General features: G+C 41.4%; 1 protein-coding gene across 1 annotated transcript; it reads right to left on the bottom strand.

Moving 5' to 3' along the window:
• Positions 1 to 34368: 34368 nt before the first annotated feature.
• LOC117506733 lies at positions 34369 to 37313 on the bottom strand. The gene is given in 2 exon segments (XM_034166345.1): positions 34369 to 36068; positions 36071 to 37313. Coding segments are annotated over 2 exon segments (2943 nt in total).
• Between the last annotated feature and the right edge of the window lie 34776 nt (positions 37314 to 72089).

Here is a 72089-nt window from a genome sequence, read left to right as displayed (position 1 = left end):
ATGTCCAAATCACTAAATGAAGACATTATTTCAGCTTTAACACTGTTTCAGAATGCCCAAAACACGATACTGCCAGTTTGAGAACAATCGGGGTTACTTGCTTCAGAAAAAAAAGATTCACTATTTCAAATCTCTTGACACACTAAATGAAACAATTCTTTCAGAAAATGATAGATATTTTTTTTTTACCATGTCCAAAACACTAAATTAAGAAATTATTTCAGCTTTAACACTGTTTCAGAATGCCCAAAACACAATGATACTGACAGGTAGAGAACAATCAGGGTTATTTACTTCAGAAAAAAATGATTTGCTGTTTCAAATCTCTTGTCACACTAAATGAAACAATTCTTTCAGAAAATGATAGATGTTTTTTAGCATGTCCAAGTCACTAAATGAAGACATTATTTCAGCTTTAACACTGTTTCAGAATGCCCAGAACACAATGATACTGACAGGTAGAGAACAATCGGGGTTATTTGCTTCAGAAAAAAAAAAAAAATATTCACTGTTTCAAATCTCTTGACACACTAAATGTAACAATTCTTTCAGAAAATTATAGATGTTTTTTAGCATGTCCAAATCACTAAATGAAGACATTATTTCAGCTTTAACACTGTTTCAGAATGCCCAAAACACGATACTGCCAGGTTGAGAACAATCGGGGTTACTTGCTTCAGAAAAAAAAGATTCACTGTTTCAAATCTCTTGACACACTAAATGAAACAATTCTTTCAGAAAATGATAGATTTTTTTTTTTTTTACCATGTCCAAATCACTAAATTAAGAAATTATTTCAGCTTTAACACTGTTTCAGAATGCTCAAAACACAATGATACTGACAGGTAGAGAACAATCAGGGTTATTTACTTCAGAAAAAAATGATTTGCTGTTTCAAATCTCTTGACACACTAAATGAAACAATTCTTTCAGAAAATGATAGATGTTTTTTAGCATGTCCAAGTCACTAAATGAAGACATTATTTCAGCTTTAACACTGTTTCAGAATGCCCAAAACACAATGATACTGACAGGTAGAGAATAATCAGGGTTATTTACTTCAGAAAAAAATGATTCGCTGTTTCAAATCTCTTGACACACTAAATGAAACAATTCTTTCAGAAAATGATAGATGTTTTTTAGCATGTCCAAGTCACTAAATGAAGACATTATTTCAGCTTTAACACTGTTTCAGAATGCCCAAAACACAATGATACTGACAGGTAGAGAACAATCGGGGTTATTTGCTTCAGAAAAAAAAAAAATGACTCAGTTTTTCAAATCTCTTGACACACTAAATGAAACAATTCTTTCAGAAAATGATAGATGTTTTTTAGCATGTCTAAATCACAAAATGAAGACATTATTTCAGCTTTAACACTGTTTCAGAATGCTCAAAACACAATGATACTGACAGGTAGAGAACAATCGAGGTTATTTTCTTCAGAAAAAAAATGATTCACTGTTTCAAATCTCTTGACACACTAAATGAAACAATTCTTTTAGAAAATGATAGATGCTTTTTTTTAGCATGTCCAAATCACTAAATGAAGACATTATTTCAGCTTTAACACTGTTTCAGAATGCCCAAAACACGATACTGCCAGGTTGAGAACAATCGGGGTTACTTGCTTCAGAAAAAAAAAAAAAAAAGATTCGGTGTTTCAAATCTCTTGACACACTAAATGAAACAACTCTTTCAGAAAATGATAGATTTTTTTTTAGCATGTACAAATCTCTAAATGAAGACATTATTTAAGCTTTAACACTGTTTCAGAATGCCCAAAACACAATGATACTGACAGGTACAGAACAATCTGGGTTATTTGCTTCAGAAAAAAAAAAAGATTCACTGTTTCAAATCTCTTGACACACTAAATGAAACAATTATTTTAGAAAATAATAGATGTTTTTTTTAGCATGTCCAAGTCACTAAATGAAGACATTATTTCAGCTTTAACACTGTTTCAGAATGCCCAAAACACAATGATACTCACAGGTAGAGAACAATTGGGGTTATTTGCTTCAGAAAAAAAATGATTCGCTGTTTCAAATCTCTTGACACACTAAATGAAACAATTCTTTCAGAAAATGATAGATTTTTTTTTTTTTACCATGTCCAAATCACCAAATTAAGAAATTATTTCAGCTTTAACACTGTTTCAGAATGCCCAAAACACAATGATACTGCCAGGTAGAGAACAATCGGGGTTATTTGCTTCAGGAAAAAAAAAAAAAAAATGATTCAGTGTTTCAAATCTCTTGACACACTAAATGAAACAATTCTTTCAGAAAATGATAGATGTTTTTTTAGCATGTCCAAATCTCTAAATGAAGACATTATTTCAGCTTTAACACTGTTTCAGAATGCCCAAAACACAATGATACTGACAGGTAGAGAACAATCAGGGTTATTTGCTTCAGAAAAAAATTATTTGCCTTTCAAATCTCTTGAAACACTAAATGAAACAATTCTTTCAGAAAATGATTGATGTTTTTTTAGCATGTCCAAATCACTAAATGAAGACATTATTTCAGCTTTAGCACTGTTTCAGAATGCCCAAAACACGATACTGACAGGTAGAGAACAATCAGGGTTATTTACTTCAGAAAAAAATGATTTGCTGTTTCAAATCTCTTGACACACTAAATGAAACAATTCTTTCAGAAAATGATAGATGTTTTTTAGCATGTCCAAATCACTAAATGAAGACATTATTTCAGCTTTAACACTGTTTCAGAATGCCCAAAACACGATACTGCCAGTTTGAGAACAATCGGGGTTACTTGCTTCAGAAAAAAAAGATTCACTATTTCAAATCTCTTGACACACTAAATGAAACAATTCTTTCAGAAAATGATAGATATTTTTTTTTTTACCATGTCCAAAACACTAAATTAAGAAATTATTTCAGCTTTAACACTGTTTCAGAATGCCCAAAACACAATGATACTGACAGGTAGAGAACAATCAGGGTTATTTACTTCAGAAAAAAATGATTTGCTGTTTCAAATCTCTTGTCACACTAAATGAAACAATTCTTTCAGAAAATGATAGATGTTTTTTAGCATGTCCAAGTCACTAAATGAAGACATTATTTCAGCTTTAACACTGTTTCAGAATGCCCAAAACACAATGATACTGACAGGTAGAGAACAATCGGGGTTATTTGCTTCAGAAAAAAAAAAAAAATATTCACTGTTTCAAATCTCTTGACACACTAAATGTAACAATTCTTTCAGAAAATTATAGATGTTTTTTAGCATGTCCAAATCACTAAATGAAGACATTATTTCAGCTTTAACACTGTTTCAGAATGCCCAAAACACGATACTGCCAGGTTGAGAACAATCGGGGTTACCTGCTTCAGAAAAAAAAGATTCACTGTTTCAAATCTCTTGACACACTAAATGAAACAATTCTTTCAGAAAATGATAGATTTTTTTTTTTTTACCATGTCCAAATCACTAAATTAAGAAATTATTTCAGCTTTAACACTGTTTCAGAATGCTCAAAACACAATGATACTGACAGGTAGAGAACAATCAGGGTTATTTACTTCAGAAAAAAATGATTTGCTGTTTCAAATCTCTTGACACACTAAATGAAACAATTCTTTCAGAAAATGATAGATGTTTTTTAGCATGTCCAAGTCACTAAATGAAGACATTATTTCAGCTTTAACACTGTTTCAGAATGCCCAAAACACAATGATACTGACAGGTAGAGAATAATCAGGGTTATTTACTTCAGAAAAAAATGATTCGCTGTTTCAAATCTCTTGACACACTAAATGAAACAATTCTTTCAGAAAATGATAGATGTTTTTTAGCATGTCCAAGTCACTAAATGAAGACATTATTTCAGCTTTAACACTGTTTCAGAATGCCCAAAACACAATGATACTGACAGGTAGAGAACAATCGGGGTTATTTGCTTCAGAAAAAAAAAAATGACTCAGTGTTTCAAATCTCTTGACACACTAAATGAAACAATTCTTTCAGAAAATGATAGATGTTTTTTTTACCATGTCCAAATCACTAAATTAAGAAATTATTTCAGCTTTAACACTGTTTCAGAATGCCCAAAACACAATGATACTGCCAGGTAGAGAACAATCGGGGTTATTTGCTTCAGAAAAAAAAAAAAAAAATGATTCGGTGTTTCAAATCTCTTGACACACTAAATGAAACAATTCTTTCAGAAAATGATAGATGTTTTTTTAGCATGTCCAAATCTCTAAATGAAGACATTATTTCAGCTTTAACACTGTTTCAGAATCCCTTAAAACACAATGATACTGACAGGTAGAGAACAATCAGGGTTATTTACTTCAGAAAAAAATGATTTGCTGTTTCAAATCTCTTGACACACTAAATGAAACAATTCTTTCAGAAAATGATAGATGTTTTTTAGCATGTCCAAGTCACTAAATGAAGACATTATTTCAGCTTTAACACTGTTTCAGAATGCCCAAAACACAATGATACTGACACGTAGAGAATAATCAGGGTTATTTACTTCAGAAAAAAATGATTCGCTGTTTCAAATCTCTTGACACACTAAATGAAACAATTCTTTCAGAAAATGATAGATGTTTTTTTTTTACCATGTCCAAATCACTAAATTAACATATTATTTCAGCTTTAACACTGTTTCAGAATGCCCAAAACACAATGATACTGCCAGGTAGAGAACAATCGGGGTTATTTGCTTCAGAAAAAAAAAAAAAAAATGATTCAGTGTTTCAAATCTCTTGACACACTAAATGAAACAATTCTTTCAGAAAATGATAGATGTTTTTTTAGCATGTCCAAATCTCTAAATGAAGACATTATTTCAGCTTTAACACTGTTTCAGAATCCCCAAAACACAATGATACTGACAGGTAGAGAACAATCAGGGTTATTTACTTCAGAAAAAAATGATTTGCTGTTTCAAATCTCTTGACACACTAAATGAAACAATTCTTTCAGAAAATGATAGATGTTTTTTAGCATGTCCAAGTCACTAAATGAAGACATTATTTCAGCTTTAACACTGTTTCAGAATGCCCAAAACACAATGATACTGACACGTAGAGAATAATCAGGGTTATTTACTTCAGAAAAAAATGATTCGCTGTTTCAAATCTCTTGACACACTAAATGAAACAATTCTTTCAGAAAATGATAGATGTTTTTTTTTTACCATGTCCAAATCACTAAATTAACATATTATTTCAGCTTTAACACTGTTTCAGAATGCCCAAAACACAATGATACTGCCAGGTAGAGAACAATCGGGGTTATTTGCTTCAGAAAAAAAAAAAAAAAATGATTCAGTGTTTCAAATCTCTTGACACACTAAATGAAACAATTCTTTCAGAAAATGATAGATGTTTTTTTAGCATGTCCAAATCTCTAAATGAAGACATTATTTCAGCTTTAACACTGTTTCTGAATGCCCAAAACACGATACTGACAGGTAGAGAACAATCGGGGTTATTTGCTTCAGAAAAAAATGATTTGCCTTTCAAATCTCTTGAAACACTAAATGAAACAATTCTTTCAGAAAATGATAGATGTTTTTTTTAGCATGTCCAAATCTCTAAATGAAGACATTATTTCAGCTTTAACACTGTTTCAGAATGCCCAAAACACAATGATACTGACAGGTAGAGAACAATCGGGGTTATTTGCTTCAGAAAAAAATGATTTGCCTTTCAAATCTCTTGAAACACTAAATGAAACAATTCTTTCAGAAAATGATAGATGTTTTTTTAGCATGTCCAAATCTCTAAATGAAGACATTATTTCAGCTTTAACACTGTTTCAGAATGCCCAAAACACAATGATACTGACAGGAAGAGAACAATCGGGGTTATTTGCTTCAGAAAAAAATTATTTGCCGCATTTTTTTCAGATGTATGTCCATAATAAATATATGAATACATTAATTAAAATTAAAAACAAAACTTATATTCAGAACAATATGATAATATGCTTATACAGTGGTACAGGATGTTAAACATGTTTTGAATATAGTAAAAATGATTCAAACTACAATTCAAAAATGTTTCTCTGAGGACATAGAAGACATAGATTTAATCTGCACATTATATTTTTGTTTTAGATCAGATGTGCACCGGAAACAGTTCAGAGATGATTTGTTGTCTGCTTAATGCAGAAAGCCATTATTTCACAGAGACTGTCTTCTTACTCAGTCAGGAATAGTCAAGACATGAGATAGCACTGGACGTTATTTCATATCGATTCAAAACCTTCCTCCTTTCCTCTCGCTCTCTGTTTCATCTGATCAGATGCAGGAGCAATGTTGGAGTTTTCTCTTCTGACTTGCACCCTCCTCCTCTTTTTCCTTAAACTCCCTCTAGTGTATTTTAGACTGTAGATGCCCGAGGCCTTTGCACACCTCACTATTTCTCCCTCCCTCCCCTGCTAGTGCTAATGAGTCAGGGGTGCTAACAGCGCGAGGCTAGCTAGCCTGCTGATGAAATTTAAATGGGCAGTAACGAGCACAATCACGGCCACTTGAGGAGAACGCTGCCTCGCTGCCTCCATCTTTTCATCACCGTATTCTTGATGGACAGGGTCGAGGTTCAGCATGAGCGTGTGATTGACAGGACCGGGCTATGCGACTGAGGTGACCCCAAGGGCCTCTGCATTGACCCTTTATGACTGACTACAGGCGGCGATGGTTATGGTGGCTTGAGTCGTACTAGTCATCGTAAACTGGTTCATTAATTATGCTAAATCCTCAGAGAAAATTAACAGATTAATTTAATAATTGGGAAAATGTTTGTGTGCGTGTGTATCCATACACATCCATGCTATCTGTGCTATTATAAAGGATGAATGCATCAAGCATGGTGTCACCACTAAAGCTAGTTTACCAGGTTTTGTGACACTTAAGGGCAATGATTTTAGGGCTATCAAAAGGGTTAATTTTGGCATTAAATTGCACTACGTGGGCAACACATTGGCACTTTTGATGTTAAGCATTTGCAGGACAACACTATGCTTCATTATACTCCCATCACACATACGCCGATTGAGGCCAAATTGCGTCAGAATGACACATCCGGCAACAATCGGGAAATATTAAGGTGCGGTCTGAAGACCAACAGATGGCAGTCTGTGAGCATATACATATTTTGTCCCATTTGCTTGGCTGTACCAAGTGTGTTCCACATGTTCAAAACACTCTTGGCACCATCGACATGGAACACACATCTGACGGGGGTCTAATATGTAGTTCGTGCATCATCTGATCTCAATCTGCATATTCTGACAGCATCATAACAGCATTTAAAACAATCTGATCGTGGTTGATTGAGCTCTGAGATGGATTGGTCACAGCAAAGCCTGCCAGCATATTGTGCCTCTCCCGGCCAGGGAGAGCAAAGGAAATGGTGATATGTAATAACATGTATGTGGCACACAGTCATCATGTGCAGTAGGTGTGAACAGCGCACAATCAAACCGAAAGCACAGTGTGCCGCTGCGGCTCTCCGTGGTCTCATGCGCAGTACAGTGGACTGTGGTACAGTGGTCTGGAGACTGGCTCAGCTACTCCAGGACCTTGAAATTCTCCTTACAGAGCCCCTCCTTAGTTGCTCTGGCTGTGTGTTTGGGGTCATTGTCATGCTGGAAGACCAAGCCAAGACCCATCTTCAATGCTCTGACTGAGGGAAGGAGATTGTTTGCCAAAATCTCACAAAACATGACCCCATCCATCCTCTCTTCAATACGGTGCAGTCATTCTGTCCCTTTTGCAGAGATGTTTCCACCCCCATGCTTCACGGTTGGGATGGTTTTCTTGGGGTTGTTCTTATCCTCCAAACATGGCGAGTGGAGTTGATACCAAAAAGCTCTATTGTGGTCTCATCTGACCACATGACCTTCTCCCATGCCTCCTCTGGATCATCCAGATGGTCACTGGTGAACTTCAAATGGGCCTGGACATGTGCTGGCTTGAGCAGGGGGACCTTGCTGCCCTGCAGGATTTTAAACCATGACAGCATCATGTGTTACTAATGTAATCTTTGTGACTGTGGTCCCAGCTCTCTTCAGGTCATTGACCAGGTCCTCCTGTGTAGTTCTGAGCTTTCTCAGAATCATCCTTAGCCCACAAAGTGAAATCTTGCATGGAATCCCAGACTGAGAGAGATTGACAGTCATCTTGTGTTTCTTCCACTTTCTAATAAATAATCATAACAGTTGTTGCCTTCTCACAAAGCTGCCTGCCTGTTGTCCTGTAGTCCATTCCAGCCTTGTGCAGGTCTACAGTTTTGTCCCTGGTGTCCTTAGACAGCTCTTTGGTCGGAGTTGGTTGGAGTGGTTGGAGTGTGATTGATTGAGTGTGTGCACAGGTGTCTTATAATAATAATAATAATATAATAATAATTTATGAATTTATATAGCGCCAAATCACGAGTAATCGCCCCAAGGAGCTTCACAAACATTTAAAAGCAGAATAAAATGAAATAAGATTAAAACACAATAAAAAAAAAATTTAACCATAAAAGGTAAAAGAAGTAAAATAAATAAAACGAATATAAAAGACACACAATCATATAAAATACTAATGATAAAACAGGGAGAACAGATGTGTCTTCAACCTGGCTTTAAAAGTCTCCACAGAGTCCGACTGCGCAGGCAGATCATTCCACAGAGCTAGGGTGTGGTGATAAAAAGCTCTGTAACCCGCTGACCTTTTCTTCACCCTTGGAACACACAATCGTCCTGCACCCTGTGAACGTAGAGCCCTTGCCGGCACATAGGACTCAACCAGGCCGGCCAGATAGGGGGGCGCCAGTCCGTGAACAATTTTATAGGCCAATAGTAACACCTTAAAATCCGATCTCAAGGAGACCGGAAGCCAGTGAAGGGATTCCAGAACAGGCGTAATATGATCAAACCTTCTGCTTCGTGTCAGAAGTCTGGCAGCAGCATTTTGAACCAGTTGACGACCCCTGATGCTGGACTGTGGTAAACCAGAAAACAAAGCATTACAATAGTCCAATCTAGAAGAGACAAACGCATGAATCAGAGTCTCGGCATCAGCCATAGACAGGATGGGACGAATCTTTGCTATATTTCTTAGATGAAAGAAAGCAGTCCTCGTAGTGTCCCTAATGTGGAAGTCAAAGGACAATGTAGGATCAAAAATTACCCCAAGGTTCCTCACTTTGTCAGTATGATGTATAACACATGAAACTAGGCTAAGCGCTAGCTGATCAAATTGATGCCGATGTCTTGCTGGACCAAGAACCATCATTTCAGTCTTATCAGAGTTCAAAAGTAGAAAGTTGCTAGACATCCAACTTCTCACTGCTGCGAGACAGTCCTGTAAAGATTTTATGTGGACAGGATTTCCAGCAGCTATCGGCATATACAACTGAGTGTCGTCAGCATAGCAATGAAAAGCAACCCCAAAACACCGCAAAATGTTCCCAAGGGGTGCCATATACAGGGAAAAAAGCAGGGGACCCAGAACGGATCCCTGCGGAACCCCGAACTTCATGCCCCTAAAGTCAGAGGTAGTGTCGTTGCACAAAACACAGTGGGAACGACCAGACAGATAAGACATCAGCCACGCAAGACCAGTTCCAGTAATCCCGAAACAGTTTTCTAGCCTATCAAGTAGAATATGATGATCAACTGTGTCAAAAGTAGCACTGAGATCCAGAAACACCAATAGTGTAGTAGTATCCGAGTCCATTGCTCGCAGAAGATCATTAACTACTTTAATAAGTGCTGTTTCTGTGGAGTGGTCATTCTCAGTAAGATAGTCCACAAGCTGCCGTGAAACCACCTTTTCCAGAATTTTAGAGCAGAATGATAGATTTGATATCGCCTATAATTTTTCAATACACCAGGATCAAGATTAGATTTCTTGAGTAGTGGTTTAACCACTGCAGATTTAAACAATTTGGAACAGATCCAGAGTTTAGAGAAAGGTTAACAATTTCCAGCACAGTCGGCCCAAGAATGGGCCAAATATCCTTAAACAGTTTTGTTGGTATAGGATCAAATAAACAAGTTGTGCTTTTAGTAGATATCACTGGTTTCGTCAGCACACCTAGTGAGATACTATTAAATTCTGTGAATCTAGGTAGCACCTCAGTGGTAGTCCCCAGCTCAGTAGCTGGATACAATGACTGGACCAAAGTATGCTGAGATGTGCTCAACCTAATATCTTCTATTTTCTTTTCGAAATAGTCCAGAAAGTCCTGTGCTGAAAAAGGAGAATGACCAAGAGGTGGCTGTCCACGAATAAGAAATGCCACCGTATCAAACAAAAACTTTGAGTTATGCTTGTTTTTGTTTATCAATTCAGAGTAATAGGTGTGCTTCGTAGCCAATAAAGCATGCTTGTAATCTAAAATAGCTTCACGCCATGCAAGGTGGAATACCTCTAGTTTGGAACTATGCCATTTTCATTCCAACCCTCTAGCCTTCTGCCTAAGGTCACGCAAATAACTGTTGAACCAAGGTGTCTGTGCCTTGGGAAAGCATGGCCTTAATAGAGAAGGCGCAATCTTATCAAGTGTGGTTTTTAGCACTAAATTCAGGCTATCTGCAAGACTGTCTACCGACTGAAAATTTATCAAGCTTGAAGTTAAGATTTCTGGTAGTCTCGCTTCGAGTTAAGTCAAAGTTGAAGGTTTAATACATCGTCGCAATGATAGGCAAGGTTGTTGCTCCACTAAACGCGGCAGCGTAATTGTAAACCTAATAAGCGAGTGGTCAGAGAGGGAGGCAGGATGTCAATATTTGTGACAGCAAGGCCACGTGCAAGAACCAAATCCAGAGTATTACCACTGATATGCGTTGAACCATGAATGAACTGCCGAAATCCTAGTGCATCCATGATGATGCATCCATAAATGATTTACCAAGGGGATCAGAGGGCTTATTTATATGAATGTTAAAGTCACCAATAATCAAAATGTTGTCTATACTAGTTGAAAGACTAGAGATGAACACGCCAAATTCATCTAAAAAATCAGAATATGGGCCAGGAGGCCTATAGACAGTGACAATATAACATAGCTGATTTCCAGTTTTATGACCTTGACAGTACTTAGCATCACGGGCATAACAGAGAATCAGATGCTCAAATGAATTATATTTATGACCCCCCACAGTTAATAAAGTAAACCTGGATTTATAAATAAAAGCAACACCCCCGCCTTTCCTCACATCATGCGAAACGTGACTAAAAGTGTATGCCGGTGGGCAAGCCTCATTCAGAGGAAGGACAGCTGTGGATTTAAGCCAGGTCTCACATAATACAAGCATATCCAGATGATGATCCACAATTAAGTCATTCACCAGCAGTGACTTCAGAGACAATGATCTGATGTTAATGAGACCCAAACTAAGGATCTCGGTGGGATCAGCAGGTTTTAATGAAGTCATGCAGAAGTTCAGCTCCTCAGCAGCCAGTGACGCAGCGGGTTTCAGCGGCCAGAGGAGCTCAGGTGAAACACCGCATCTGCGAGCCCACAGACGACAGCACCAGCGTAAAAACTCCGCAGCCCAGCGAGAGGCAGCAGCAGGAAGCTGCGGCAAAAACAGGCACAGCTGTAATGGAGCCGGTCCGGTCATCGGAGAGGACAGTCCAGGAATGACAGGACGAATCCAGCAGCCTCTCGTGTGCAGCGCGCGCTCCCACGCCCAAAAATATCATCCATCCCAGAGGAGATGAGGATCAGACCCTCTAGTGAAGGCTGCCAGGTAGAACTTAAATTTCACCAACGCACCGCTCCACTTTCCGTGCCTTCTAAAGTGCCTCCTCCGGAGAGGAGCGCAAGGAAAGTGGAGCATGTGCAGCGGCACCTCTGCGAGCACAGGTGGCAGAGCAGGGCGGGGCCCTCCCAGCCCGAACCCAGACGACAGCAGCGGTTCATAAAGAGCATTAATGTCCAAGAGAGACTGACGATTATACACAAGCAATGCAGAGATGTCCCGGCAGAACACACAAAGCAAAAACACAGCTATAAATAACAAAAAACTCGACGAGCGGTAAAGACAGGGCTGACGGCATGTCAAACACACAGGCGCCATCTTGTCACCCACAGGCGCCCAACTTCACCTGTTACCTGTATAAGGTAACAGGTGAAGTTGTTACCTTATACAGGTAACAAGTTCAAACAGGTGCAATTAATACAGGTAAACAGTGCAGAATAAGAGGGCTTCTTAACCCCTTAAGCCCTAGAACCTATTTCACCAAAATCACATACCCATACATTATGATTTATTTCTCAGCTTGTACAAGGTCAAAAATGCAAAGGTTTGGATCAGCTAAAAGACAGGTCCTAGGGGATGTTGTGGATGCAAAAAAATTAAACGCAAATAATACTTGGTAGGAGTATATGAGGTTTTTTCCCCAACAAATTAATTCCGATTTATGTCTTTATTTGCTTGATGTTTCAGGTGTGGTTAGTTGATACGTGATTGAAGTGGACACTTTTGTAGAGGAGACTTTGCTTGACATTTTGATGTATAATAAGTGTATGTTGGTGTCAGCATTGGATAGTTATGAGTGTTCAAATGTTCCAAAACAGGGCAAGTCCCCAAATTTGGGGACTCTAGGGTTTAAGGTTGGTAGGAGATCAAATACTTATTTCATGCAATAAAATGCAAATTAATTATTTAAAAATCATACAATGTGATTTTCTGGATTTTTACACAGTTGAAGTGTACCTATGATAAAAAATTACAAACCTCTCCATTCTTTGTAGGTGGGAAAACCTGCAAAATTGACAGTGGATCAAATACTTATTTCCCCCACTGTAATGCGTCATTGCACACGTCAGAGCTGAACAGATCTCACTGCTGTAATATACATATTATTACCTGATAACCATCTAAACTCTGTAGGAGATGTGACGTGGAACTGTTTTGGCAGGCCATGACAACATTATTAAACACCAAACTTACCTCCAACACGGAACCAGGACAGCGCAGAGTGCACAGGATCCAAACCACAGCCTGTAATGAAAAGACACTCCCCAGGCTGCTGTGTGCCACAAATAATCAGGCAAAAATTAAATCCCATGTGATAATCCAGCCGACATCAGGGTGCACAGACTTGAGTTGTGCTCCTGAAGTGAGCAAAAAAGAAAAAGAAAATTAAAGTTGAAAGGCTGCATCTTACGCATGGTGTGACTGCTGCAAACTTTGAATGAATGAATGAAAACTGTCTATTTCGAACATTTGATACAACAACAATTACAAGATAGATCAGTAAAGACAACAACAAAAAAGTTCCTACTGTGTACCCAACATGTCCGAAAAGGGGTAGGGTGAAGCATCAGCTTATTTATCCCTACCCCTTCTTCCCCACAACCAGTAATACCCTTTGCCACATATACACAAAGATTCCTACACACCTAAACCGATATCATATATATATATATATATATATATATATATATATATATATATATATATATATATATATATATATATACATACATATATATCAACATACATACACATATACATACACATATATACACATATACACACATATATACACATATACATACATACATATATACACACATATATACACAAACATAAATATACACCTACACATACCTACTTACATACAAAATACTATATATTTACAAGCCGAAGCAAAAAACAAAAACACCCTAACCCTCATTACCCTTCCTCCTCCCTATACCTAGAAAAAACCATATTTTTGTACCGCTGTTTGAACTGGTTCATGCTTGGACATTGCTTGAGCCCCACTCCCAATCTGTTCCACATCCTCACCCCACAGACAGAAATACAGAAACCTTTTAATGTTGTTCGTGCCCACTGATGCTTTAAATTAAATTTCCCCCTCAGACTGTAATCCCCTGATCTGTTAAAAAACATATTTTTAATATTTGCTGGAAGTAAATTGTTTATTGCTTTATACACAATTTGTACTGTTTGAAAATGAGTCTGTGAATTTTAAGAATTTGGATTGTAAAAATAGTGGATTTGTATGATCTCTATAGCCAGTATTATGAATAATTCTTATAGCTCTTTTCTGCATTACTGATAGTGATTGTGTTGTACCTTTATAAGTATTACCCCATACCTCTGCACAGTACTGTAAATATGGTAAAACCAGTGAGCAGCAAAGAATGCGGAGTGAGTTGTGGTCCAGAATATGTTTCGCTTTGTTTAGAACTGAAATGCTTCTTGACAGTTTACTTTGTATATGTTTTATATGAGTCTTCCAGTTTATCTTATCATCTATTATCACCCCCAGAAACTTATTTTCATGTACCCTTTCAATATCTACCCCCTCGACTTGTAACTGAACCTGTATGTCTGTATTACAATAGCCAAATAACATGTATTTTGTTTTACTTAAGTTTAATGATAATTTGTTTCTGTCAAACCATATTTTCAATTTTCCCATTTCTATACTGATCCTCCTCAGTAACTCCTGCAAATCCCCCCTTGAACAAAAAATGCTTGTGCCATCTGCAAATAATACTAATTTTAATATTTTGGAAACATTGACAATATCATTTATATAAATTAGAAACAGTTTTGGACCCAATACTGACCCCTGTGGGACGCCACAAGCATTGTCCAAGCATGATGTATATTCCCCCAACTTCACAAACTGTTTTCTGTTACTTAAGTAGCTTCTCACCCAGTGCAACACCAACCCCCTAATCCCATACTGTTCAAGTTTATTGATTAATATGTCATGATTGATTGTATCAAAAGCCTTTTTAAGGTCTATAAATATTCCAACTGAATGTAATTTGTGGTCTATGGCGTTTGTAATCTCCTCAACTGATTCTATTAATGCAAGTGATGTTGAACTATGTGCTCTGAATCCATATTGACTATCAGTAAGTAATTTATGTTTATTTATAAATTTGTCTAATCTATTATTGAATAACTTTTCTAATAATTTGGAAAATTGTGGAAGCAAAGAAACAGGTCTATAATTTGTGAAGTGGTGTCTATCCCCAGTCTTATACAGCGGCACAACCTTAGCTATTTTCATTTGATTGGGAAATTTACCGGTTTGAAATGATAAGTTACAGATGTATGTTAATGGTTCTACAATCCATTCAATGACCTGTTTTACCACCACCATATCAATTTCATTTAAATCGGTAGATGTTTTATATTTACAATTATTCACAATGTCTATAATTTTTTTTTCATCCACTGCTGTGAGGAACATTGAACAGGGATTTCTTTCTATGAGATTATTATCCCAATCCTCAGGTTGGGAATCAGGAATTTTTTCTGCCAAGCTTGGTCCAATATTTACAAAAAAATTATTAAAACCGTTGACTACCTCATCCTTATTTTCCTTCTTGACATTATTATCAATGAAATACTGAGGGTAACTCTGTTTTTTATTACCATTTTTGATAATGCTATTTAATATATCCCATATTCCTTTAATATTGTTTTTGTTATTATATAATATGTTACTATAATATTCCTTCCTACATACCTGTATAATATTAGTTAATCTATTTTTGTATTTCTTATATCTATTTTCTGCCTCTTTAGTCTTTAGTTTTATGAATTCTCTATACAGTGTATTTTTCTTATTACATGCATTTCGTAACCCTTTCGTCATCCATGGTCGAGCTTGGATTTTTTGTTTTCTGTAGTCTTGTTTAATTGGACAATTTTTATCATATAATGATGTAAATATTTGTAAAAAAGTTTCATATGCACTATCAACATCACTTTCACTGTATACCTTTTCCCAGTTTTGCTCCTGTAAATCCTTCTTTAGTGTGTTCATGTTTTCCTCAGTCCGCACTCGCCTGTATTTTATTTTCTCCTCTGGCTGATTCCACCGATGGTTTCTATTATAAACGATGAAAACTGGTAGATGATCACTAATGTCATTGATTAATAATCCACTCACAGTGTTATTCTCAATATCATTGCTGAATATATTATCAATTAAGGTGGCACTATGGGATGTAATTCTGCTTGGCCTGGTGATTTTTGGATATAAACTCATACTGTACATTATACTGATAAATTCATCTGTTATTTTATGCTTATTTGGATTGAGCAGATCAATATTTAAGTCACCACAAATGAACACAGTTTTTTGATTAGTTTTGAGAACATTTTTCCCATACAGTCAGTGAATGTTTCAATACTAGATCCTGGTGCTCTATATATACAGCTGACTAATACATTTTTGCTTTTTTCTTCACATATTTCAATAGTTATACATTCTAATAAGTTATCAATCATAGTTGTCATATTGTCTACTATTTTATAATCCATGTTCTTATCTACATACACAGCCACTCCTCCTCCACTCTTATTCTTTCTGTTTACACAATTAAATTCATATCCATCCAGTTCAAAATCCATTCCTTTATCTTCATTGATCCATGTTTCTGATATAGCAATTATGTTAAATATTTTTTTAAACTGACTTAAATATTCTTTAATGCTGTTAAAGTTTGCATATAGACTTCTGCTGTTGAAATGGATTATTGATAATTTGTTATCCGTTTTAATGATCCGATTAAACTGTTCATCTGTATAATAGCAACAACTGTCATTGATATTTGAGAAGAAATTATTGTCCGGGTCTATATCGTGCTCCAAGTCCAGTACATTGTGGTCTGTGTATTTAAATGTTCTCAGTTCTACTTTTCCATGATCAGCAATCCTGTGAGTTATATCCTTCTTGTCTCCAGATGTAGATGATGTAGTAGATGAATAGGTTCCTCTGGTCTGTATCATGGTGTTGTGATGTGTTTGTGTCCTCATACCTTATTGGTCGTATTTGTCCAGATCCTCGATGTTCCTGATTACCATAACCTTCGCTTGTTCTGGTGTTCCATTCAATTTGATAAATGTTTTGCAGTTGGATGTCCATGTCTGTTGAATTTTTCCCTGTTTTTTTAAGAAACGAGCTTTCCTGGCGATGTCTGCATTTCTTTTGGTCAGATGTTCATTGATGAATACGTTTGTTCCTTTAAGTTTCCATCCCTGTTTTAACAATGCCATTTTATGTTTTCTGTTGACAAACCTCATTATAACTGCTCGCTTGTCTCCATCTTCTCTCCTGGGCAGGGGGTGGCACGCTTCAATGTTATTACAGTCCATTTGAATACCTTTAGATTGCAGGAAGTCAGCCACTTGTTGTTCCACTGAGCTGGCCTCCTGCTCGTTGGCCTCCCCTCCGCTGTCTTCTGACACCGCCCGTGCGTAGGATCGAGGTTTGATATGAATTCCTGTAATAATAACGTCGTTCATCCTTGTGTACTGTTCCAACTCCGCAACACGGTTCTCCAGGTACACCAGACGCCGGTCTTTCTCGGCATTCTGGATCCGGAGAGCCTTCACTTCTTCCACCAGCTCCATAATGGATTTCTGCTGCATTTTAACCACAGAGATTTCCTCAGACAAAAAGTCCAGGGACTTCTTGATATCGTCTCCCTCCTCCGCCGTCAGTGCCTTCTTTGGACCCATGGTCAGATAACTCCGCGCTGGCGCCTCGGGTCTCGGTAAAGCCGCACTGGTGGATGTGCGCTGACGCCTCGGGCTTCAGGTGGAGCCGCGCCGGTGGATGTGCGCTGACGCCTCGGGCCTCGGTAAAGCCGCGCCGGTGGAACTGCGCTGACGCCTCGGGCCTCAGTGGAGCCGCGCCGGTTGATGTGCGCTGACGCCTCGGGCCTCAGTAAAGCCGCGCCAGTGGAACTGCGCTGATGCCCCGGGCCTCGGTAAAGCCGCGCCGGTGGAACTGCTCTGACGCCTCGGGCTTTAGGTGGAGCCGCGCCGGTGGATGTGCGCTGGCGCCTCAGGCTTCAGGTGGAGCCGCGCCGGTGGATGTGCGCTGACGCCTCGGACCTCGGTAAAGCCGCGCCGGTGGAACTGCGCTGACGCCTCGGGCCTCGGTGGAGCCACGCCGGTGGAAAACAATCCTGCTGTGGATCAGCGAACTTCACACTCCCGTAGCCTATCTCAAGGACGCACACAATAACATACAACTTCTTGCTGAGGAGACATGCAACCACCTCTGATGCACAGGCTGAGGAGACATGCAACAAAGGTGTCCAGTGGCACAGACACTGATGGAATGATCACTCAAGTGTGTATGTGTGTGTGTTCATACCGGTTGCATGAGCCACTATGAATGCACGCATGCCACTGAACACCTTTGCTGAAAGTTTGCTGCCAGTGGGCCAAGCAGTCACACCATGCATCAGATGCAGCTTTGATGCATATGACACATATGGCATACGTTGCTTGTACTCTGGTGTCCAGTACAGGCAGGGACTGTACAAAGGGAGGAACAGAGTGCTCCCTCCCACTGCCATCCAGACGTTTGGACATTGGGCAGTCGTCAGCACCTTTTATGGCTGTCTGATGGCAGTCTGTGTCTATCTGTTGACTACATACGCTTTGGATGCCATCATGCAGGTGTGGATCAGGGAGGCCAGCTGTGTTCTGACACGCTGACCACGCCTCTTTCCCTCCCAACTGCATCCAATTATGGCAATTTTTGCTTTTTCAGCCTGGTTGTTGGTTCTTGCTTTGTGTGATGGTGCTTTAATTGGATGAATCATGTCTCCTCACACGGAAGTATGTCGACATCCTAAAGGCTCCATTGTGAATCCTTTAATTTGTTTTCTGTCACATTTAAAAGGAAATGGTGTCATTAATCAGTATTTCCAAAACATTAAGTACTTGGTCATTACATAAATATTGTAATTATTCCATTCTGCTTCATACTGATTGAAAGTGCAAATCTGCAAAACAATTTAGCAAAGCAAAACAAATGCAGAATTATGGAAAGTATAATGATATTTTGGAAACAGAATGTCATTTAATAATTACATCAACATTTTAAAAACAAAATAAAAATAACAGAGTACTATTACAAAAAAAATGCAACCTTTCTATTTTAGCAATATTTCAACTTCATTCATTAAAAATAGTGACCCTGAAGTACAAAACACAACATTTTGGAGTGGAAATTCACATAAATAGACAAATGTATAAATAAACAAGAGCAATCAGAGATTTCTGACGTCAGCCAATCCAGATCTGGAACCAATTCAGTGGAGTCATTCTTGCCCTAATATCTATCTGTGGTATTTTTGCCTATAAAATGAAAGCTTGATCCTGAATCTGGATCAGGATCACCTTCAAAATTCAGTAGAGTCTTCCATGCCCTAATACTGGGATGCCCAACCAGTTGATCGCGGATGACACATCGATCGCCGGCTGACTTCCAGTCGAAAAACAATTTCACACGGTTCTTTATATCTGCACATGTGCGGGTTCAAGAGTTTGTGAGGAGCTACAGTTCAGAGCAAGGTATGTGACTTTTTTTGTATTGTTTTTTTTTTCTTGAAAATGATTGAATTGGTGGCGGAGAGAGATTGTGTCTTTTAGAGTGGTTGATCCCTCGGGTGTGGCGGGGCTGTGCGGCCCGGGCTTGCGGGGATGGTCCGGTGTCCAGATGTGGGGTCCTGGACTTGCTGGGGGAATTGGGGTTGGGGGTGGTCCTCGGGGGTCCGGGGAGTCTGCTTTCCGGTGCTGCCTGTTGGCTCTGTGGGCTTCCGGGGGTTGGGTGCTGGCCCACGCTCCCCTTGGCTCCTCCCTTGTGGGGCGTAGGCGTGCCTCTGTGCCTGGGGGGGCCTGGCCGGCTGGCCAGCCCGCCAGGCCCCAGTGCCGCACCGCGGGGCTTCTGGTACTGCTGGCAGTGGGGGGGGGGAATTGGGCAGCCATCGTTCCTTTTCAGTTGGGCCTGTCTGCTCTGCTGTTGGTTGGTTGGGGTCCAGTGCCTGGGCGTGGGGTGCCTCTCTCCAGGGCTTGGGTGTATGTGGCCCTCCGTGCCCCTGCCTCTTCCTCCGTGTTTGTGGGGCCTGCCTGTCTCCCTTTGGCTCCTCAGCTGCCCCTGCCGCTTCGGGGTCCCATCTCGCGCCTTCCCTGGTTCGGGGACCTCCAGGTGGAGTGGCCCGTCCATCTGCGGCTCCCTGGCCCCCTGTCCCCCTTGCTGGTTTGTTCCTCCCTGGTGCTGCTCCTTGGCTGCCCGCCTCACCCCATCTCAGGCTTTCCCTGGTGCCTCCGCCGGATCTGGGGTTGGGCTGGGGGCCCAGTGGGGCCGGTGTAGGTGGCCCGCTCCTTGTGTCATGCCTCTCCACTTGCCTGCTGCTTGGGGTTGGGCCTCACTTGTCACACCCTTTTAATGCACTTCACCAGGTTAGTATCTGCATGCACATCATATTGGGTTGTAAGTAGCACATTTTAGGGTTCATAGAGTTTTGCGGTCAGGTGTTGGGGATGGGTTTGCAGGGTATTCTGTGGCACAGCTGTGCGCTGCAGCCTTCCACTGCAATCTCCATCCGCCACTCCTGCCCTGCAATTTTAATGCACACACTTTGTTTCTACACATTTAGTAAACACCTTCACTAATTTAGAGTCTAGATGGTGGTGGGTTTGCAGGGCAGGCTTTGATGCAGCGTTGTGCCGTGGCCTCCCATGGCAGTCTGCCACCTGCCGTCTCCTGCCCTGCTTTTAATGCAACACTTTATCTTTGCTCACTTAGGGGGTCGCACACAGCAAGGGAAATTAATTATAACAACTATGGTGGGGTTGGTAGTTGGGGTGAATGTGGCATGTGGGGTTGGCCCCGAATGGCTGTGGATGTCTGGGGCTTTGGGGTGGGGGTCTGCCCCACCGGTTCTGCCATGGCCCTGCTTGGGGCCGTGGGGCCAGGGTCCTGTGGCCTGTTGGGGGGGTCGCGGTGGGGTGCAGTGATGCGCTGGGGGCAATGGCTGCTGGGGGATTGGGGGGCCATGGTCCCCACAGGATGGTGCCCTACTCTCACTCGGGCGGTCTCCTGATCTTGGGCTTTGGCGTTTGGGGCAGGGCCCGTTTGGGGTCTGTGGGAGAGTTTGAGGGGGTCCTGTTGGCTGTGCTGGGGAGGACTTGGGTGTTGCGGGGGCCTTGTGCTTCCTGGCCGAGGGGATTGGGCCTCGCCTCTTGTCTGGGGACCGAGCCCCACCCTCATATGGCTCGGTGGTCCATGCCCATGGTTTAGATTCAGTTGCGGTGGCTCCTGCCCTGCGTCCTTGCCACCGCTCTCTCCCGCCTTTGGGGGCCGTGGCACTGGTGGTGTGGTTCTGGGGACCCCCTCTATTGGTGAGCTCGGCCGGTGCCCTGTGTGCTTCCCTTGGGTATGGGGCTGCTTCCCGTGCCTCTGTGGGGGTGGGGGGTGGTGTCGGGGATGCGTTCCGGCACCGTTGGGCCGCTCCCCTGTTGGTTTGTCATCTGCCCCGGTGGCTCTGGGGGCTGCCCTTCATGGCCCCTGTGCCCTTTCGCTGCTCTTTCTGGCCCTGCCCTTTTGTCCTGGTTTCTCCTGGGGCCCTGCATCCTGGACCCGTTGCCGTCATCGCTCGTGGCCGGCCGTATAGCTTCAACACGCCGGAGTGGTCCATGTCTTATGGTAATGTTCTGTACTTTTAGTCTTGGCCCAACACACCATCCATAGTAGTGATCGAATGTTTAGCTGTGATCTGGGTCTCTGTGTGTGGATGGTTGCGTGTTTGTGGCCGTCACCACAATTCGGTTTTGGGTGTCCTGGATTAGGGTATGGATGCTCACTAATTAGACAACAGACTGTTGCTGTCACTGTTTGTTTAGGTGTGGTTGTTTGTCCTGGTAGGTTGTATGGTTGAGGCCCTAGTTCAATTTCAGTTTCAATTTATTTTCATTTATATAGCGCCAAATCACAACAGAGTTGCCTCAAAGCCCTTCATACAGGTAAGGTCTAACCTTACCAACCCCCAGAGCAACAGTGGTAAGGAAAAACTCCCTCTGAGGAAGAAACTTCAAGCAGACCAGACTCAAAGGGGTGACCCTCTGCTTTGGCAGACATAAATTACAGAACAATTCACAGAACAATTCATGGACGAATATACAAGTAATGCTATTGGCGCACAGGACAGGAGGGTCGCCAACACAAATACAACTCCCATCTCTGGATGGAGCTGCAACTTAAACAGAGATTTAAGGGAATTGTTATGCTTCTGCAGTGGCTCTGCTTGAAGCCTGAAGCTTGAAGCAATGAAGCAGCACTGTGACCCGCTGCTTCACTGGTTCTCTGCTTTGCTACTTTTCAGAAGCAGCAGGTCCACAATTTCTTAATTAACCCCTCTCAAAGCCATTCAAAGATGTCAATTGTGAGTCACCTTTGTGCAGATTAAAGTCACTAACTCGGACTCTTGTCTTGTTGCAGGCAAGAAATGAGAATCGTCCTCCATTCTGTTGAGTCCGGTCAGAATTAATAACTTCAAACCGAATCGCCATTTTAAATCAAATGACATCTCTTTCCAAACGTTGTAATACAGAAAACAACTACAACCAATCAATTTTTTTTTCTCCCAAAATAAGACGTCCTCTGTTTTTATGGATATCATTGATGTTGACTTGCAGTGCAGCCAGCTGCAAGAACACAGCTCAGAGGCTATGGAGTTACATTTGTCTGATTAATATCTGGAAGTAAATGCTTTTGACAAAAACTACAGAATTTGTTTATTTCCAAGATTGCATGTTCTGTTCGAGCCAGGAGTCTACAGAGTCGATTATAACATTCAAAATAGCATCACTCTTCAATCTGGATAGCTGTGCTACTGAGCATGAGATACGACCCGGACTGTTGAACAACTGAAGTCGTACATCAAGCAAGAATGGGAAAGAATTCCACCTGCAAAGCTTCAACAATTAGTGTCCTCAGTTCCCAAACACTTATTGAGTGTTGTTAGAAGGAAAGGTGATGTAACACAGTAATAAACATACCACTGTCCCAGCGTTTTTGAAACGTGTTGCAGGCATCCATTTCAAAATGAGCAAATATTTGCACAAAAACAATAAAGTTTATCAGTTTGAACATTAAATATCTTGTCTTTGTGGTGTATTCAATTGAATGTAAGTTGAAGAGGATTTGCAAATTATTGTATTCTGTTTTCATTTACATTTTGCACAATGTCCCAATTTCATTGGAATTGGTGTTGTAACCCAACCCCAGACAAAACGGCACAGAACTTGACTGCACTTTTTGGATCATCTAATCTGTGTGAATCTGCCTTTTCACACATGAAACTGTTTATTTCCTTTGTAATTACCTGCTCACAGAGATGTAACTGCACTGCTGATGAATGAGAATGACACCTACATGCAGTCAAGGCTCTATTTTTAGATGTTTTTGCAGGTCTTTTTACTTTTGACCTCCTTTCATTCTTTTTTTTTTTTTTTTTTTGTATAATGCACACACAGCATTAGCAAACAGAAGCTAATTGGTTAATTAATGCAATTATACTAAGCAAAAATTACTCAGAATTAACTGCTTCTTGTCACCACTGAATGAACGAAAATATCATTAAAAATATACAGGTGCACAGACTGCTTCAATCTGGAGCTAAATGTGCAGTTTACCTCATTAACTATAAATAAACATTTTTAAAGTGACTGATTGTACTATTAGCCTTACCTTAGCCTAGCTGCCCTCCTCTCTTGCTGCAAACAAATCGAGTGCTTAGTACAGGCTCTTTTTGTAAAACCAGTGCCCTTCTCCTCATTTAGATCAGTGTACAGTAGCAGTGTTCATTTCTCTCATGTAGGTAGTAGACAAAAAAGACAATACAGTGTATTTTTGCGACTAAGTCACTTTGAAACGTAAGCTGCAGGACCAGCCAAAGAAAAAAGTGTGCTTTATAGTCTGGAAATTACAGTAATACACTCAACTCTTCCCCTGGTGAAGTATGAATAATCCTTGTACTAAACTTTATCCTCTGCAACCACACATATGTAAAAATGCATCGCTATTATGTCACTACACATCGATGTTCTTGGGAGAAATGCAAATGGAAATTCAAGCTGACCCAGCAGCTACAAATCCCTCATTGCCACTGAGAACATCTAAATGTTGTGTGTTGTTTAGTGTGCAGTATGGCACAGTCTGACTGGCCTTTTCAAAGGTAGATATGCTAATGCAGAAAAAGTAGTTGGACTATAGTGGTATTATTCCAAGCAGCAGCAAAACCATCAGTTCGGCATACATCAAACTCCTGTGCATGTGTGGATACAGGGGGGAAAAAAGATTTTGGGGTTGCTGTGGCCCACTGCTTCTCTTTTTGCTCTGTATTCTCTCTTTATCTGCAGTGCTGTCAGTCTCCCAGGGGTCGGATCAGCGCCGCCACAATAGGTAGGCCGAGACTATCAAAGTACATGTTTTAACTTTTTAGGACTTCGCAGGTTGGCTTTGTTCTCCTTTTCTCTGTGTTGTGAGGGCTCTCCTGGGCCCTGGGTTGCAGAGTCTCTATGGGTGCTGGTGAGTGGCTCTGGGCTATTAAAAAAAATGCAGGTTATCTATTGGGAGAAGTGGAGAAGCCTTTCAAATTGAAGCGAGGACTCGCGAGCACAGGAGTTTGGAGGGGAAGATATTGTGGAGCTGGTTGGTTATGGCGTCGGGTATGTCTGAAGAAGGATAATTATGAAACTGTCTGTGTCCTCTATACAGGAAGGAACAAGATCGTTCTGCAAGCCATGACTCCATGCATTCAGAAACATACCTCCTTCCTCCATCTGCTACATCTACCTAAAAGAAAAAAAATAAATAAATAACAGGCTCAAAGCCTTTGGGATGATTTGATTAGCAATGATATCTGAAAACGGCCTCATCGTGCTAACAAGATTAAGCTGAGGTCCTGCCTGTTTTCAGAGCTGGAAATTTGCTACATGATTAAAACTGGCTCTGTCCGATGGAGCCGGAGCCTTAGCCGGCTAATGGGACTGTTGCCAGGTAACAAGGCAGCAAGACTGCTGTTTGAATGTGGTGACATACACAAAAAAGGCTAAAACTACAACAGTGTGGTAGACTAAATGTAGGTCTGAGCATAAAAAAAAACACCAAGTGAAACCCCTCTGTGAAACCCGAGGAAGAATATTGAATAACAAGGGGAAATACATAAAATCACAAATCACCAGAGGTAAAAAACTGTAGCTTTGCTGAAAAGATTTCAACCATGTAGTCTTTCTACCTATGCATGAACCGAATCATATGCCTAGAGGCCCAATCTTCCAACTAGCCAACACACAGGTCAACACAAGTGTCATTTAGTTTCCACCCAAATCAGTTGCAGTTTACAGTATATACGCAAAGTCCTTGAAATGAGCAGTCCACTTGTGAACATGCTACTTATAGGCCTTAAAATGAGGTATGGTCAAGCACAGTGTTTGTTACGGTTGAGTCGATTGAACCAAGATAGGACCCACAATGCAGGGAGCTGTCATGAAAAGTAAAATTACCTTTATTGGAATGATGATACCAGGAGCAATTTTTGGTTTGGGTGAACCGGGCAGCCTCCCAGGGTAGCATTTATGGGGGAGCGGCAGCTGTGGCACCGTGTGCATGAGCACATATACACTGCACTTTATACACTTTTGTATTCCATGTTGGTTTTTTGTATCTTCTACTTATTTTGGTTCTGTTACTTCCTCTGTTGTGTTTTATGATTCAGTTTATTTCATTTATACAGTGCCAAATCACAACAAAGTTGCCTCAAGGCACTTCACATAAGTAAAGTCTAACCTTACCAACCCCTAGAGCAAGCACAAAGGTGACAGTGTTAAGAAAAAACTCCCTCTGATGATTTGAGGAACAAAACTCAAGCTTGGCTCAGGCTTGGGCCATGCTACCGCCACAATTTACAAAACAAATATACAGGAAATTTTGGACGTCCATGCCGGTGCACAGGACGGGAGGCTTGCAGCAGAAGACACCACCCCATCTCTGGATGGAGCCGCACCTCAAACAGAGAGAAAAAACATAATCAGGCATCAGAAAAACAACAAATACAGTATAATTTGTCAGAATTAAGCAAAAAGAAAAACAGAAGAAATACTAAGGTAGTGTGGACTTGAAAGTCTCTACAGAATCTGACTACTTTTTTGATACAGGGAGATCATTCCATAAAACAGGGGTACGATAAGAAAAAGCTCTGTGACCCGCAGACTTTTTATTCACCCGAGGGAAACAAAATAGTCCTGCACCCTGAGAACGCACAGCCCAGGCCCGTACGTAGGGTTCAAGCAGGTCATCTAAGTAGGGAGGTGCTCATCTGTAAATTTTATAGGTTAGTAAGAGAACCTTAAAATCTGAACTCACAGGGACAGAAAGCCAGTGAAGGGACAGCAAAATGGTTGTAATGTGGCCAAACATTCTGCTTCATGTCAAAAGTCTGGCAGCAGCATTTTGAACCAATTGGAGACCCCTAATGCTGGACTGCGGTAAACCAGAAAAAAGAGCATTGCAGTTGTCCAATCTAGAAGCAACAAATGCATGAATCAGGGTCTCAACATCAGGATGGGATGAATCTTCACTATATTTTGCAGGTGGAAGAAAGCAGTCTTCATAATATCTCTAATGTGGTGGTCAAAGGACAAAGTAGGATCAAAAATTACCCCAAGGTTCCTCACTTTGTCAGTGTGATGTATGACACATGAGCCTAGGCTAAGCGTTAACTGGTCAGATTGATGCCGATGTCTCACTGGACCAAGAATCATAATTTCAGTGTTATCAGAGTTTAAAAGAAGGAAATTGCTAGACATCCAGCTTATCACTGATGCAAGGCAATACTCTAAGGATTTTATGTGGATGAGATTACCAGCAGTTATCGGCATGTATAATCTTCAGTATAGCAATGAAAGGTAATCACAAAATGCCACAATATGTGCCCAAGGGGTGCTATATAAAGGGAGAAAAGCAGGGGACCTAAGACGGACCCCTGTGGAACCCCAAATTTCATGTCACTAAAGTTAGAGGTAGTGTTATTGTACAAAACACAGTGAGAGCGACTGGTCAGGTATGGTGTCAACCATGCAAGGGCACTCCCAGTAATCCTAAAATGATTCTCCAGCCTATCGAGTAGAATGTGATGATCCATGGTATCAAACACAGCACTAAGATCTAACAGCACCAGAACTGTAGTGTTCTGCAAGCAGAAGATCATTCACCACTTTAGTGATAGCCGTCTCTGTGGAATGATATTTTCTAAAAGCAGACTGCAGTGGCTTGAAAAGGTTATTCTCAGTAAGGTGGTCCACGAGCTTCTCTGAAACCACTTTTTCCAGAATTTTAGAGGAAAATGATAGATTTGATATCGGCCTATAGTTTTTCAATATACTAGGGTCAAGATTAGATTTCTTAAGTAATGGTTTAATCACTGCAGGTTTGATATATTTAGGAACAGATCCAGAGGTTAATGAGAGATTAATAATTTACAGCACAGTATGCCCAAAAGTGGGCCACAGGTCCTTAAACAGTTTTGTTGGTATCGGATCAAATAAGCAGGTTGTGCTTTTTGTTGACATTATGGGTTTTGTCAGCATGCCTAGAGAGATACTATCAAATTCTGTAAATCTAGGTAATACCTCAGTAATGGCGCCCACCTCAATAGCAGGGTGTAGTGGCTGGGTTGAGGCATGCTGGGATATGTTTAACCTAATGTCTTCTATTGTCTTCTCAAAGTAATCCAGGAAATTTTGTGCTGTAAAAGGAGAGTGAACTCCAGGTGGTTGTCCATGAATAAGTGTTGCCACCATGTCGAACAAGAACTTTGAGTTATGCTTGTTTTTGTTGATCAAATCAAAATAATAGGTCCGCTTTGTAGCCAATAGTGTATGCTTATAGTCTAAGATAGCATCATAACACACGAGGTGGAATACTTCTAATTTTGAACTACGCCATTTCTGTTCTAGACCTCTGGCCTTATGCTTGAGGTCACGCAAGTAATCATTGAACCAAGGTGACTGTGTTTTGGGGGGGTGTCATTTTAACACAGGTGACACAATCATGTTGAGTGTAGTTTTGAGTGCTGAGTTTAAACTATCCACAAGACTCATTTATGCTTTATTTGTACTTACAGTAGTGTTCAGAATAATAGTAGTGCTATGTGACTAAAAAGATTAATCCAGGTTTTGAGTATATTTCTTATTGTTACATGGGAAACAAGGTATCAGTAGATTCAGTAGATTCTCACAAATCCAACAAGACCAAGCATTCATGATATGCACACTATTAAGGCTATGAAATTGGGCTATTAGTAAAAAAAAAGTAGAAAAGGGGGTGTTCACAATAATAGTAGCATCATTTTAGTCACATAGCACTACTATTATTCTGAACACTACTGTACCCCTGGATTAATCAATGGAATAGTTTTGACAGTGCTGAATGCTTGGTCTCCAAAGTAAAGGTCAAACAAAGTCAACATCAGTTGGATTCTATGATATGTGACATATGTTACCCTGTAACATGATAACTAAGCCTGACACATGGTCCAAACTATTCCTTTTTAAAACCCTGTTAACTCAACTAATAATTTGCATCATTTTTTTTTTTTTTTTTACCAAAATTGGAGCAACTTTAACTTTTGACCCCTGCACAAACTGAAACTGACCCTTGTCACCATTTTTGCTGTTTTTACCCCATATCTCTTGAACATTCAGTCATAGATAGTCCAAACTATACTTTTTTGAAATCATTATGATCAAACAAATAATACAGTGTAGTTTTTAATTTGATTGGAGCATTTTTTTAATTTTGACCCCTGTGTCATTCTTCAATTGACCCCTACCTGGCTGCCTATTGAAAATTCAAGTGGCTTATCATTTTTTTCAAAAGAGCAATGTCTAAGGAGTATTTGTGCCAAATTTGATGCTTGTATCGCCATTTGTAGGCTTTTGCTCTAAATATTCTCTTAGCTGCTGCACTATTCAAGAAATAAGGATGAACATTAGGCTTACCTGAGTGGTCACCAGTCAGGTCCCAAAACAGTTCTGTGAGTTGGTAGATGCAGCACAGCACAGCACCAGTGCACCATGACCTAACGTGACCTATGGTAGTTTACAGCTGTTATGTGTTAACTAATACAGAAAGAGATGTCTGTACATTTATCGTTATTTTATTTGAGCAGAAATAAGGGATTTGTTGTTGGTGCACTCAGTCCAACACTGCAACACATTTCAGTTAAATTGATTGTATTTATTTAAAACATCATATTAATGTTCATAACATCCATTTAAAGCCAGTGTTAAACATGCCGAAAGGTGTAAAATTTTCAAACATGCTGTTGCGCTAACAAGGAAAATACAATGGGTAGAAATATCACAAATATAAAATACTGTATTGGACAAAATATGCACTGAACAGTACTTCACCATATTTTTCTCGATGCTGTGCCACGTCACACTGCAGAATCTACAACTTTCAGTTTACTAGAGGAGGGGTATTAATTCTTCACTCCTATGCTGTATTTATTCAATTGGATTATGTATGCATGGAGGACCTAATGAGGGCTTAAAAATGCAATTATTGCTTAAGCAAAAAAAGTGACTTTTTTGATAAATGTTTCTATTACCTAATAAATGGAGAATCAACAGACTTAGGAAACTGCTTTATTCAGAGCTTGAAATTAGCCCATCAATCATTTGTAGAGTTTCTTAACTATTTCTCTCCTTCTCTCTCCTTCTTTTATCCACCATCCCCCCAATCCACGGAGGTCTGGCAATATGCAAAAAAGGAAGTAGATGAGGGATGAGATAGAAAGAGACAAATATGGAGAATAGGGGAGGACATATTATACATGATAATCCACGAACTGGGAGAAAGTCATCTCTGTTGGGACAAAAAGAAAACTGTTCCATACAGGCAAGGAGATCGTTTAACGACTGGACTATGTTAATAAAATGTATTTATAATTCATAAGGTCTATAGGCACAGGTCAGTGGCGCAATGTGAACAAGGTTAATCAGAAGCAATGGGGGTCACAGAGCACTAAAAGGTCAATCTTATTTTTTTATGAGCATATTGATTACGTTTTTGGAACAATGAATATCACATAAAGGCATATGTGTGTGTTATTGTATTGATTTGGTAAGTTCTCATCCACATGTGGCCTGCAAATACACAGTTAGTTAGTTACAAACAAACAGTTTAGTTACAAACAAATAACATTTTTTTAAATGATTTGTGTGTGTGTGTGTGTGTGTGTGTGTGTGTGTGTGTGTGTGTGTGTGTGTGTGTGTGTGTGTGTGTGTGTGTGTGTGTGTGTGTGTGTGTGTGTGTGTGTGTGTGTACAGTCCAGTACATGACAACACAAAGACAGTTACTGGTGCTCACACAATATGAACCTGACTGTAAAAAAAAATACATTTTCTTAAAAAAAAAAAAAACATGAAACTACCTAAAACAATTTGTTATAAAGGTGACAAGTAGGCATTTTTTTTCTTATTTCTGTTAGGTTACAAATATCAGATATTAAGTAATTTTCATTATTTAAAAAAATGATGCTCATTAAATGTGACAAAAATGTTTACAGGAAACCATTTGAAAATGATGTATTTTAAATGTTTAAAGTGATCAGTCATTTGACTTATTGTGAACAGAAATTTGCATGCAGTTATGAGGTAAATTCAAAAGGTTCTCGGCCTCACCCTGGAAAAAAAAAAGTATTTGAGGTTCAAGATGTGACTTTGTGCCATAAAGGGATAGTGAAACATGAATTTTGGTTGACCTCATGCATTGAAGGTAAAGTAGCCTGTGCTGAAAAATGCAAGACCAATGTTTCTCCTGTAGTTTTCTGGGTGAGGCTGATGACTTTTTGAAATGCCCTCAAATCATGGACCATAAAAGGCAAATTGGGCTTTCAATGTTTTCTTTGAATTGTTCATTTTTCTAGGAACAAATCCACAGAAACAATCCCGGAAGTGCCTTTCACAGCATGTACAGTCACCTCGATATTATAACATGGACACAAAAAGTAAAAACTGCAACTTCAAGAACCACAACGATGAGGAGAAATGTTAAAACTGGCATCACACGGGATTACCCGACAAGATGCAGTCACGCCTCGATCAGGATGTGTTCCCTGGCATGCACACAGACAGCATTAACGTCTATCTGGGTGTAAGGTGATGGTCATCTTTTGTGCTGCATGCAACCAAATGACAACGCTGGACCAAACCTCTGGCTCCAACTATTGCAACAACAAAGGAGAATGTGGGTTACACCAAAAAAAATCCCTGGATAAGCATGTATTTATGTTTAGGGTTATGGCTGGAGTTAGGGGTTAAAAATAGTGGCCAAAACTTGAGTGTGTCATGGAAATGTCAGACATTTTGTGATGGAATCATAAAAGATCCATGAGACTGGGTTGTTTGGAGCACAGCGGCCTCCCAGCCAACATAGCTTCACACACACTCTGCTCAGGATGGCACAGGGAAAGCACGGCACACACAATACATCCTCAGTTCCTGATATTTTGGAGTGATTTTTTTTCCATGTTTGCACCATGACGTGTCAAGCCTGCACCAGACTGCCGCAGGTCGAGCGTAAATTAGAATTTTTATTTAAATTTAACCTTGTTAGTGTCACTGACATCGAGCTCTCTTTTACAAGGGAGACCTGGACTATTATAAAGTTTCCAATTCACCTAATTTGCATGTCTTTGGATGTGGGAGGCAGCCAGAGCGAATGCACCCAAACATGGGGACAACATGCAAACGCCACACAGAAAGGCCACAGAAGGGAATCGATCCCATGATCTTCTTGCTGTGAAGCAACCGTGCTAACCAGTAAGCCACCGTGCTGCCCTAACGGAACAGAAGTAAGAGGACAGAAGCTATCTGCATTTAACAAGCTCTGTTCATGTGAACTGCTTTGATTTCACTGCAGTAGTCATTGCAATACGTCTGGACTTGGACTGGGAAATGAATGAATGTACACAGTCTGTACTTCCATTCTGTCTGTTATCACTTATGTCAGTCACTTCATCTCAGTTCCTATCAGGTACAACTGTCTGAGTTAGGGGAATGTACGGGGGGATGCTGCAACAGAGGAGGAAAAACAATAAGATCATTTCATTTCGTTCCTTCAGCTGATCTACATGAATGGGAAGTGTCCCTCCTTGTCAGAGCTGATTGGGGAAAATGTTGCGATACGGCTGACGTACGGCATGGGACAGACAGCACGGGCACATATACGCCCTGCTGTACATCAATTCAAATGCAGGCGAAGGGAATATTCAAAATATATTCATGGAATGTTCAGAGCTATTTCAGTGAGGGATCATACAATATTACCTCCACGCGGTGATAAGATAAGGTATTTTTCATATTTCCATGTATTTTCATTCATTTTCCCATTTTGGGAAAGGAGGAGGAAGAGTTTGGCCTCAGGCAAGATTAATAAGCATTTAAAACGGTTTCACTGCTAACCGGCAAATCACAGTGTGTGTTTCAGAGTATTGTTCACTACTGAGTGGCCATGAATGACATAAATAGATTGCCCTGGTATACCTCACCAGCTATAGCTATCTAAGACGGGAGCACATAAATAAACAAAGCACACGCACCTATAGAATATCTGCAGTTGCACACTCATTCATGCGTGTGCACACACACAGACACACACACACGCTCACATGCACACAAAAGTAAAATCTCTGCAAGCACAGTGTATAGAACACACATATAACATCTTCCATCTGAGCTACAATTAAATGAAAACTTGCCTTCTGGTGCCTTTTCTTCTCCCTCAAATGACTGAATTCAAAACACTTAACCCCATTAGATATCATTTGACAACGTGTTGAATACAGTTGTTGCAGCCATCGGCTAAGACCAAGTTAGCATCAATAGCTGAGAAGCCTCTATCTGATTATGGGCCACCCCCACCATAGCAACATCCACCAACCCACAAATTCAAATTCATAATTACATGACACACACATACACACACACACACATATAATTTGTTGTTTTGATGCATGTTGACAGAATTAGAGTAATAATGTTCATGGGTATCAGCAGTGATGGCTAGCTTAAGAAAACTACCAACTATCACAGCGGACAAGTTGTATACCTGGAAATGACGTATACTCACACAGGCAAATCCCAGTGCTGGACACTGACAAACGATGCCTGGGAAGTGTTTGTTGAAGTTGCGCTTGATTCACATTATCGAATCACATTATCACATTATCTCCTCCATTACAAAATTCTCTGTTTTTTTACTGTAAGGTAGATGGCAGAGGAGAACAAGAGGCAGGGTACACCACGGGCCTTGCACACAGCCACATACAGACAGACAAACTCATTCACTCTTGCACGCACACCTGACATCAGTTTAGAGTCACCAGTTCACCCAACCACCATGTCTTTGGCAGTGGGAAGAAGCCAAACCACTCAGAGGGACCCCATGTGAACATGGGGAGAATAAGGGCGGCAGTGTTCCCAGGACCTTCTTTCTGTGAGGCAGCAGTTCTAACCACTAGGTCACTGTGTGGCCCTGATAAAAACCAAAGTTTAAACAAACTGCATTTGTTACCAAAGTAGTTTGAAGGCTGAAACGGTCTGGGAGCATCACTGCACCCACCACAAAATGGAATTGCCTTGAGTCTTGGTTGGCAACCACCCATGCACACAACTGGTCGATCCCCACCTGTTGAAAGTATCCATCAATCTGCTGCAGCCAGGTGATACTCAGGCATCCCCTTAACATTTTCCACTTGCTGCGATCGTCACCAATGATGCACCTGTGTAATAGATCATGGCCAGAGAAATGACGGTCTCTCAAAAGTGGTATGCTGCATTTGAATCTCCCTTAAGTAATCATTTGTTTGACACAATGCCATTTCAGTGGTACCCAAAGATCCTCCGAAGATACCTTTATACCAAAGAACTCCAGTTTTTACCTTGGGTGACAGGGTGGAGTCCTTGTCTTACAACCATGCAGTGTGCAACAGTGCAGCTAGAATTCTGATGAAAGTAAGTAAACAGGAACACATTACCGCTATTCTCCATAACCTTCACTGGCTCCCCATCACCAGGAACACATTACCGCTATTGACCATAACCTTAACTGCCTCATCATCACCTTCAGAATCCACTTTAAGATTGCGTTCATCTCCCTCCAGTGCATCCATGGCAATGACCCCACATACCTGAAAGACCTCCTCAGTCCCCACACATCCTCCTGTTCCCTCTGTTCAGACAATACTAATCTCCTCTATCCCCCTCGCGCCAAACCTCATACCATGGGAGACAGGGCCTTCTGTTCAGCTGCCCCTCATATATGGAACTCCCTCCCCGACCATTTAAATCCATTCTACTGGCTGATTTAGATTAAGATTTTATGTGTTTAATCTCTTGTTGATCCTTGGTTTTATTTTTTTTTCTTGCAGCACTTTGAGATTTTTATTAATGAAAGGTGCATTGTACCTGCAATACACCTAGTGGTGCAACCTGGACACATCTTCAGTGACTCTCCCGAGATCACTGGGTGTTTCGGGTCTTAGTCTCACTCGGGCAACCCAGCCGGGGGTGATCAGTCCCCTGACTTGTGTCCAGGTAGCGCACTATGCCACGCCTCCCCCTCCTCAACCAGAGCCACCGTGAAGCCTTCTCAGCTGCTTCCAAGATGTTCTTGGTGGCTCTTCGCCTATGCAGTCCGCAAATCCCAAGGAGTCCAAGGACGCGGTGTAGGGATCTGCCTGCAAAGCCCCTGCAGCCCACCTCAATTGGCTCGCAGCGGGCATTCCAGCCGTTCCTCCGGCACTCAGCCACAAGCTCTGCATATTTTGCTCTCTTCCTCTCCTGGGCTTCCTCCATTTTGTCCTCCCAGGGAACTGTTAGCTCAAGGAGCACCACCTGCCGGCTGGACGTTGACATCAACACCATGTCTGGACAGAGTGTTGTGGCTGCGATGTTGCCCGGGAATTGCAACTGTCTCCCCAGATCGTCCAAGAGCTGCCAGTCTCTTGCTGTTGTAAGCAGGCCCCCTTGAGTCTTCTTGGAGGGCTGAGGTTTCTCCCCTGCTCGGACAAAAGCAATTGCGCTCTTGGTTGGTTGTTGTCCCTTGCTGATGTTGATGCCGGTACAGATGGTGTCTGGTATTGCCCGCAGGACCTGGTCATGGCGCCAGCGATACCTCCCATCTCCCAGGGCCTTTGAGCAACAGCTGAGGATGTGTTCTAAGGATCCCTTCTTCTGGCAGAGCTGGCACACAGGTGAGTCCGTCAGGCCCCAGGTGAACAGGTTAGCAGGGCTTGGGAGGACATCATATACCGATTGAACAAGGAACTTGAAATGATGTGGCTCTGCCTTCCACAGCTCAGTCCATGTGATTTTCCAGCTTGTGACATGCTCCCACTTGGTCCAAGCCCCCTGCTTGATCATGCCCACCACTGTGCTGAAGTGAGCCTCTTCCACCTCTGCCCGAACCTCCTCCTGTATGAGCTTCCACCTTTCCTTCCCTTTAGCTCTGCTGAAGCAAGGCTTTGGGATGCTACCCAGCCCTGCCCAACCTGTGGCCACTGTCCCCACCAAGGTACTGCGCCACAGCCTTGCCTCTGCTCTCTCCACTTTGTCCCAGGCATGCCACTTCCTTCCTGTGTGAACCTCCACACTTGCTGAGGATACTTTCCCATCAGTGGAGTCTCTGTAGAGCAGGATTTCTCTGGCCCGGGCTACCTTGAACTCCTCTGTGACACTGCTGAACGGAAGCTGGAGCTTAATCCCGTGCTCAAACAGCGCAATACTGTTCAGACTCTGTGGCAGGCCGAGCCACCTGTGCAGGTGCTGGCTGATCTTCCTCTCAAAGCCCTCCACGGTCATAACTGGGAATTCATACATCAGCAGTGGCCATAGGAGACGAGGCAGGATGTTATGCTGATAGATCCAGGCCTTGAACTTCCCGGGAAGCCCAGACTTATCCACAGCTAAGAGCCACTGGTTGAGGTTGTCGCCAGCTGCTTGGCGTGCAGCGGTGTCCTTCAGCTCGCCAGTGAAGAGCTTTCCGAGGCTCTTCACTGGTTTTTCGGACACAGACGGAATAGTGGTGTTTCCCAGACTGAATCGGAAGCGGTCTGTCACCTTCCCTTTCCTCAAGACCAAGGACCTGGATTTCCCAGGCTTAAAACTCATTCTTGCCCAAGTTATGAGTCGATCCAGACCTTGCAGGAGCCATCTGCATCTGATGATGTGGTTACCGTGAGATCATCCATGAATGCTCTTATCGGTGGCTAACGGGTACCAGATCTAGACAATGGACCTCGGCACTCCACTTCTGCTGACTTCACCAGCATATTCATGGCAAGGGCGAACAGGGACACAGAGATTGTGCAGCCGGTAATGATGCCTTTTTCCAGACAATGCCAATCTGATGTTGAAGCCCCAGAGGACACCCTCAGACTGAAATGGTCATAATAGTCGAGGATGAGATGGTGCACCTTCTCTGGGACATGGTATTTACTCAGGGATAATTCCACAAGCTTATGTGGAATCGACCCGTAAGCATTGGCAAGGTCCAGCCAAAGTACTGCCAGATCCCCCCTACTCTCTCTCGCTTCACAGATCAGCTGAGTCACTACCCCAGTGTGCTCGATACACCCTGGGACTCCTCCTTTCTGCACAGAGGTATCGATGTAGGAGTTCTTCAGCAGAAATCTCATGAGGCGGTTGGAAACGATCTTAAAGAAGGCCTTGCACTCTGCGCTGAGAAGGGAGATTGATCTGAACTGCTCGATGTCCTTTGCATTCTCCTCCTCGGGGACCCATACTCCCTCTGCATACTTCCACTGCTGGGGTACCTTCCCTCTTTTCCAGATCACTCTAAAGATCTTCCACAGGCGCTCCAGCAGGCGGGGGCACTGTTTGAAGACCTTGTATGGGACCCCACTTGGGCCCGGTGCTGATGCCGCTTTGGAAGCTTTGATGACCTCTTTGACTTCCTTCAGAGTGGGTACGCTGATGTCAAACAGGGTGCTGGGTTCAGGGGTGCATACAAGGGCTTCACAGTGGCCGAGGTCTTGATCTCTCATGCTTTCGCTATAAGTATTACTTATGTGGCTGTTGATGTCTTCCTTCGGACACGAAAGCTGACCACTGCGTTTCTCACCCAGCAGCTTCTTTGCAAAACCAAATGGGTTTCCAATGAAGGCACTGCGCTTGCGAGCCCTCTCCTTGCCCCGCCTCCTGTGCCTCTTGGCCCGACGGAGGGTGAGTAGCTTCTCCCTCACCACACCCCTCAGTTCTGCCAAGGCTTCCTTCTCATCATCATTAGCCTTCTTGTACTGACTCCTTAATATCCTCAGCTCCTTTCTGAGTTGAGAGATCTTCTTCTCACGCCGGTTTGGAATTGGTGCTGTTGTGGTCTTGGTGGCATGATGTTCCTTAATGCCAAACCTGTCTGATGCGATGCATATTATGAGTGTGCTCATTGTCCTGAGCCTCTGCTCCACATCACCCTTTGCTGTTGCTTCAAGGGCTGAATCAACATCTACATCAAACCACTGCCACTCTGACTCCTTGTTGGCAGCGGGCACAAAATCTGACGCTGTTCTGATGGTCTGCTTTGGGTTGACGCCGGTAGTGCCTGGATCCTCCTCTGTCTCACCAGATGCCGTACTAGGTACTAGCACTGTGCGTTGCACCACAGGGTTCCTTAGGCAGCGCATCTTGGTCTGATGTATCTTTAGACCTGTCAAATTTTTGCAGACCTTGCCACATTTGCAAACTGCGCTCGTAGTCGATTTTCCATTATAAATAATATTTATTATTATTATTATTATTATTATGAGAGGAAGCACCAGGCCCCCAAAGACTTGGGCCTTACTTCTCCTGCAACGGTATCAGCATCACCAAGCACCTCTGTCCACTGACCTCATGACTAAAATGAGTGCAACTAATATAGTCAAGCTAATACTAGGAATGTGACAATGTGACCACACTATGTGACCACACTATCTAATATAACGATATAACAAGACCTATACATGCACATTGGTGCTTTTAAATGGACTGCATTTATATAGCACTTTTCCATCTGCATCAGACGCTCAAAGCGCTTTACAAATAATATCTCATATTCACCCCGATGTGAAGTTGCTGCCATAGGGCAAGGGCAAGGTCTAGTGATTTTCCAGTCAGGCTGGGATTTGAACCGATGATCTTCTGCTCTCAAGCCCAATGCCTTAACCACTAGACCATCACCTCCACCATGGATTGTGTAGCATGAAGGGGATGACAGTAACTGACTCCAGTGGATGGAATGCTAGTCCATTGTAGATTACCTTCCCCAGCCAAGGCTGGTACCCATTTACATCTGGGTGGACAGGGACAGTGTAGAGGAAGGTCTTCTCCAAGGTCACAGATAGGTCTAACCAGGTCTACACCTCCATCCCACTGAGCTACCTGCTCTGCTCTGAACATTCCTGTGAAAATGTCCCAGTACTTGTTTTGCCACGGGCGGCATCTTGATGTCTATTCCACTAAATAGGTGTAATTCAAATTGCAAGGCCATCAGTGGCTAACTTTTCACATTAATCGGTATACACCCCAGGGCTAGACTGAATGTTTTGAGCACAGTATGCATTTGGTCATAGTTCAACAGCGCCCACACCCATTTAATGTCCAGTGTACAATATCAATAGGACAGGAAGCACATACAACCAAACATTTTCATATTCACCTCTACAGTCATATACTACAAGCATGCACTCACTCACACATCAAACTTTTATCTAAGCATTACAACAGAAAAATGGTTTAATGGCTGATGTTCAAACAAGCAAGTGCAGGCGCCATAATTGAAGCCCTCCCCAAATTGTGTTTTTATTTTGCTCCCCAGTTCTGAAATATAATCAGTTTGCCTAATTTTATTGCATTTCCTAATGATGCTCGCCCAGAGCAATTGTTCTGTGTGTTCCTTAGCAAACAGCGCGTGTCAGCTCACTGAGATTAATCTTGATTACTTTAGCCCTTGATGAAGTAGGCTACAATAATGCTTTAATTGGGGAATATTACCACGTAGAGAAAAAAACTGTGATAGATAGAGCGGGAGATGGATGTTTGACTCCAAACTGCACTAATTGTAATGCTGTTTGGAGTGATTAACTTTGGATGGATCAGTGGCTGTGGTGGAAGGCACAACACAAACAACAAACACTGACAAACATCCATGGCTGTAGTACGCTGCACTAGATTGGATTTTCAGTGAAATACAGTAAGTCAGATTTTATCTTCGAGACAAAAAGCACTTGCCCACTACATCTCCTATACAAATCATTATTTAATCAAAGCATTCTGGGTAGTTTGAATTGATGAGAGCAAATAAAATTTAAGTTTCTTCATAAGTAAACTGGGAAGTGAGCAAAATAAAGGCAACACAATACAGCAGATTGCAAAAGCCCAAAAGTAGTACTAACAAGGCCAATACTTGGCCAAAAAATGCATTGCTGAGCCCAGCATAAACCTTTCCCAAAGTCTAAGTGAGTTTTCCATGTGTACCAAGATTCACCTTGATACAATATATCACATGAACAATGTTTCAGAGACCTCCCCCCAACAGTGGTCACAATTGGAATCCTAATTTACCCAATGTTGAACTTGCCTGTGGTCTTAGTTAGCTGGCCTTGATCACCAAGATTCACTTTGATACTTGAAGTCTTTGTCAAGTCAGTGCATATACAGTGATCACAAAGACAGACACATACAAAGATGCACATACGGTTACACCTTGATCTGCTCTGCCATCTATGATCGATCTATGGTTGATTACATCACAATACATATTATGTATAAAGTTAAAAATAAACTTGCCACAACATGTCCAGGATTTATTTAAAGAAAGGAACTCCAGTTATAATTTGAGAGGAATATTATTTTTGGAGAAATTAAGGATCCGAACAATTGCAAAAAGTCATTGTGTTTCTGTTAAATGTGTTAACATCTGTAATAACTGTCCTGAAAATATTAAAGTACTTGGTACTTTAGTTGGATTTAAAAAGCATTACAAGAGTAATAAAAAATTGCTTGCTATAGTTTAAAGACTTAGGTTTATCAATTTTTGTTATTGCTTTCGGGCTTGTGTGTTGTGCGCCATTATTTGTCTGGTTGTGATTTGTAAATTTGAGTTCATTGACTAATTTTGCATTTTTTTTTTTTGTATTTGTCATCATGGGTGTGTGCATGTGTGTATATGTAGGTTATGTAGGTATGTATGTATGTATATATCTATGTATCTATACACACACACACACACACACACACACACACACACACACACACACACACACACACACACACACACACGCACATACACCTACAGTAGTGTTCAGAATAATAGTAGTGCCATGTGACTAAAAAGATTAATCCAGGTTTTGAGTATATTTCTTATTGTTACATGGGAAACAAGGTACCAGTAGATTCAGTAGATTCTCACAAATCCAACAAGACCAAGCAATCATGATATGCACACTCTTAAGGCTATGAAATTGGGCTATTAGTAAAAAAAGTAGAAAAGGGGTGTTCACAATAATAGTAGCATCTGTTGTTGACGCTACAAACTCAAAAATATTATGTTCAAACTGCTTTTTTAGCAATCCTGTGAATCACTAAACTAGTATTTAGTTGTATAACCACAGTTTTTCATGATTTCTTCACATCTGCAAGGCAGTAATTTTGTTGGTTTGGAACCAAGATTTTGCTTGTTTACTAGTGTGCTTGGGGTCATTGTCTTGTTGAAACACCCATTTCAAGGGCATGTCCTCTTCAGCATAAGGTAACATGACCTCTTCAAGTATTCTGACATATCCAAACTGATCCATGATACCTGGTATGCGATATATAGGCCCAACACCATAGTAGGAGAAACATGCCCATATCATGATGCTTGCACCAACATGCTTCACTGTCTTCACTGTGAACTGTGGCTTGAATTCAGAGTTTGGGGGTCATCTCACAAACTGTATGTGGCCCTTGGACCCAAAAAGAACAATTTTACCCTCATCAGTCCACAAAATACGAGGTCTGTTAGAAAAGTATTAGACCTTTTTATTTTTTTCAAAAACCTGATGGATTTGAATCACGTGCGCTTGCATGAGCAAACTTTGAACCTTTGTGCGCATGCGTGAACTTTTTCACGCCTGTTGATTGCGTCACTTCCTGGTAAGCAGCCTTTGTGTAGGACGTGTGCAGTGGGCTCTGCAGATTTTCATTTCAAGGAAAAAGATGGAACGACCGAGCAGCGCCACATCAAATTTTGCCAGAAACTGGGCGACAGCCAGGTGGAAACCATTCGGATGATTCAGACGGCTTTCAGTGACGATGCTTTGGGCATCACACAGATTAAGGAGCGGTACAACCGGTGTAAAGACGTCCACAGAATGGCGGAGAGCGAGCCACGCCCCGGTCGGCGATCAACATACTGAAATGACTTTTGAAATGACTTTTTTCTTGTCCAAAATTAGTTTGGTTAAAATTTGAACCATAAGTTAAAAATATATGCCTCTGGATGACTTAGGTGATATTGCCAGCATATCGGTATTGTGTTAAAGGAAATGTTTGTTTTTTTTGGCCGTTTCTCCTTTGTCTGCAGAGGATTAAGACGCTTCATACAAGCAGTTCTCTTCTGTTTGCAGAGATTATAACTGTGCGTCTGTTACAAAACTTTTAACAGGTGGGTGCTGAACTGATTTTAAATTTTAAAAATGCTTGTCGCTGTTCAGCTTTGTTTACTTTGTTTATCAGTTTAAAAGTTATCGGACAAAAATTAATCAGAAGATAATTGATCCGATAATGGTTTTTAAAGTTATGTAAAAAGATAATCCGTTAATGAAAACATTATCTTCGATAATTATCTGTTATCGGATTATCGGAAGTGTGCCCACCACTGGACATGCCCACCTCTTCCACAATTTCTCGGATAGTCACACGACTGAAAAGTCACCAAAAGCCGTCTGAATCATCCGAATGGTTTCCACCTGGTTGTCACCCAGTTTCTGGCAAAATCTGATGCGGCGCTGCTCCAGTCCTTCCGTCTTTTTCCTTGAAATGAAAATCCGCCGAGCGCACTGCACATGTCCCACACAAAGGCTGCTTACCAGGAAATGATGCAATCGACAGCCGTGATGTGTTCTTTGGCAAATTGTAACCTCTTCTGCACATGTCTTTTATTTAACAGAGGGACTTTGTGGGGGATTCTTGCAAATAAATTAGCTTCACACAGGTGTCTTCTAACTGTCGCAGCACTTACAGGTAACTCCAGACGGTCTTTGATCATCCTGGAGCTGATCAATGGGTGAGCCTTTGCCATTCTGGTTATTCTTTTATCCATTTTGATGGTTGTTTTCCGTTTTCTTCCACGCATCTCTGTTTTTTTTTTTTTTGTCCATTTTAAAGCATTGGAGATCATTGTAGATGAACAGCCTATAATTTTTTGCACCTGCATATAAGTTTTCCCCTCTCCAATCAACTTTTTAATCAAATTAACCTGTTCTTCTGAACAATGTCTTGAACATCCCATTTTCCTCAGGCTTTCAAAGAGAAAAGCATGTTCAACAGGTGCTGGCTTCATCCTTACATAGGAGACACCTGATTCACACCTGTTTGTTCCACAAAATTGACGAACTCACTGACTGAATGCCACACTACTATTATTGTGAACACCCCCTTTTCTACTTTTTTTTTACTAATAGCCCAATTTCATAGCCTTAAGAGTGAATGCTTGGTCTTATTGGATTTGTGAGAATCTACTGAATCTACTGGTATCTTGTTTCCCATGTAACAATAAGAAATATACTCAAAACCTGGATTAATCTTTTTAGTCACATAGCACTACTATTATTCTGAACACTACTGTATATATATATATATATATATATATATATATATATATATATATATATATATATATATATATATATATATATATATATATATATATATATATATGAAATTGTGTTTATGTGTGCATGCAAGTGTATGTGTATACATTTCTTATTTATATAGTATAAGGGGTGGGTATTTATAAACTTTGCTTCTTCTCTCACCATTTTGGTTACACGGGTTCGTTGTTGAGCTGTTTTGTTACGAGTTTTGTTATTGTTGATTTGTGTGCCAAATAAATTCATTCATTCATTCATTCATTCATGATGCAGGTACAAATGTATGACATGAGAAGATTTTATACATGAGTGGTCAAGGGGGTTGGACGAAGGTGTCATGCACAGGCATTTGGAGCTGTGGTTTACTTATTTATTTATTTATGTTCATTAAGATGAAGATTTGAAACAACTGTTCTTGATTTGTGCCCGTCCTACAAAATGTTATCTCGAGTAACTCGTCCTGTTTGTCCATGATGCTAATGTTAGCTCAGGCAGCTAGACAGTATTAACAGAATCAACACTCAACAGGAATCAGTCAGGTATACCTTAACTAGGAATTTGTCCGAAAGACCTTTATATATCATATACACAAAAGAGCTGTTTTGAAAATGTTGTCTGAAAAATATTGCAACAGTAAGTTTACCTGATTATTTTCATACAGGAAAATCAAATGTATTTATTGTTTTTCCTAATATTTTTCATCTTAGCAGATTATGATAGCACAATTTTCATTAAACTGAAAGTGTTGATGTTGGCATTGACAAGAAACACATCTGGGTGTTGGTGTAGCTTAAGGAACATTTAATGTAATATCTTTAACATTACAGAATAGGGTATTTTTAGGTATTTTGCACAGACAGCAATCTAAAAATATATGAAAATGTAATTCTTAAACATCTGTCAACAAGTACATCATCTTAGATATGTTTTATTGCTAAGAGTGTTACATAGCTTAGGTATGAATTAAAAGTTAGGGTTTGGACTTGGTATGTGCTATAAATAATCCACCAAAACTGCTAAAATGAGCAGAATTTGGTCTTGCAGAAAAGCTTGCCCAAATTAATTGCACTAGCTTGGCTAATGCAAACTCCTGAAGAAGACAGATACTGAAGACAGCGACAGTATCTCACAGCTCTGAGTTGAAGATAAAATTTCAGACTACCCCTCCAACCTCATTACCTAGACCTGCGGTATAATGAGGCCCCAGAAATATAAGTCCAAAGCTTGTCATGTCGCTGCTTATGGAGACTAGAGTACACACCCTGGGGGCAACACCCAAATCTGCCCATGCAGCTATCCTGCTATTCTGCCCCATCTTCACTTGTGCAGTATTGTACGTGACATGGGTGAGTACACGCACTTGTACTAGTGTGGCACATCATGCACATATGCACACAGTTGCATGCCACAGCATGTTTAAGCAGTGGGAGAGACCCAATCTGCTTGGTTGGGACAGTTGTCTTGGGAGGTGTCTTGCACTGACTGGACATATGCTGACCCCCTCTGAATTTTTTTGTGCTGACTTCCTCATTGGTGCATCGTTGTGTCAGGACTTTCTGCTGAGTTTGGTTTAGGGGCTAAGGGGGGGTTGCGTGGGGTTTATTGGTAGATTAGAGGGCATGAGAGGATAGTTTTGTGCGTTTTTATTGGTAAAAGTGCAGTGTTTACTCCACTTGAGAACTTTGAGAAGTATTCTTGTGATAAAGTTCCTGCACTTTCTATCCAGGGCTAACAGGAAAGTTAACATGGTCTATGTTGTATAAATTAGGCTAACTTCAGACTTCTGAAGTTTATTTTTGTTAAAAAAAAATCTGATAGCTACTGCATTTCTATAGTAGATGCTAATATTTAATCATTTTGATTATTTTAATTGCAAAAAGCATAAGAAATTCTCTGTTTGATGTATTACTACATACACCCCTTCAGCTCATGTGATTCAAGACACCATCCTGAAATACTGGCCTCTTATTGCAGATTGCCCTTCCCTTCAGAATAAATTTAAGGGTCCTCCTTTATTTGTGGTTAGGTCAGGACCTAATTTCTGTGACAAAGTATTATCGTCCGGTATGAATGCAGGCCCTTTTGGCACCATTAAGAGACGGAAATTATCCATGTGGTAGTTGTGCCCAGTGCAATTATAAACATAAAACAAGAGACTTTTAACATCGTTTTCCAAGGAAGACTTTTCCGGTGAGGGGGTTTATCATGTGTGCCCCTGTGACAACGTATATGTTGGAAAAATACCACACTGTTTAAAACAAAGGATAAGTGAACATAAAAGCTCAATAAGGTGGGCTGATCCTAATTATCCGGTAGCTTCTTATTTTACAGAATGTGCTCACGCTGTCTCTTCCCTTCACTTTTAGGGTATTGGCTCATTATATCCTAGCTTTTTAAATGTTGATTTTGACATGAGTGCTATGTTGTAGAACTGTATCTGGATATATCCCTTATAGACTGTTTTGGGGAATTGCACTGTATGATGACTTGTCTAATGTTTGTGCACTTCTCTCTGCCTGGTTTGATTAAGATTTTAAGTTTTGTCTTTTCATTATTCACTGTATTGCACTTTGGGGAGCTGTGTTGTGTTTTAGTTTTTGTACCACAACTATTTATTGTGTTTTATGTGGACTTGTGTACCTAGAGAACTATAAATATGGTGTATCTCAACAACTACAAATATGGTGTATCTAGATAACTGCAAATGTGGTGCATCTAGAGAGCTACAAATATGGTGCACCTAGAGAACTACAAATAGGTTGAACTACAACTCCCAACTGAACACAACTGACCTTACACAGGTGTAGCCCCTTTAGTTGATTACACTTGTCAGGAAAGATGACTTTAAGCTTGCTTTCAGCTTGTTTTCATCTTGGAATATAATATGAGCCATGGAATTAATATACATGCTGTTGGATTAAACTGCACAGTGTTTGGTACCTTCCAGGAGTAAGTGAGGTCATACCGGACTTTTCCATTGTAAATGGGGAGGCCCATGGAATGAACTCGGGGGTGAAGACGATGGAATATGTCTAAGAATGATTCTAACATGACAAGTATGATCAAATGGCGTATTAATGTGTTAAAATTAAGAGTTGATTAGAAAAAGTATGTTACGAATAAGTGAAATGAATGATTATATGAGTTGTTTTTCATAAAGAGTGCAGAGTCAGAGAAAAAGAGGAAGTGAAGAAGATGTCGCAAGTAGGGCAAGAAAAGCTGATGTTAAACAACTGATCAATGATTAAGATGTTGGTAAAAATGAAATGAATAATAAGGAATGAGAATGTTTGTATATGATCATATGAATTGTTTTTATGTGAAAGAGAGTTGTAATGAAATGATTGAATATGATTGATGTGATTTTGAAGAAATGATTTAAAAGAACGAATTCACTTCTATCTTACATAAGACAAACCTGCTTTTTGTTTATGTGTAATGTGTAATACCCTGATGATTTTTTTTTAACAAATCTTCATTATAAGAACGAAAGTTATTAAAATGGTTTGCCTGGATTTAAATGTGCAGAAAACTCTTAAGTCTGTCTTTAGACAACATAATGACAAGATTAAGACACCATACATACAATTCAAAGTATCAGGCATTTTGAGCAAATGTTTTTAAACTTTAAAGTTCACAAACAATAAAATATCTGAACTCATTTCCAGAAAATTTGGTATTTTCCTACATATTAGCATGAGTCTGGAAACTGGACTTTGATCGTTGAGCAATCCAAACCAAAATAAAATGTACCTGCTGCCGGATTAGACATTCTTAACCCTCTGTAAGTAAATAACATTTATTTATATTCCACTTCTCATGGTTAAAAATCACAGAGTGCTTTACAAGAAGCAGTAAAATAAAATAACATATCAAACCACTTAAAAGTAGAAAACAGACAAGCTACAAGCTTGCCTGCATAAAAGTGTCTTCTCTGACGTTCATGGATGTGCTCGTGTCCAACTCTGTTTTTTGTAATGTTTCTCTGAGTCTCTCTCTCTCTGCTTACCGCTTCAATGGGCTCATTCAGAGTGCACCATTGCTCTGTTCAAGAGACAGACTTATTCACACTTCAACTAAACCCACATAAATGCCAAAAAAAACAAACAGCCCTGCCAGCCTGAAAATACTTTTTTACTTTTATCTACATACAATGCAAAAAATGAATCGCTGTCTCAACAAGAAGTAATGTAACAATTTGCATAGATTTGTTTTTTTTTTACTTTAGTTATTTCAAATTAACTAAAGTTATCTCAGCTTAACCAGAGAAGTCTTGAGGCATTAACTCAGTTGAAAGTTGAAAAAACTAAGTTGAAATAACGTTAAAACAATCTATGCAAATTGTTACATATTTTCTTCTCCTTGAGAGAGCAGTTCCTTTCTTCGAGTGTACTGTAAAAAAAAAACCAACAAAAAAAACAAACATATGGGCTATTTTGTTTTTCAAGAATCTACAAGCAAATCTTGGATTTGCTGTAGCCAGGGACTTACTTTTGATTACACTCCTGACCAAATCAGCAGTCTGTAGTGAGGGACTTTCCATTTTTCATCTGAAGACTGGTATTTGTGGACATTTCTGCATAGTGATGCCAGAAAACATCTAACTAAAAATGATGTGCGGTTGTATTTTACCTTTATTATTTTACAATGATATACAATTTTCTTCATATATTACAACACTACTTTTGTAAGCCAAAGACTTTGGTGTACCCTAGCACCAAAAGAGTTTGTCCACATGAATAAATGTGCAGTTTTAATAAAGATTTGAAGTTTCTAAAAATTATAACTTTTTTTTTCAGATTTAGGGCAAAAAATATTTTTACACACCATGTTCTTGAAAAATGTGTGACACATATTCTAAAATATGAGATTGTTGTAAACATTTTGATAAACAACACATGGGCATTATACAAAAATAAAAGTGCCTTAAACCTCTGGGGCCAACGCCGTCATATACGACGGCTGAGACCAAGCTTTACTAAATTATAAATAACTTTTTAATGATGAGATAGAAACTTACTTTTTTTCTGAAAAGTTAACTCTGCGGACTTTTAAGCCACTGTCCGCCATCTTTGTACTCCTCATAGAAGCTGTGTGAGGACGTCCCCAATGTGAGTGTACAATCGTAATTGGTTCACCGTCACATGGTTTTCCAAAATCCAATCATAGGGCAGATTCACCTCACGTGACACACCAAAGATTGTTTTTAGGAGTGATGTGTTACTAGTTGGCCCATTTGAATAGCCCCCTGGCTGCTCCAATGTGCCCTGCGCCATTACGCACAGCGAAAGTGCAGGCAGACGGAGAGCCTCTCATACAATCTCACGTGCTCAAACAGTCTGTGAGTATCAGGACTGCTCGACTAGTTTTCCTGAGAATGTTACTGGATAAGCCTGTGGCAAGCTCTCTCACTCCGGCGTAAAGCACTGTTTTCCATATCAATGGAGTGAGGGGGAGGGGCCACTCCTCAAACTGAATGAGCCTCAAAGTGTGAAAGCTGCTTTCAGTGCAGGAGAGAACAAACACACAGTCAGCTTCATAGTAGAAGTTTGTGATGTGACCTTTGTGTAATAGCAGACAGAAATTGCTTTGAGATGAAGACAAACAAAATGCATAGACCATTTTGTACATATTGTTCAAAATGTACATTTGTGTTTATTGTTTGAACCTTTTTGTTGTACAGTCTTTCACACAAGAACCCAAATTACCTTTATAAAGTGTCAAAACAGTTGTTTATTATAGTTTGCTATGTGTTTTGAATAAATGTGTGGAAAATTATTTCTGCTTTACTTTTTCCTTTCTTATTTCTGATTGTAAACCTTTATTACACTTATAAAACACAACTATAGCATATATATTTTGAAAGCGCATGTTGTCCTAAAAAAAAGAGACATAAAACGTGATTGTGGGATGCAGGGAGAGCTGTTAACAGCAATAATAAAACATTTATGCCAGACGAGTGAACTGTCCAAAAAATGCCCTCGGACCCCAGGGGGTTAAAATGGGAATAACTTAATGTATGGTGAAATATAGAACACGGCTTTAAGAGAATTTTGTCTGGTTTTCCAAGAAAAACGGTTTGCAAATGGTTTACTCTGTCACATTTTCAGTAAGTCTGTTATTATTTTATTGCTTTGATCACAAATTGTATATAGTATATAAAGCACAATTGGCTTGAAATGCTCTTAGCCCATTGCTACAGATCCTCCTTCCTTCACTATGGCAAACATAGACTGCCCGGAATCTAGCCTTGAATAGCATCAGTGAAGCAACAATGTTAGCTTGAGTTTAGCTTCAACAGTCAGTATGGTCTGTGTATATTTAGACATTGCTTTTCACATAACATTACAAACTCTACGCTCTAAGTTTCATCTTTGTACAGCCTGTGGGACTCGATGCAGTATGCAATCACACTCACATATAGTACATTCAAGAAACAAACCAGCAAGTTGAAGAGGGAATATGAACAACAGACTGAGCATGTGGAGATTAATACTTTCACATAATGGTATGAATATGTTATTAGTGAACAAAATACACATGTTATTAATCTCAAACTGCTGACACTTTTGCAGTGAAACATATTTTACTTGTTTGGTGCAATGCACATCCTGACCTTTTTTATGTGCAGCCACTGAATGTGGATTAGGATGTGGTCTGTGCTCCCAATGGGGAATGATGGTAATGCTATTAACAAATGTGTCATATTTTCCTTAGGGCCCAGTCCCACTGGAGAGAGGATTAATTGCGCATGAATTGAGTGTATAAATTACGGGCATTCGTTGTCGTCCGCAACAAAAATGGCCAAAAATGACAAATGTCCCAGTATGAGTTATGGATATATTAATAATATATAGTGAATATATGATGAACAATCACGGTTGTATAACACATGTTGTGAGGAAATGGATCCGACGCAATGTGATTATCACGGCAGGATTACGGGTTATTATGAATGCATCGCGCACGTGTTGCGCGTGCACAGCATCTGCATTGTGGTCATAAATGAAGCACACTCGGGCCGTCGGCATCACTATTCTCACCAACAATACAGGCTCTGGAGCATTTGCTGGACTTGGACAAGTTGATTGGAGTAAACAAGCAGTGAACAGGGTGAGTGGTGACGTCAGCAGATCGCATCAGAGCGCAGCTCGTCTGAACAATTATAACAAGAAGTTAAATCTGTTATAAACATAGGAATAAATACTGTAACAGCTGCAGACAAGAAGGAAAAAACACACAACTGTTTTATCAAGCCTTGACAATGTAAACAAGTCAAATAATTACCTTTTTAGATGGCTCAAAATGCTTCCTGCAGCTTGTTAGCCATTTTTGCACCTTCCCCAGTCGCACGTACTATCTGCTCTTTAAGTCCGGTTTTGCTTTCTTATTCTGCTGTAGATTTTGTCAGATTTGCTGAGGTACTGGGCATCTTGTTTCTTCCTGAAGTTGGTAACTGATGCTAATTGCTATAACTGCTACTGTAGTGTGGATCAAGCCTCATCAAATTCTGCTGTAGCATGGCTGTGCATGTCAAAAAGGCCCGTGTGTAAGACGCCTGACAAGATGCAGAAGGATCAGTCACGCTGTACTGCAAAGATAACGTCCCCAGAATCTGTTACGACACATTGAAGAGGGGAAAGAAAATGGTGGTGTCTCCCACAAAAACCACATTTAAAACAAGAGCTGGTGTAGCTTCTTGTTGATATTAATGCATGACGACAACTCGGTAAAAAAAAGAAAAAAATAAATACAATTTTTCATGACATCTCCATCTTCCCTGGCTGTGTCTGTAATACTATTCAAATGGGAGCACTGATGATAAGGTTTGGCCAAGGCTTTTGTAAAGGAGGGGTAAAGGAAGACAAGGATGATCGAGGGCCTCCAGACAGCTCGCTTCAGGCTGTCTGCAGTGCTATAATCTGTTGTTGTATTTCTCATTTGTGGATATAATCAGAAGAACAAACACAGTGCATTGCTGGCACGGAGGTCTCTGGTTATCCCCGTCTCTGAAACCATATACAGTAATACAATGTTATTGTGAACAGGATGTACAACCCCAATTCCAATGAAGTTGTGACGTTGTATAAAATGTAAATAAAAACAGAATACAATGATTTGCAAATCCTCTTCAGCCTATATTCAATTGAATACACCACAAAGACAAGATATTTAATGTTCAAACTGATAAACGTTATTGTTTTTGTGCAGATATTTGCTCATTTTGAAATGGATGCCTGCAACACATGTCAAAAAAGCTGGGACAGTGGTATGTTTACCACTGTGTTACATCACCTTTCCTTCTAACAACACTCAATAAATGTTTGGGAACTGAGGACACCAATTGTCGAAGCTTTGTAGGTGGAATTCTTCCCCATTCGTACTTGATGTACGACTTCAGTTGTTCAACAGTCAGGGGTCTCCGTTGTTGTATTTTGCGCTTCATAATGTGCCACACATTTTCAATGGGCAACAGGTCTGGACTGCAGGCAGGCCAGTCTAGTAACCGCACTCTTTAACTACGAAGCCATGCTGTTGTAACACGTGCAGAATGTGGCTTGGCATTGTCTTGCTGAAATAAGCAGGGATGTCCCTGAAAAAGACGGCAACATGTGTTGCTCCAAAACCTGGATGTACCTTTCAGCATTAATGGTGCCATCACAGATGTGTAAGTTGCCCATGCCATGGGCAGTAACACACCCCCATACGATCACAGGTGCTGGCTTTTAAACTTTGAGCTGGTAACAATCTGGGTGGTGTTTTTCCTCTTTTGTCTTTTGTGCACATGCGTGGAGCTGAAATTATCCCTCAGCCATGTGTGTGCGTTTGTTTGTGTATGCATGAGCCAATAAGCGTGCTACTGGACAGCTTTGCTGAAAGTTGGCTGGCAGTGGGTCAAGCAGTCCCATGTGTTAGATGGAGCCTTTCCAGCAAACTTTAATTTCTTTTTTTCTTTATTGCTCACTTCAGTAGCACAACACAACTCTGGACACCGCGGTGGTTGGATTATCACATGGTATTTATTTTTGCGTGATTCATTCCACCACACAGCAGCCGGGTGAGAGGATTTTAACCAGAGGCTGCTGTCCTGGCTCCACGTCCACATTGCCCTCCTGGACCGCTGTTTGAGGTGAAATTCATGTTTGTTAATGCTGTCACGGCCTGGCACAACAGTTCCATGTCATATCTCTGACAGAGTTGGACAGTGATCATATATTTCAGCAGTGAGATCTGTTCAGCTCCGAGCCTGACACGTGCAATGACACGTTACTGCGCATCACGGAGAGGCGCAGCTTATGGTATATAGAGATATGATGGAGACAATAGTTGACATTATTTACGTCGCCATGGGAAGGAATGGACAAATATCTGTACTGTAATGTCTTTTATGGATATAACAGCCTGTTCAGATTTACAGAGGCATGCGCACAGTAGCGCATGGTGCTTTCAGTTTGATAGCCGCTGTTCACATTCACTGTACATGATAATAATTCATAATAATTGTCATGATGAAGCGTGCCACATACATGTCAGCAGTTCGTTTGCACTGCATTATTATACGTGGCACGTGCAGGTCATATCGGCAGGATTTGCCGTATAGCCATCTCGAGGTTTCCTCGTATGCGCTCAAATTGTTTCAGATCCTGTTTATCCACCATTGGAATATGTACATTGTGGTCAGATGGTCCTCAGATTGCACATGGACTGCCATCGGATAGGTATCACAACTTGACGGCGCCTGGAGGGTTTTGAACATTTGTATCACACTCGGGGCCACTGGCCGATTTTGACTAACTGTGTGGACTCTCAGATGGCTGTCAGAACATTGTGGAACTGAAACTTGATACTTTTCGGTTGTGCGCCAATTCATCATTCTGACGCCATTCTGTGTGAATCACACATGTATGTGTAACTGGGGTATAAGCTCTGTTTGTCAAACTGGGGTATATCCAAAAGTCAGGAATTTCGGATTGAGTCAGTCTGCTCCATCACCCTGGCTCCGTGTCTTCCTCTGCCCCGGAATGAGGCCTTAACTTTGGCTCCTCTGTGCAGCTTTGCCTGCTGTCATCGTTCGATCGGTACCCAAGTCATCAGTCCTCCCTCTGCTCAGCGTCACTCCAAAAAGCTTCTCCCAGCAGGGTGATGGGATATTTGTTCCACTGTGGTTTTTAAAAGCTTTTTCGTGGTTCTACAGACACAAATCCAAGATGGCAAACACTCGGCTTTTTTCAAGTTGTGGAAACAGCCAGAGTGTGATGTAGAAATCTCAGCTCCCCCTTGCCGCATCCTCATCTGACATCACTTACGGACTGGGGGGTGTTAAGTGCTGCGTCTGACACTTCCGGTGTAAAAGTCCCATTAAACCACAAATTTTTAGTTGAGGCAAAATTGCACTTGGCTTCTTAGCTCACTCTCAGTGGGCAAAATATTAAAGAATTTGCTCACACCTTTTTGATCTTATTGATGTAAATCTGCATTTTCTAATGCATTTAGCTGTGAATTCACATTTTCAGTTACATGTACTATATACACTCCAAGAGCAAAAACAGATCATCTTCACTCTCTAAAAAAGAAAAAAAAATCTTGACCAACCATTTTCCAAAATTGTATAAATGTTATTCAGCCTTTGAGGATTTGTGAAGAAAAGTTGAGGGATTTTGCAATATCTGCAACAATGCTGTGGTAATCCCTGTTAATCTACAACAACGTCAAAATTTAACAGAAGCTACCGTACTGTTGTAATGAAAAGAGACCTGAGCCAAAAGGTGAAGCTTTCGATCTACCAATTAATCTTTGTTCCAACTCTCATCTACGGTCATGAGGGTTGGGTCATGACCAAAAGAACAAGATTGCAGGTACAAGCGGCTGAAATGGGTTTCCTCAGGAGGGTGGCTGGTGTCTCCCTTCAAGATAAAGTAAGAAGCTCAGTCATTTATGAGGAGCTTGGAGTAGAGTCGTTGTATCTCCACACTGGCCTGGGAACACTTCGGGATACCCAGTCAGAGGTGGTAAATGTGGCCTGGGAAAGGGAAGTCTCGGGTCTCCTGCTGCAGCTGTTGCTCCACTACCAGATCTGGGATAAGCAGTTAAAGATGAGTGAGTGATGAGTGAGTGTGAAAAAAAGAAAGAGAACTTTATCTTTTCAGATTTATTTTACATTCATTATCCCAGTCCCGTTTTATAATGAGTGCCAGGATTGTGAGTTTGGTTAGGTATTTTATTGGTTTGGTTATGTATTGTATTGTTTGGTTCTCTTTTTTATCATTGTGACCGTGTTTGTCACTTTTGGCTTGGGTTTTGGTGTCACTGCTTACTCTTGTCTTACACTTGGGTCTTTGGTGGTGGGCGGTCCTTTCCCTGTTGCCACGCCCCTCTCTGGAACTTTCCTGCACAGGTGTACTGGACTGAAAACTTTTCATCAAAGGACAACAACAAATCTGCTCCTGCAGGCTGCAGCTGTTAACCACTATATTCAGTTGAAATAAATATGGACAGACATCAAGTCCAAATGGCTCATCTGTGCAGTTAAAATGATATAAATATTCAGTCATGACTTTGTAGTAAATAGGCACCATCACTTTGTTGGTATGCAAACACACCATGACACTCATCAGTGTTCCACGTGCACTGGATCAGTAAAGAGCTACTGTGCCACCACAGATGAACGTTGAGGTAAGGAGCTGCCATTCTGCCACTCGTAAAAAAAAAAAAAAAAAAAAAAAAAATTCTTTACACTTACTGATACAAATATGCACAAGTGTACCTTCTTGTAGATCCGCACATGCTTCCCAACAAATGACCATTTAGCCTATTTAGTGACGATGACAATTGTTTTACTATGGCATTTTTAGTTTGCGCCGTGCGCTTACATTGTATGATTGTTAAAAAAATGAGGTGGGCTTCATAGATAATTGGGAAAGCTTCTGGGGAAAACCTGGTCATGTTAGGAGAGACGGCATCCATCCCACTTTGGATGGAGCAGCTCTCATTTCTAGAAATCTGGCCAATTTTATTAAACCCTCCAAACCGTGACTACCCAGGGTTGGGACCAGGAAGCAGAGTTGTAGTCTTACATACCTCTCTGCAGCTTCTCTCCCCCTGCCATCCCCCCAATACCCCATCCCCGTAGAGACGGTGCCTGCTCCAAGACCACCAACAACCAGTAAAAATCTATTTAAGCATAAAAATTCAAAAAGAAAAAATAATATAGCACCTTCAACTACACCACAGACTAAAACAGTTAAATGTGGTGTATTAAACATTAGGTCTCTCTCTTCTAAGTCCCTGTTAGTAAATGATATAATAATTGATCAACATATCGATTTATTCTGCCTTACAGAAACCTGGTTACAGCAGGATGAATATGTTAGTTTAAATGAGTCAACACCCCCGAGTCACACTAACTGTCAGAATGCTCGCAGCACGGGCCGAGGGGGAGGATTACCAGCAATCTTCCACTCCAGCTTATTAATTAATCAACAACCCAGACAGAGCTTTAATTCATTTGAAAGCTTGACTCTTAGTCTTGTCCATCCAAACTGGAAGTCCCAAAAACCAGTTTTATTTGTTGTTATCTATCGTCCACCTGGTCGTTACTGTGAGTTTCTCTGTGAATTTTCAGACCTTTTGTCTGACTTAGTGCTTAGCTCAGATAAGATAATTATAGTGGGCGATTTTAACATCCACATAGATGCTGAGAATGACAGCCTCAACACTGCATTTAATCTATTATTAGACTCAATTGGCTTCGCTCAAAATGTAAATGAGTCCACCCACCACTTTAATCATACTTTAGATCTTGTTTTGACTTATGGTATGGAAATTGAAGACTTAACAGTATTCCCTGAAAACCCCCTTCTGTCTGATCATTTCTTAATAACATTTACATTTACTTTAATGGACTACCCAGCAGTGGGGAATAAGTTTCATTACAATAGAAGTCTTTCGGAAAGCGCTGTAACTAGGTTTAAGGATATGATTCCTTCTTTGTTATGTTCTCCAATGCCATATACAAACACAGTGCAGAGTAGCTACCTAAACTCTGTGAGTGAGATAGATCATCTCGTCAATAGTTTTACATCCTCATTGAGCACAACTTTGGATGCTGTAGCTCCTCTAAAAAAGAGAGCCTTAAATCAGAAGTGCCTAAATCCGTGGTATAACTCACAAACTCGCAGCTTAAAGCAGATAACCCGTAAGTTGGAGAGGAAATGGCGTCTCACTAATTTAGAAGATCTTCACTTAGCCTGGAAAAAGAGTCTGTTGCTCTATAAAAAAAAGCCCTCCGTAAAGCTAGGACATCTTACTACTCATCACTAATTGAAGAAAATAAGAACAACCCCAGGTTTCTTTTCAGCACTGTAGCCAGGCTGACAAAGAGTCAGAGCTCTATTGAGCCGAGTATTCCTTTAACTTTAACTAGTAATGACTTCATGACTTTCTTTGCTAATAAAATTTTAACTATTAGAGAAAAAATTACTCATAATCATCCCAAAGACATATCGTTCTCTTTGGCTGCTTTCAGTGATGCCGGTATTTGGTTAGACTCTTTCTCTCCGATTGTTCTGTTTGAGTTATTTTCATTAGTTACTTCCAAACCATCAACATGTCTATTAGACCCCATTCCTACCAGGCTGCTCAAGGAAGCCCTGCCATTAATTAATGCTTCGATCTTAAATATGATCAATCTATCTTTATTAGTTGGCTATGTACCACAGGCTTTTAAGGTGGCAGTAATTAAACCATTACTTAAAAAGCCATCACTTGACCCAGCTATCTTAGCTAATTATAGGCCAATCTCCAACCTTCCTTTTTTTCTCAAAAATTCTTGAAAGGGTAGTTGTAAAACAGCTAACTGATCATCTGCAGAGGAATGGTCTATTTGAAGAGTTTCAGTCAGGTTTCAGAATTCATCATAGTACAGAAACAGCATTAGTGAAGGTTACAAATGATCTTCTTATGGCCTCAGACAGTGGACTCATCTCTGTGCTTGTCCTGTTAGACCTCAGTGCTGCTTTTGATACTGTTGACCATAAAATTTTATTACAGAGATTAGAGCATGCCATAGGTATTAAAGGCACTGTGCTGCGGTGGTTTGAATCATATTTATCTAATAGATTACAATTTGTTCATGTAAATGGGGAGTCTTCTTCACAGACTAAGGTTAATTATGGAGTTCCACAAGGTTCTGTGCTAGGACCAATTTTATTCACGTTATACATGCTTCCCTTAGGCAGTATTATTAGAAAGGATTGCTTAAATTTTCATTGTTACGCAGATGATACCCATCTTTATCCATGAAGCCAGAGGACACATACCAATTAGTTAAACTGCAGGAATGTCTTACAGACATAAAGACATGGATGACCTCTAATTTCCTGCTTTTAAATTCAGATAAAACTGAAGTTATTGTACTTGGCCCCACAAATCTTAGAAACATGGTGTCTAACCAGATCCTTACTCTGGATGGCATTACCCTGACCTCTAGTAATACTGTGAGAAATCTTGGAGTCATTTTTGATCAGGATATGTCCTTCAGTGCGCATATTAAGCAAATATGTAGGACTGCTTTTTTACATTTGCGCAATATCTCTAAAATTAGAAAGGTCTTGTCTCAGAGTGATGCTGAAAAACTAATTCATGCATTTATTTCCTCTAGGCTGGACTATTGTAATTCATTATTATCAAGTTTCCCTAAAAGTTTCCCGAAAAGCCTTCAGTTAATTCAAAATGCTGCAGCTAGAGTACTGACAGGGACTAGAAGGAGAGAGCATATTTCACCCATATTGGCCTCTCTTCATTGGCTTCCTGTTAATTCTAGAATAGAATTTAAAATTCTTCTTCTTACTTATAAGGTTTTGAATAATCAGGTCCCATCTTATCTTAGGGACCTCTTAGTACCATATCACCCCAATAGAGCGCTTCGCTCTCAGACTGCAGGCTTACTTGTAGTTCCTAGGGTTTTTAAGAGTAGAATGGGAGGCAGACCCTTCAGCTTTCAGGCTCCTCTCCTGTGGAACCAGCTCCCAATTCGGATCAGGGAGACAGACACCCTCTCTACTTTTAAGATTAGGCTTAAAACATTCCTTTTTGCTAAAGCTTATAGTTAGGGCTGGGTCAGGTGACCCTGAACCATCCCTTAGTTATGCTGCTATAGACTTAGACTGCTGGGGGGTTCCCATGATGCACTGAGTGTTTCTTTCTCTTTTTGCTCTGTATGCACCACTCTGCATTTAATCATTAGTGATTGATTTCTGCTGTCTTCCAAAGCATGTCTTTTTCCTGATTCTCTCCCCTCAGCCCCAACCAGTCCCAGCAGAAGACTGCCCCTCCCTGAGCTTGGTTCTGCTGGAGGTTTCTTCTTGTTAAAAGGGAGTTTTTCCTTCCCACTGTCGCCAAGTGCTTGCTCATAGGGGGTCTTTTTGACCATTGGGGTTTTTCTGTGATTATTGTATGGCTTTTGCCTTACAATATAAAGCGCCTTGGGGCAACTATTGTGATTTGGCGCTATATAAATAAAATTGATTTGATTTGATTTGTTCCGTCCGTAACAGTTTCAAATTAAATACTGGACTGATTAATCGTTTTTCTCCAGAGTGATAAGTTGAAGCTCAAAAATATGTAAAAATAGGCACCAGGTTCAAAATGTAGCCTTCAAAGCTGTTATAGAAATGCATTCAAGTTATCTCTTGCAAGCAAATAATGCATTCTGCTATTAAGGATTCCACTGACAGCGTTAAGATATTTCTTCATGATGATTAGTCACGCTAATAACACAATAGCTGCTGCAGGAGTCATCAAGCTTGGGCCTGCCCATCTGCTGCACTATCCAAATAAAATGTGCTTTGCCGATCCCTCATCTGTTGATGTATCTGACCTCAATGTGTTTGCTGATTGTGAGCGTGCTTATAGAATTAAGAGTGGGTTTCATCTTAATCTTCTGCCTTACTCATGGAGTCCAACTACAGCTTTGGTTTACAGTGATTTCTGACAGCTGACAGTCACCTCTGGATGTCTTTTTAGAGCTCAGCAAAGCAGGCAAACAGAAGCAGGAGAGCCAACTGTACACTAAATAAACCTGCTTGCCATAATTATGATGAGAGCTGACTCCATTATGTTCTTTTGAGTTTACTGTATTTCTTTGATTTACCACAGTCTGAGCGACATTTGCCTGGGATGTTCTCCAAGGTTGCTGTCAGGGGGAATTTAATGTCCTTGGCTTTAACGTCTTTCTGGGAGCCTGTCACATCAGCTCAGCACTGCCTGGCGTACCAGCCGGGACCTCTGGCATTGTGAATATTAATAGAATATTGATACCGCCAAAACACTATGGTGGGATTGTTACCAATTCTTTACGTGTATCTCTCTGCAGGACTTTAGTGCACCGTTCTTGCTTTTTCCTTTTTTCTCTCTTTATGATTCAATATTCTTAAACTTGTCAAATCTTGACACTTGATGTAATGCAAAACCTGATTAATTATTGCTCCTGCTACTTGTCCGTCCCACTGCATTAATTATGAATCAAGTAAAACTTGAACGTTTAATCAGTCATGAGTCGAAGTTTTTATGGTCAGCAGACGTTCACTGGTTGAAGGGTAAATTATGGAGAGGTATGACTTCCCACACATGCAAACTACCACGTATGTCACAGTTGTTGAATAAGCTAAACTGTGCGTGTATCTTCATGTGGAATTTTTTTAAAAACAGTGGCTCATCCATGAAAAAAATTGGGATCTCTTCCAAACATCTTAATGTATTTTTAATTTACTGTGGTTAAAACAACTGTAATATTATTTGATACTGGTTTTCCTTCAAACATAACAGGATCCCGTCTTGTGGCAGCGGTATTTAAATTTCATATCGCGAAGTTACGATATGAAATATCAGTAATAATATGAGATATCAATAAAAGATTATGTCAACAATAACTGTTGGATACACACATTTAATTGTTGATTTTGATAGGAGTGTTATGTTATGTTATGTTTATGGATTTGTTTGAGGTCTTTATTTAATTTTGGTTGGACATGTTCCATTTTGTTATGGTTTTCCTGATTTGTGTCCAATTTGTTTACCTGTTCAATATATGCAGTACTTGGTCTTATATGTACATATGTATCTTCAATTTCTTTCTTTATTGTTTAGCTGTTTCTGTTAATGTGGTATTTTATTCTCTTTTTGATAGAGGTATTCACTGCTGTGTCGAGAAGACACCGCTGTGCTTTTCTCCATCTGAGCAGGATTGGTGCAGTACAGGTGTCACTGATTCACTGATTGGCAGTTGAAATACATAAGATGGTTCATTGTGCTCATGTGCTGATCGGCACCCTGATGAATGTCCTTTGACTGAAGGCTTGGTGTATTAAAGAGACTTGCATTGATCCAAGTGTGCAAATGCTCCTTTTATACTAGCTGTTTTTGTTTATCTGGCACCTTGGCATTTTTTGGTCGTGAGTGCGGTGATTTGCTTTTAATTTGCTTTTAAGTTACAAAATTTTCAATTTTTTCATTCATTCATTCAATTTCATCAAATTATCTATCTGTCTATCTATCTATCTGTCTGTCTGTCTGTCTATCTATCAGAGCTATTGTATTATTGCACAAGATCTATGTCCAGCTAATATCCATGTAACCTCAGCTCCGGTGCACATCTTTGCAAATGGCCTTGCATTATTTGCCGACATGTTAGACAATAGCTATGCTTGACCAGAGGCAACACAGAATTGACAAATCTTGTAGTTTTTTGCACTTCCGCTTGAGGCTGGCTCCAAAAGTAAGTCACTCCCCATAGAATCCCATGTTAAAATGTCCAATGTAACAGCAGAAATAAATGTGTTTACAGCCTGGCACCAAAAAAAAGTGTTTTTGGTCTCTATAGGTAGTTTCCTACTTTATGACAACTACACATTTTTTTTAATAAATCATCAGTTTAAACTATATTAAGTACTAAAGTTATGAATGATTAGGTCTGTGGACACTTTGAGTTACAGCTGTCTGCTGAGTCAGAGCCCTGCCAGCAAAGGCTGCTGGCTGCTCTCAATACAGTCAAGTAAAGTGTAAATTCTGAAGATTTCTGATATCTGACATAATATGGCTTATTAAGAGGTTAACTGTACTGATGGATCACCAAAGTAGTTAGCGATATGCTGGCAATATGCAAGGCAATATGTTGATCATACATATTAAAACCCATACCTTTACCACAGTTATGAAAACCACCACCAAGCCCATAACAATATGTATTCTTTAATGTCTGAACCAAAGTTAGCCCGGTAGCCTTAGCTTTGGTTGTTTGATAACTGCAACGTGGGGGTAAATTTCTAGCTGCATTCATCCCGCCCAAACAACATCAGAGTTGCCCACACTCCCTCTTAACCCATTTGGAACCGTTCCATTTGAGGTGCAAAGCTGTTTGTCAGAAAACATGAAATGTCATGTTATTGTCATTCAATATGATGCACACTCACAAGAAGAAAAAGCTGCAGTTCCTCAACTGGCGGCTAAAGTCGGGCTCCAGAAGGGAGGAGGTTCCCATAGAAACCCATGTTCAAAAGCATCTCCTGAAACTCACTGTTCATTTCCACAGAACTCACTTCTCAGGTCACTGGTTCACTTATTAATATTGAACATACTGTAATACCCCCGTTACACATAGCCAGAATCACGTAGAATGGTGTCAGAATTAAAATCAGTGCACATCCGAAAAGTGTCGGATATCAGTTCCAAAATGTTCTGACAGCCATCTGCGGAAGTCCACACAGTTGGTCAAAATCGGCGGGCGGCCCCCAGTGGGATGCACATGTTCAAAACCCTCTGGGCAGTCCATGTGCAATCTGAGGACCATCTGACCGCAATTTACATATTCTGATGGTGGCAAAACGGGATCCGAAATGATTTGGTCGCATGCGAAGAAACCTCGAGATAGATCTGGCACACAAAGCCTGCCTGCAAGACCTGCACGTGCCACGTATAATAATGTTCACACTGTCCACCCACCCCCCCTGGGAGTGTAAAGGAACTGTTGAAATGTATATGGCACGCTTCATCATGATAAATAGTTCATATTTATTATCATGTACAGTGAATGTGAACAGCGGCTATCAAACCGAAAGCACCGTGTGCACGCCGCTGCAAATCTGAACAGGCTGTTATATCCACAATAGACCTTACAGTATAGATATTTGTCCATTTCTTCCCATGGGCAACTTAAATAATGTGAATATAGTCACCATCATATCTGTATATAACACAGGCAGCTGTGTCTTTCCGAGGTGCACAGTAATGCGTCATTGCAAGCACCAGGCTTGGAGCTGAATGGATCTTATGCTGTAACAAATGATCACCTTCTAACTCTGAAAGAGATATGACATGGAACTGTTGTGTCAGGCTGTGGTAGCATTAATGAACATGAATCTCATCTCCAACAGCGGTCCAGGAGTGTTTCACAGCGCGGGTGTGGACATAGAGCCAAAACTGGCATACTGTGGTTAAAATCCTCTCACCCAAAAAAAAAATTAATTCCCATGTGATAATCCAACTGTCGCAGTGTCCAGAGTTATTTTGTGCCCCTGAAGTGACCAAAAAAGAAAAAAGAAATTAAAGTTCACTGAATAATGCTCCATCTGGCGCAGGGGACAGCATGGCCCAATGCCAGCAAACTTTGGCACTAAGCATGTGCACGGGTGCCCTTAGTGGCTCATATATGCATACACACATAGACACACGGCTGAGTGATAATTATAGCCCCACGCGTGTGCGTGGAGTGCATGTGGGCCATGCACACACATGTGCTGTGTACTCGCACGCACGTGCACCTGAGGAACACAGCGCTCCAGTCCCGTGTTTGCCATCCAGACATTTGGACATAGGGCAGTCTGCAGTGCCCTTTATGGCCATCTGACGGCAGTCTGTGTCATCTAAACTGTTGTCTACATGCGATTTGGATGCCATCATACAGGTGTGGATGAGGTACTCCGGATGCGTTCTGACACGGCTGACCATGCCTCTTTTCCTCCCGACTGTGTCGGATTATGGCAATATTTGCTGTGTTGGGCATGGTTCCTCCACATGCTTGCTATGCGTGACGGGGGCTTAAGCTAAAATTGTTGTGACCTTCTTTTCAATGTTTGTATATTCTACTTTGTTGTCATATAGTACGAAAAAGAAAGTGCACAACTGTAGATTAGTGCTCCTTTGAAAATGCAAATCCTTTGAAAAGTACAGCTCAGAAATTGAACCATATAATAAAGTAAAAAAAAACTCATCACAAGGGGCATTGATTTTGATGTAAACATAATTATCAAAGTACGTCAGACTAAATTGGCCTGATAGAGTTCATTATCAGCCAAAACACTTGGGAGTGTTTAACTCTAATTAATTTTCTATAATGAACCCAATGGTTTTGTTAAGCTCAGAAAACCTCAATGACACATTGTTTACTGAGAGAAGTCTGAGCTATACGAGTCACACCTTATCCAAGAATACATTATTATATTTTCCGACCAGTTCTCAATGTCTGACATAACACTTTAACTATTTTGAAATGGCTAATGTTCTATGATGTGATCAATTTTTATTTTGAAAGCAGTACTTTAAAAAGAGTAAATAAATCAATGATGTTGTGAAAGTGACGTGACACGGACCCACAACAGGGGGCGTTAATGAACGGACAATGGATAAGCCAAAAAGTAACAATTTAATGTTGTGAATCGCACAACAACATACAGACAATAACAATATGGTGGACTGTCAATCATACACCAGGTGATGTGTGGGCAGGCTCGACGATAGAAGACGCCTGGAGAGAGAAGAGCTGGATCCCCACACAGCTTCCACCACCAACGGAGCTGAAGAACACCGGAGCCGCCAAGCCCTGCGCCCCAGGTGGCCGCTGTCTTCAGCAGTCAGACCCGGTACTGCTGGCAGAGAACAGAGACAGTCCAGATAAGTGTGAGTTCGCACACTCAGTAATCCCACAGTCTGTATTAAGTAAAGGAGGGAAAACCTCCACCTCCAATCACACACACTCGTGCAGCTCCTGGTCAACCACTTATCTGAGTTGGGGTGTGAGGCGAAGCCGTCGCTGTCACACCAAACGCCAATCCTCCAGATAAGGAAACACTCCAGAAAAACGGCTGCAAATAGAAGTTCAGGTTAAACACACACAGTGTCAGTCAGCAGAGAAATTACCTGAATGGTAGTTGATTTCTCGGCGAGGAGGTGGAGTTGCAGTCCGGTCTTTGTAGTGGTGGTGATGGGTGACAGCTTGTGTTGATTGATGACAGCTTTCACCTCCAGCAAAGCCGACGCCCTCTCGTGCTTGAAGCCCGCACTTCAAGCAGGGCGCCATCTTGTGGTGGTGGGCCAGCAGTACCTCCTCTTCAGCGGCCCACACAACAGGACCCCCCCTCAACGGGCACCTCCTGGCGCCCGACCAGGCTTGTCTGGGTGCCGCCGGTAGAAGTCGGCCAGGAGGGCCGGGTCCAGGATGAAGCTCCTCTTCACCCAGGAGCGTTCTTCGGGTCCATACCCCTCCCAGTCCACCAAATACTGGAACCACCGGCCCTTCCGACGGACGTCCAGGAGCCGGCGCACGGTCCAAGCCGGCTCCCCATCGATGATCCGGGCAGGAGGCGGCGCCGGTCCGGGGGCACAGAGGGGTGACACGTGGTGAGGTTTGATGTGGGACACATGGAAAACCGGGTGGATCCGCAGTGAAACTGGCAGCTTCAGCTTGACTGCGGCTGGACTGAGGACCTTGAGGATAGGGAAAGGTCCGATGTATCTGTCCTTCAACTTTTGGGATTCCACTTGCAGGGGAATGTCCTTTGTAGAAAGCCAAACCTCCTGCCCAGGCTGGTACGCAGGGGCCGGGGCACGCCGGCGGTCTGCATGGTTCTTGGCCCTCGTCCGGGCTTTGAGCAGGGCAGAGCGGGCGGTACGCCACACCCGACGGCATCTTCTCATATGGGCCTGGACCGAGGGCACCCCGTCCTCTCCCTCCACTAGCGGGAACAATGGGGGCTGGTACCCCAAACACACTTCAAATGGGGAGAGGCAGTTGGCTGTTATGAGCGTACTCGATCCAGGCCAGATGGTCACTCCAGGCCGTCGGGTGCGCGGAGGTCACGCAACGGAGGGCCTGCTCCAGTTCCTGGTTTGTCCGCTCTGCCTGCCCGTTCATCTGGGGGTGGTACCCAGATGAGAGACTGACGGTGGCCCCCAGTTCCCAACAGAAACTCCTCCAGACCTGGGAGGAGAACTGAGGACCACGATCCGAGACAATGTCTGATGGAATCCCATGCAGACGCACGACGTGGTGGACCAGGAGGTCTGCAGTCTCCTGGGCCGTCGGGAGCTTCGGGAGGGCCACGAAGTGGGCCGCCTTGGAAAACCGGTCCACTATCGTTAGGATGGTGGTGTTTCCCTGGGATGGCGGGAGGCCCGTGACAAAGTCCAGGCTGATATGAGACCAGGGGCGACGAGGCACTGGCAGAGGCTGGAGGAGGCCTTGGGCCTTATGATGGTCAGCTTTGCCCCTGGCGCAGGTGGTGCAGGCCTGGACATACTCCCGGACGTCGACTTCCATAGACGCCCACCAGAAGCGCTGCCGGACCACTGCCACGGTTCTTCGCACCCCTGGGTGACAGGAGAGCTTGGAACAGTGACAGAAGTCAAGGACCGCAGCCCTGGCCTCTGGTGGGACGTACAGTTTGTTCTTCGGACCGGTCCCCGGGTCCGGGCTCCGTGTCAGGGCCTCCCGGACGGTCTTCTCCACGTCCCAGGTAAGGGCGGCCACGACAGTGGACTCGGGGATGATGGTGTCAGGGGGGTCTGACAGCTCAGTCTTGACCTCCTCTTCGTGCACCCGGGACAGGGCATCAGATCGTTGGTTCTTTGTCCCGGGGCGGTAGGTGATCCGGAAGTCAAAACGGCCGAAGAACAGCGACCAGCGGGCTTGCCTGGGGTTCATACGCTTCGCGGTCCGGATGTACTCCAGGTTCCGATGGTCCGTGAAAACTGTAAATGGTACCGATGCTCCCTCCAACAGGTGTCTCCACTCTTCAAGAGCCTCCTTCACCGCAAGAAGTTCCCGATTGCCGACGTCATAGTTCCGTTCAGCTGGGGTCAACCTGCGGGAAAAGTAGGCACATGGATGGAGAACCTTGTCGGACTCCCTGCTCTGGGATAGCACGGCTCCTATCCCTGAGTCAGAGGCATCCACTTCAACAACAAACTGGCGCTTGGGATCGGGCTGCACCAGAACTGCATACTTTGCTGCGCTCCGACACCCCTGTCTTATCGACAGCAGCACACTTGAAGCGGTCTCGCCTCTATGAGGGTGGTCGGACACCTGTCGGAACTCCCTCACAAACTCAGTATAAACCGTTAGGAGCCGTGAATTCTGCTCCCAAAGCGCCGTAGCCCAGGCGCGTGCATCTCCTCGAAGCAAGTTTATAACGTAAGCCACCCGGCTGGCGTCTGATGCGTACATGATGGGACGCTGTGAAAAGACGAGCGAGCACTGCATCAAGAAGTCCGCGCACGTCTCCACACAGCCTCCGTACGGCTCCGGAGGGCTTATGTATGCTTCAGGGGAAGGTGGGGGGGGGGGGGGGGGGGGTCGTTGAACGACCAGCGGAATGTCTGTTTCTGGCACACGGTCAGCAGGAGGAGGTGCTGCAGCAGCGCCCTGAGCACGCGCTTCCACCTGGGCGGTGAGAGCCTCTATCCTGCGATTGAGAACACTGCTCTGCTCAGTAACTAAGTCCAACCGAGCGGCAAAGGCGGTTAAGATGTGCTGCAGCTCACCCAACACGCCTCCTGCCTGTGCACCTCGCTCTCCCATTGGCTGTTCAAGCGATGGTTAACGCCCCTCGAGATCCATGACGCTGGCCGAGAAATCCTGTTGTGAAAGTGACGTGACACGGACCCACAACAGGGGGCGTTAATGAACGGACAATGGATAAGCCAAAAAGTAACAATTTAATGTTGTGAATCGCACAACAACGTACAGACAATAACAATATGGTGGACTGTCAATCATACACCAGGTGACGTGTGGGCAGGCTCGACGATAGAAGACGCCTGGAGAGAGAAGAGCTGGATCCCCACACAGCTTCCACCACCAACGGAGCTGAAGAACACCGGAGCTGCCAAGCCCTGCGCCCCAGGTGGCCGCTGTCTTCAGCAGTCAGACCCGGTACTGCTGGCAGAGAACAGAGACAGTCCAGATGAGTGTGAGTTCGCACACTCAGTAATCCCACAGTCTGTATTAAGTAAAGGAGGGAAAACCTCCACCTCCAATCACACACACTCGTGCAGCTCCTGGTCAACCACTTATCTGAGTTGGGGTGTGAGGCGAACCCGTCGCTGTCACACCAAACGCCAATCCTCCAGATAAGGCAACACTCCAGGAAAACGGCTGCAAATAGAAGTTCAGGTTAAACACACACAGTGTCAGTCAGCAGAGAAATTACCTGAATGGTAGTTGATTTCTCGGCGAGGAGGTGGAGTTGCAGTCCGGTCTTTGTAGTGGTGGTGATGGGTGACAGCTTGTGTTGATTGATGACAGCTGTCACCTCCAGCAAAGCCGACGCCCTCTCGTGCTTGAAACCCGCACTTCAAGCAGGGCGCCATCTTGTGGTGGTGGGCCAGCAGTACCTCCTCTTCAGCGGCCCACACAACAAATGAATTACTTAAATAAATAAACCCCAGAAGTACAAAATATATCACCCACAGTTTTGGTCACATGGTCTGTTCCATCAGTGCCGTTCCCTGTCTGCATCCCCTCTCACTCACCACACCCAACGTTGGCATCAGAAACTATTTTCAATAATTGATTCTGTACTCTAATTGAACAGCACGACTGAATGACATAGCTCATTACTTTACTCATTAGTTAATTATCGGAGAAGTAGGACAAGTCAATAAAAGTGAAGGCAGTAAATTCCGATACTAATTAGCCACACTTCCTTCGAGACATATTTAAAGGCAGATTAGTTACCTGAATGTCCCGCAACGGGATAGAAGGGGGCTGCGGGGGCTGGTGGGAAAGGGGCCATTGAACGTCTGCTGAGGTTAGCTGCTGATATCATTACAGTGTGAGATTATAGCCGCAGCAAAAGACAAGGTATATACTCATGTAAGGAGAGTGAAAGATTGTAAAGGTGTGCAGGGGAAAGATATTTTCTGTTTTCAATTTTATATTGTTTTACATTAGAGTTCATTCATCTTTGATTGTACATGAATATCCCCCCCGCCCCTCGAAAAAGTGCTGAAATATAAAAAGGTGATTGTGTTGGAGCCATATTCACCCCAATTAATAATGAGTTGCTTTAACCTAAGGCCCACGCCTCCAGTAATTTTCAAGAAAGTCTGTCCATAAATTTTGATAAATCCTGGTGACAAACATCCAATTAACAGGAGTGAGAACCTAACCTCTGTACTGTAGCAGAAGTAAGTAAAGGGCATTATCAGAAGGTACATACCTCTGCTAAATGACTATCCATTATTACCTTCCTGACTCGTCCTGGGTAAAGGACAAAATCCCTCCAGACCAAATCCATGGGAACAAAATCCCGGTAGATAAAGACAAAATCCCGAGGGTTAGTTTGCTCTGGAAAGAAAAACAATGGTTGGTACATTGAGTTCAATATATGACTTGTGTTCTTATTATAGAAAAGATATAGGAAAGACTTGTGAAAATAAATTACATTTTAAAACAGATTAGTAAAGAATTCTAGTAATCCACTGAAATAAAAGGATGGGAAGTATTTCCTTCAACTGCCATTCAGTTTCAATGTATTTCATTTTTATAGGACCAAATCACAACAAAGTTGCCTCAAGGTGCTTCACACGAATGAGGTCTAACCTTACCAACCTCTAGAGCAAGCACACAGGCGACAGTAGTAAGGGCCCCTTCACACATAGTATGAATAAGTACAATCAGGGCGAATCATGGTGGAACAGCTCATATGAGCGAACCATGAAAACATTGAGCCGACAGGCAGGCGTGAACGAACAGTTTCGTGCAGGCGATGGTGTTGTGTGAGCAGGAACACAGTACCAGCAGCTGGGACGTGGTGCACCACATTGCGCTGCTGAAGTGGAGGACAATAAAATAAAAAACAGCTGTATAATTAGTAAATATCACCGGGTTGCTAAAAATAATACATAAAAGGGGATGCAATACGGAACCCCACGGTTAAATAACCCTGTTTAATTAAAAAATAAATGCCACTCATGAGATTCGAACCTGCAATTTACAAAACAAGAAGAAGAAGAAGAAACTTTATTTATATAGTACCTTTCACAGATAAAAATCATAAAGTGCTTCACAAAAGGTAAACATAATACACAACCATGTTAAAAAAAAAAACAGTGATTAAGAGAACAATCAACTAAAAGCTTGACTAAACAAAAATGTCTTAGTTGCCTTTTAAAAGAATCCACAGAGATGGTTGCATGAAGGGACAGAGGGAGATTATTCCAACGTTTAGGAGCCACAACTTGAAAGGATAAGTCTCCTCTGGTTTTAAAGCGGGTTCTCAGAACCGTGAGGAGGTTCTGCGTCAAAGACTGAAGAAAGCGACCAGAGATGTTGGGTGTCAACATGTCCAACACATATTGGGGGCCTGACCATGCAAGGCTCTAAAAGTCAAAACCAAAATTTTAAAATCGATACGAAATTTGATAGGAAGCCAGTGCAGGGAGGATAGAATGGGGGTAATGTGAGTCCATTTGCTAGATCTTGTTAAAAGTCTTGCTGCAGCATTTTGGACCATCTGAAGACGATTTAAGACAGATTTGTTAAAACAAGTAAAAAGGGAGTTGCAGTAATCTAAACGAGAAGAAATAAAAGCATGAATCACAACTTCCAGATCAGAGTTAGACAGAATTGGCCTCAACTTGGCAATATTTCTCAAGTGGTAAAAACAGTTTTTGACCAAGAGTCTAGAATGGCTATCAAGAGACAATGACTGATCTAACCAAACACCAAGATTTCTGGTGCTCGACTGAACAGAGGAGCCCAGAGAACTGAGGTGATTCACAATCAAAGAGGAGCAATAATCAGAGTCTCAGTCTTTTTACAATTCAACTGAAGACAGTTTTTAGTGAGCTAGGACTTGCAAGACAATCCATTAGCTCAGACAGTTTATGTAACTCTGACTACTTAAAGGAAAAGTACAACAGAATATCATCAGCATAAAAAGCTCTGATTACCAGACAGAAACTTTACCACTGCGCTACAATCACTATCTTATAACAGGAGTGTGAAATGGCTAAAATCAACAAGCAGACAAACATTTAAAAAAAAGAGAGAAAAGCGGCATGATAACTGACCAAACAGCGTTTGTTACGGCGTATTTCTGCTGATATGTGACTGAAAGTGATCATCTGCTGACTGTTGATGTGCTAATAGCGCGAATGGCCACACATTTTCAAAGTGCCAAGCGAACGGTGTAGATGTTCGTGTGTGTCACCTTGAATGTGGCCAACACCTGTTGCGAGAGGGATCAAATGGGCTCCCACAGGGCATACTCTCTCTTTCAGCCACTGCAAATAGTTGTAGTGGCAGGTGTACGAGGCAGTTACAATTTTACATGTATTGCATATGATTTCTGCTTCATGCGCAATTCATGCACATTTCGACCACATTCATACTATGTATGAAGGGGCCCTAAGGAAAAACTCCATCTAATATAATATTGAGGAAGAAACCTCAAGCAGACCAGACAATTAGAAAACAGCCTTTCAGCAGTTTTCTCATTACAAGAGTGGTTAGTTGGTGGGCTGAACATTTCTTTAAATTTGTAAATGAACCACCAAACCATAAATCTAAGGACATCTTTTGACAATCTTGTTCAACATCTATGTTCAACTGTGTTTTGTCACATAGGCCTGAGGTTATACTTTGACAGCTCTGGTTTATGTGCACAATCAACTAACTCCAACAATATGCTCATGGTTTTCAGCATACTCAGTTGAAGTTCAAAAATGTAATACATTTACATGAAAAACATATTTGAAAGAAATCATTCACACCCTTATACATCTATGGGTTGTCAAAAATTCATCACCAATCTGGCTTTAAGATATAATTTATTTTTCACAGGTGTTTCCTACAATTAGAGAAACACATACAGTGTGACATATACATCCCAGTGCTGCATTTATGTATTTCTTTCCAGAGGAAAAATAATAAAACTCCAAACCAATAATAATTACAAATTACATAAAGAATCATCAGTTCATCAGTTAGTGTTTCAAAAGGCCTGCTGATATAGAGCCAGCAACTTTATTTTTAACATAGCAGTTTATATCAATGCTGTGTCAGGTAGGGATGTCAGCTCTAGTCAGTTCCTTTATGGTAAATATTGTGCATGATAAATACGCCTGATGTTCTTTCAATAATATAATTAAGTCTATACAAGTACATTGTAAGTAATTATAAACTTGCTATTAAATATGTTACACAGTTTTAAGGCTCATAAATATGTGTTGTGAGCTAATTTAGAGCACCACTGCAGGTGACCTGTTGATATCCATATGCTATTTCTTCTTTTTTCTTCTAATTTTGAAAATGTAATTTCTTTCAACACAGTTGTCAGTGCTGCTGTCGCAACAGTTTGATTGCAAACAATGTTGTTATATGAATAAAGATTTAACAAAAGTTTTCCAAGAATCCAGTGTGTGGTCCACTATCGCACCCAAAAATTATTATTCAAATGCTTTCAGAAAGGTATAATACATTTTTATTTGAATGATGACATTTGTTCTATAATTGCCAAAAGCATTATTTGTTTGTCAACTGTTAACAAAAGCTTTTGCAGGTTTCACTTTGAACAACAATAAAAAATAATATCTACAAATTGCATAAATTTCTTGTGGGCTTCAAAACCTTGTTATTAATTTCTACACAATATAAATGGTTTGGATCCTTCTGAAACATCACATCATATCTATTAACGACATGTATTTTGGCACATTTGTTCAAACGTTTGTACTTATCACTGATGTAACTTCATAAACAATTTGACACAATCCTTCTAACACCACATTTTTAAATTTTATAAGTAATTTCCTTTGGCTTCTCCCTTAATTCCACTCAGTGCTCATTTGGCACAAGTTTTTCCAGTGGATGCCCTTCCTGAAGGAACTCCATGTGACATGAAAAATGGGCACAGGTGGGTTTGAACTGGGAACCTTGTACTCTGTAAATGAGCACAATAACCGCTTGGCACCTACATTGCCCCCCCCCCCCATCTTATTTTGGTTTCATAATATATTTTTAATGGTATTAAATAAACAAACCTTTTAAAGAATATT

The sequence above is a fragment of the Thalassophryne amazonica genome, chromosome 1, assembly GCF_902500255.1.
Source record: "Thalassophryne amazonica chromosome 1, fThaAma1.1, whole genome shotgun sequence".
Classification (NCBI taxonomy): Eukaryota; Metazoa; Chordata; class Actinopteri; order Batrachoidiformes; family Batrachoididae; genus Thalassophryne; species Thalassophryne amazonica.
Note: the sequence above shows the minus strand (reverse complement) of the source record. Positions and strands in the feature narration are given on the sequence as shown.